Source organism: Haemaphysalis longicornis, unplaced genomic scaffold (assembly GCF_048455015.1).
Source record: "Haemaphysalis longicornis isolate Haplotype H1 unplaced genomic scaffold, Haemaphysalis longicornis Haplotype H1 scaffold_8, whole genome shotgun sequence".
Taxonomy (NCBI): Eukaryota; Metazoa; Arthropoda; class Arachnida; order Ixodida; family Ixodidae; genus Haemaphysalis; species Haemaphysalis longicornis.
This window is the reverse complement of record NW_027526445.1, coordinates 145,054,247-145,121,914: the sequence shown is the minus strand read 5'-3', so window position 1 is coordinate 145,121,914 and position 67,668 is coordinate 145,054,247. Positions and strand designations below refer to the sequence as shown.

Genomic DNA, 67,668 nt, shown 5'->3' with positions numbered 1-67,668 from the left:
AGGTGCCGGGGTTCGAACCCGGGGCCTTTCACATGCGAAGCGAACGCTCTACCACTGAGCTACACCCCCCACCGGGTGCTGTACAGCAGAACGGCAAACGTCATACTCTCGGCGAAGAATACTGCGAGTGCAGTAGAGAAGAGTGAACTTTCATAATAAAATTAAGAGCCATTCCACTATGTCGAGGTGGATGACCATGCGGAATATGTGGGAACTACAAATTAGATTCATTGTAACGTAAATCACACGCATTAATTTTTCTCATCATTTGGCAATGGTAGCGACTTAACTTGGAAGGTGTAGAGTTTATCTCAGCAGAGAAAGATGGGAATGTCCTTTCACCTGCCGTAGAAGCTCATGTATTGAGAGCAGACGGCGATTCCACAATCTTTGAAACTTCAGTGTGAATTACGTAATTATAAAAAGCAGCCTAAACTCATCCTAACGGTATAGTCGTCTTAGCGGTTGTCACATGCCTTGTTGTGGGATCGCTTTGATGATGATGATGATGATTATTAAACGTTTGTTGAAGGAGATGGCTTTTTGGCGAATAAAAAATCTACTGAAATTCAGATAAATTCCCATGCAAAGCGTTTTAAAGCCGCTTGTCTTCTATGTGAGTTCCTTACTGCCTGATTTGGCAATGAGTAGGCAACTACATACAGTTATATACCTATTTTGAGTTTTCTTCGGTTTATTTACGTCAATAATGCACATTAACACCGTTACAGCGATTAATAGCTTTTATTCCGACAATTATACATTTTCCCACAGATGCAAAGCGTAAGGCATGGTTGGTCGGTTCTCTCAGTTTTTTAATTTGTGTTTTCATTGCTCGTTTTCGGGCTTTCTTTTTAATTTGTGTGCAATTTGTGGAAGAGGCGTTTAAGATTCATGTTTTTTTATTTCGTAAGGGCACTTTTGTAAAGTTTTTATTTTAATATTCTCTCTATTGAGTTTTTAAAGATCCGTTCGACCAATTATCTCCGTTTAAGTTATCACAACGATTGAAAGTGTTAACTCCGTCAATTAGCCATGTGAAAATGTGGGGCGTTACACAGAAGGAAGGAAGGAAAAAAGGTAAACGAAAGGCAGGAATGTAAACCAGGCTATTGCCTATTTGGCTATCCTACACGTGGGGAAGGGAAAAATGGAAAGAAAAAGATGACAACCGACGAAAGGTAAGCATGGAGCCTAAAGAGGTGTACCCAGCGTTCGGACGCTATAGACGATAGAGCTCAGTTTTTTTTTGTCAGCTTTCCGTGGTTCTTTCCCAGACTTTTTTATTCTTTCTTTGCTCTGCAGGGAGGGTGTAAGATCCATAATTTTTTTGCTTACGGTGCCTTTTTTCTCACTGCCAACGCTGGCGACGACACAGGCCTTTCCGCGGCCCGGGGATCTTAACGCCACGCGTTTAAATCCCCAATAGTTGTCGCCGTAGTCTTCTTCCGCGGAAGGACAGTCAGGAGTCGAAACAATCACCATCAGTGTCATTCCCGTATTCGTTGCGAAGTTAGGAGGGCTAACGAGTGTCATAAACCAGCATCCCCTGGGAGCCAAGCAGCTCCTGTGGATGCACAGGAAATACTTCTCACTACAGCCTGTGGTGGACCCCTCGTCCCTCCCCCCTCGGATGAACCCTGTCCCAATCGCACCGACTATGACCTTACTCTACCTCCCGCAGTCACACTGCGTAAATATAAGCTACAACTACCCTGCCAGGCTTTAACACCTCAAGGCTACCTCACTTCCTTTTCCGCCTTACCCGAGCACAGGAAATCTCCCTCCCCAAGCTCCTCACCAACACCTCTACTGCCCCACAGACCGTTCAGAGATTCTACAACCCACAGAAGACCACGCGATGCCGATGCTGCCACCCCACCACCACAACCGATCTCCACCACCTCCTCTGGACCTGCCTCGAACTCTCGCACTGTAACACATGCACCCTCCCTCTTCTCGACACCATAGCACACATAAACCCCACAACCATATCAACCGATACCGTCGTCAACACTGTCATTCATGCAATTAAGCGGACTAGTAACTAAAGCGATAAGTTGCGCGAGTTAGTTACTAACTAAGAAATTTTCCCGTATTGTGAAAAATGAGCTAAGCCCTCATCTTATCTTTCTACGGAAGACTTCGCCAACAATATTAACCTCTAGATGATCTCTACTGCAATTGTAACTCCCTTCCACCTCACAAGCGTCTGGCCTTCATTTTCGTAAGCTTACAACAGCGAGTGCCAGGACACCTTCACAACAGGCTACCACGCAAGACCGTTGTCGAGCTCGATAACTTGCAAAGCTTGGTGAGCAGTGCGCCTACTAAGAACATACAGTATACGCGCCTGGTAATCCTAGGATGCCAATCCAAGGATGCCAAGCTAGGATACCAAGCCAAGTTATAGGATCCCGTAATACGTGCTCTGGAAACAGAAGTAGCAACACTCTGAAAGCAAGCTATAGCAAGAGGAGACGCTGAGGCATCCTAGAAGTGGTTCCACAACAACACGCTCGGCTACAAGCATTCAGTGTGGGGACATCTATGGAACCCCGGAATTATCTAAATGTGTTCTTCGCATCTCCCTTCCCCCCCCCTATCCTGCGTATGAAACTCTCCAGCGCAGCCCTAACGACGTCTATACTGCATGGTAGGCAGTGAGTGCGCAAAAGTAAGATAGGATGCGTCATATTTCTATGTCTACTTTTACTTGGCGATGCCATAGGTCCGAGAAATATTTTGTAGTCATTTTACCAGGAATCCTGTTTGTGCAGATACGAAGGTTAATGTACACCAGCCAAGAGGCAAGTGCAGGATTTAATGAACCCTGCAACATTTTAATTTTCGAAGTCTTAAATGCTTTCAGAATGCAGTCAGCAAACACATACAGCACCTATATTGGGGTGTCGCAAAGTACCTTATCTCTATGCCCATCAGATTATCTAGACACTAGCTACAAAAGTTCTCTCTCTCGCGTGGTCTTGGCGTACTTTGACCGCTGGAATTACACCATTACCGCGAGGTAGCGGTCATTGGCCGGCTTTCTTCCAGTTGCAGCAATAAACGAATTCGATAGTCATTTAAAAAAACAACCCAGAAAAGCAAAGCAGGAACGGAAGGCGTATATGCTGCGACGAGCAAATCACGCACTGCCGCTCCTTGCTGGAGATAATTACAGCTTTTGCATTGCTCCAAACATGAAGAAAAGAGGCAAAGCATTTATTGGAAGCATTGCACATCCGATTGACAATGTGCCCGTCAAAGTAGATACCATGCTTGTATCCTTACCCTGAAAGACACGTCACGGCCATGTCCTCAATGCTCATTTGTGAAGACGACAAACGGACAAGCCGACACCTTGCCAAAATTGTTTTTTAGAAGCCGCTCTTTACGCTACTTTTACGATAATATCGACGGGACTGCCCTGGAAAACTGCGGATGTGAGATGAACACAGAAGCAAACAAAATAAGATCTTTTCAGAATGAAATAAACAAAACGTGAGTTCAACCACCCAGAAACTTTTTGGCCGCATTCTTTTGTCTGGAAACTATGCACGTGCAGCCGACGTGGAAACTATCATTATATCCTGTCAACTCTACGTAAATTTTATTTCGAAAGCATTGCACAATCCATTCAGCAGCGAAAAAGCCACCGTTGGGACCGCAAAACGGCTCATTTGGAATCGTTTCATAGCAAGCGGTGATCTGTTGCACGATATTTATTTAACTCGGCCTTTGCGAGAAGCGCCGTCCACGCCAGAACACCGCAGATGGTGAGAGAGGAAGAACGCAGAGGAACGAGCGAATCAAATCAAATCAAATCAAATTAAAATAAATCTTTTTGTTTGGACATAGATGCGTATCCCCATGAGACAAGGTAAAACGAGATCGGAACGTCTCCTGACGGAGCCAATATGCCTTGCGTTTACACATAAGACAGCAGTGTACAATTTTATTGTCATTCAACGCGACACACTCAATCTTAATAACAGAAGTAAGGAATGCACAATATGCAGAGTACATCTCCTGGCACATAAACAATATTGACAATTTGGGGCAATAGACAGAAGAAATAAATCGCACCATCCCTAGTAACAAAAAAACTTCGGAGTACATTGAGTCAACGGCATACTAGTATTAAAAATGAACAGATTTTAATTGCGTTTTCGAAATGAGGCACCGTTTGGCGCTTAAGTGGGCTTGTTCGATCATAGAGGGATACATGTTACTATTGTTTGATTTCTTATTGTCTGAATGCCACAGTTCGTTCGGTGTCTCAATCACATCGAGGTAATAGTCCGCAGACTCTAGGTCACTTAACGGCTTAAATAGTTTGAGCCGAGAAGTGTATAACTGTATAGGCAAGTTGATAAATTCAACATCGCCGTCACACAAACGGATCCCACGCATGCAGGAAGGAGCAATGGCGTAGCGCATAGGAGACAGATCTAAGCCATTGGAAAGCGCCTAAGTGGGTCGCAAAGCAAAGTTTCCCAAGCAGTGACAATATTACAAAGTTCTTGGACAACGCCAGGCTGAAGCAAGGCGTCTAAGGCGCTTAAATGCATATTCATACTTTCCCAATCCCAACATATAAGAATTTCGTAAATGTCCTCGGACGTTTTGTAAACGAAGTGCGTCTTGGTGCAGTCCAGCCACTTTGGCGCATATTTCTTCTGCGTCATTGGCTTTTCTGGCGTCAAGTTTTTGCTTTCGCTTTCTTTTGTTGTAACTTTCTGAAACGTATTTCAGTTCACGAGAACTTCCCAATCGCGAAGAGTGTTCCTGCCATTGCGGGGGATCAGAGCAAGAAAGACATAAAGCAAACCCTCTATACAACGACATCGCTTCGTTCGAAAAACCGCGGCGTTAGAAGTACTGGATGATCCCATTCGCCAAGGACAAAAAAATCTAAGCCAGCTTGCACAATGGTGCAAGACTGATGTCGCAGCAGAGCTGTCTTCGTTCCACGAAGCAAATTCGACGAGCGCCATATAAGTTAACCAGAACCGTTTGCCCTGTGTATATACACGGCGATCATCAGCCGGATACCAAAACCAACCCAAAGTAAAGTATATAAGTGCCTGGTTTGTATAGGGCCCTTTTGAGTTCTCGTATACTTCGTCGTCGTCCACCACAAAGTCTTCGTCGAGTGCTTACTCGCCGTTGAAGTACTGCAATACTTCTTGTTTTTCTTAGAATTAACGGAGCCAGCGTCTTCCTTTTAAGGAAGAAGGTGGCTTAGAAGGAAGAAGAGGAAACATACACAGCTAAGCAGGCCGACCCGTCGCATTTCGTAGAGAGAGATCCGCTCGGCGGTGATAGCAACTACACTCGGGAACAAGTTAAGAACGGCAATAGCACATGTACGGTACCACTCCGCCTAAGCGATGGACCCGGATGTCAAAGGGCGCGCGCGTTTTGAAAGGAGGTTGCTATGGATGCATGATGTCGTCTGCCTTTTCTCACGTAGTTAGTTTATCGTCGCTGCAGTAATTTAGGAGCATATTAAGTCCGAAAAATCACGAAAACGACTCGTGCAGCGTTTAAAGTATTCCCAGTAACGCACTGCTTGCGCCACGCGGAGTAACATCCGGCTGCGGTGATGAGGCACAGCGACAATTTCCAATGCCGTTCTTAAGTTAGAATAGAATAGAATAGTATAGAACTTTATTGTTATCGTCACAGAAGTGTACATCATTAGAATATAGTCAATACAGAAAGGGGCGCCAGAGCAATAAACTGTATTGCGACCCCTTGTTATTGATAGCATACACAGAAATAGCTGAAATGCAGCTGCTAGCAGGAATGATACCTAATTTTTATTTATTTATCTTATACAAATAATAAACAATAACGAGACTGCGCGTAAATAGTGACTTGTTCCGATTGCAGATTTTAGATGCACCCGAGTATGGCGAAGTCTCGGCATTATTAGGGTGGCATGTGATGTCAGGAGCAGACTAGTGGCGCGCGCGTTTCCGTTCATTGAAGGCGCAACCAATTCTCGTTTGTGATTATATGCTCTTTCTTCATGCAAATGGCTAAGTTTCTACTTCCACCCGCCGTAGTGGCTCGGTGGCTAAGGCGTTGCGCTGCTGAGCACGAGGTCGCGGTTTCGGTTCCAGGCCGCGGCGGCCGCTTTTATGATGGCGGCGAAAAGCAAAAACCCTCCTGTGTACGAGATTTCGGCGCGCGGCAAAGATACCAAGGTGGTCAGAAGTAATCCAAAGCCCACAACCCCCCCCCCCCTCTTCCCCCCCTTGCGGCGCGCGCCTCATCGCCTGCGCTGCGTCGGCGAGTTAAACCCGACAATCAATCAAAGTATACTTTACAGTTTTTTGTAGCGGCCGCATTATCCCTCCTCGCACCCGATTCCTGGTTAATACCCCAAATGAGTGCGTGACATATTGCAAGGAACATCACGCCACGCACGCTCACGTGCGGTCGGCATTTTCTTCGTATTTTTTCTGTTCATTGACGCTGCAACCAAGATCTTAAACAGCTCTGCTATTAAAAACAAGTTATCCCTTCTAACGAATTCAGTTTCCTGCCCACAGGATTAATGAGCGTTTACTGTGTAGGCAAGCCACTTTTATTACTGGTCTAAATGTCATGGTTACCACATATCATAATTGCAAGAGAAAAAAAAAAGATCTTCGGCCGATTTAGGCCAACATAAAGACTCGAGGCTAGCAGCATTCTTCCATTTAAAAAAATACCGACAGAATTTTTTCCCGCTTGCTATTTTCGAATGCAGCTCAAAGGAATCAGTCGCGGAATTACTGGGAATTGCCTTTTTTTTTGGAACTACTGCGAATAATAAAGTGGCCATGAATTTTTTTTTCCAGCTACAACCATCTCTTTGTTAGTGCTTAGTGAAGTGGGGGCCATGACGATGGCTGCAACGATGACTGCGTGCATGAGTGCGCGTTTGGGCATGTAGCACTGCTATAATGGCAGCGGTTATGACGCATTCGATCGCCAAAACGATACTCATATCGCCGTATTGTCCCGAAGAGTTTATCAAATCAGACTGATCCCTCGGGACAATTATATTTACAAGATTAAGTTAACATCTGCCTGGTATCCCAAACCTGAATAAGTTGTAATGATGATAATATTTATCTCGTCATCAACCCTTGCATAAATCCCATCTAGTTTGTAAATACTGTCTGAGGAGAAGTATTAGTTATTCTGTGCAATGAAACTAATCAGGTTTATGGCTTTATTCTTAAGCGCTCTCACGGAATTTCTTCAAGAAGTAGTATATGGAACGTTTTCACCTTCGTTCTTGTGTGGGGGTGTAGCTCAGTGGTAGAGCGTTCGCTTCGCATGTGAAAGGCCCCGGGTTCGAACCCCGGCACCTCCACGTGACTAACTTTTTTTAAACAATGGAAAAATTACTTGATGTAGGGTGCTGTTTTTTTTCCCGAAGGCTTGGCTACAATGTTTATTCAACAAGTCAATCAATGTCCCATGGAGGATCACACTGCTGGGGCTCACATTAGTGTCGAGGTACCCACGCGTTCGGGTTCTATATCTTTTTTTTTTAAATCGGAGTGTAGAAATCGGGTGTTATTTTTCGAAGTGTAATCGGTGAGAAATCGTTTCGTATAAATCATTCCGGAATTTGTGTATTTTCGGGTGAAATCTACACGTGTATTAGGTAATACTCAGTTTATTTTATCAGAAGGTATCACGGGCCTCTTAACTCCAGCGCGTTAAAATGGGTGCTTGTTTAAAGCTGGTAATCCGGGGAACATCAGGGTTTTCTAGCAGCTACTCTCCGAATTTTGGCGTTTGTTTGGAAAGGAAGCAGTCAGGATGGCAGTAAAGAGCAGTGATAACTTCTATGAAATGAAAAATTTGATGCACGAAAAAGCTGTTCAACGATTTTTTGCACATATTTGTTTAGATACATTATCATCTGCGTGAGCAACATGCCGGTCTCCATTCGGGACCTGTCAGATCGTAGAACGTATCGCAGTCGGGAGAAAGTTTTCTCTACATCAAAGCTTCCATTAGCTAGGCACAATAATGTGACTGCAGCATTTACCAGACTGCGGTAGTAAGCAGTAGAGTCATGGCAATACTAAATGAATTCGAAAGCTGTGTTTGTTAGTCTTGCTTCCAGCAAGTACTGGTTGAGAACGGCGGACCGTCAGGGCATGATGTGCAGATAGCTACTTTAAAAGGGTCCATTCGGGGAGGAATAGGATTTAAACCGATTCTCCTGAAACATGCTCCGTGTGCAAAAATCGGATAAATTGGGTTTTACGGGAGAACGAACATCCCTAACCATACAGCATCCCGGAAAGACGACTTCATATTATATGGGCGTGCTTCGAAGTATATGCGCTTAAATAATGATATTCATTAACAGGTTAAAGAAATCTGGGTTGCACGCGGGTCGTCCGTTCATGGTATGAAAGTGCACAACGGAAAACAAAAACTACACGACGGCCGCATAAATCGACTTGACATATATATGTACCAAGAAACAGCACGTAGCTTTGTGTCGCGCAATATTTTCTCTCAGCCTTTCGTTGTAGTCTTTTTCCAGAAGCCACGTTTTCTACGGGGATGCTCATTCTTTAGATGTCCACAACAGCAGGAATACCTGTTGCTATGATTCCCACCTGTCTTTAATCTACTGTATATATCGAGTCCAAACCAACCACCCTAATCGAATGTTCTTGCCTCGCCCCTAGTGCTTCCCTTTGTCAAAAATCTCTAAATTTGCTGTTTGTGTGAATGTACTGAGTAAGCAGTCGTGCTCAGGCTTTGTGTTTCTTTGCTAGATTTTTTCCTTTCCGTACCAAGACGATAGAATGCCCCGATCTGCGGCACTTCTCATTCCTTGGTATTGTTACTTGGGCAGTGTTACCCAGGAGTTCAGTTGGACATTATCGCATTCGCAGAAGTGCTTAGGACTTTTATAGCGGATTTTCAGGACTTTTATAAGGTCTAACCCCCCTCCCCCCAGTTCTCGCTTCCGTGTGGAACAAAAACTCGTGGACTTCGCAGCGTATGAATACTTCTTCAAAAAATACAAAACATCATTGGGCGTCCATATCTTGATATGTTGTTCCTCGAAAAATTTATTCGCAGCAATACATTTGTGCTCAGAGGTGAAGCGGACTTTAGGTCAATTGGAACGAGCTTGGCCTCTGTAAGCTGGCTTCCCCACATTGCGTGTTGCGCAGCAAAACATGGCCTTCCATGGATGCAGTATGGTTGCAGTCCCGCTTTATACTGCTCTCCGGCGCTACCGCCGCCTCTTTCCTGCCTTGCCCCGGCTAGTACCACTAGATAAGAGTAAACAGTATTGCCACTCTTTCCTCCTATTGTTCCGTGCCGCTGCCATGATCATTGGTCAATTCGTATCACGCTGAATTTGTTTACACTGGTGCGGTTCATAAGCGCCGCCATTTTGTTACTTGTGCATTTCCAGTCGGTAAACTGTGGTAGGCTTAGCTTCTCCTTCCTGCTGTGCGGCTGCGCGCGACTGACGTCGTACGGAATGCGAATCAAAGATAACGTGTGTAGCAGCATTTCAGCTGCACAAGTAAGCCTGAAGATGCCGTTTTCCCAGCGTATTCGGCAGTGTTAACAAACGACTCGGTTGAAGTTAGCGGCGAGGCCGTAGCAGCGGCAATCTCGCAATACTGATGAACATCAAAATGGCTGCACCCTTGCGGACTTGCGTGCCTCAGTGGCCGTGCTCTTATACCTTATCTAGTGACACTAACCCCGGCCATAGCGCAATGTCAGGCGCTCCTTGGTGGCCACCTGTGTGGTGCACTAGAGCCAGGGCTGTGATTGGCGTTGCCCCGCTGTAATAAAGCGTCATAGTCACTACCCGACCGTCATGCGTGTCTTTAGTCTGTGATGTACAGATCGGTCCAGTGTCCTTATAATTCATTATAGCAAATGATCGATATAGCGAAACCCCAACCTAGCAAACCCAACCATGACCGCCAGCATCGCTCAACTTCCCCCTTCCCGGGGCGTGAAGGCTGATTCTTTCCTTACTTGGCCTTAATACAAAAAGATGCAACTGTCATTCGTTTTACAGCGAAGCAAAACGCTTGTGTGTCCGCGAGCAGAAAACCCTCCGAAGTATGAAGGGCGCATGCGCTAACAGAAGTGAGTGCGAGGGGTGCCAATCCACAAAGGGAAAGGGACTGTTGGAGTCTTTCGCGGTGAAACGCCCTACGGTAAAGGAAACACAGCGGGTCACGCGTTGGTATAGGCACATTGCGCTGACGTTTGCCGCACAAGCAGCAGCGCCATTTTCCATATCCTGGTGGTTCAGGGCGTCATTTATATTGTGAAAGATGGCATGCTCATCAAGGCCTCTATTCTTAACGTCCAGTTGAAGTAGGCGTCGCCGCCCTGACCAAAATACCAACAGCCATGATTATCATGGCTGTTGTAGAAAAAGCCAATTTGTAGAATGCAAAATTAACTACAACTTCAATTTGTATTTAATTTTGCATTCTAAAAATTCGATTTTTCTTCAAAAAGTATGTTTGCGTTATAGCCCCTGTTCATTTAATTTTAATTGCCTGCAAACCTGCCATGGCGTTGCTGGAGCGGCTGTTGTTCCCCAGGTTTTTCTTTTTATTTTTGGGAGGGGGGGAACATGGAAAAAGAATTCGCTGTTGGTTCATGATAATCATGAATTATCATGATTATCATGCCATGAATGAAGCCACGGGTGCCCACACACAGAAGGCGCTCGGTAATGTCACAGAAAAAGACAAAACTAACGAACAGTTTAATGGAGGCAAGGGACAAGACGTCAGTCGCTGATATCAGCCGACCAATAAGGTTGCGGGAAGTGAAAACAGCAAGGAGGAATCGGTACATTCATCACGGCGGCCTTCCTTTGCATCTCGTCTCAGTGTCAGCACCGTAGAGCGCTGGAACGGCACGCTGTAGGCAATGAGTGATAACAGGTCGAGAAATCACCACACCTTTGTCAATTCCCTACATTCGCTACACGTAACTTTATTAGAAAAATTACCGCGCTTGCAGCCAGAGCTCTTCGATGTAGGCAGTTGCGAAACTCCGCCTAAAAAACGGCCCACACCTGGACCCCCAACTTTGGATCGTGCGTACGGTGGCGCAACCATGGCCACTGCGCGCACTATAAAAAAAAACGCATTAATTATTCCAACTGACAATTTAACGTTCAACTTTATTTTAAAGGTGCATAATTCTTTAATTTTTACTTTCATAGGTCATTCATTGTTTTTTGTTACCTCCAGTTTTTATGTTGCGATTGTTTCTGTGTCTGCGCAACTGCCTCCACCAATTGGTGCTTGTGCGGGCACTCGGGCACAACACAACATAGGTCCGACCTGAAGTACTAAATTTGCCGTTGTCGTTCTGCCTACTGCACAATGTATGCCAAAAATAATCCAGTAGCTGATGAAGTGGCTCTAAATATTCCTGTCAAGCTTGCATAACGCCGTCGCAGTGGATTTCGAACTCTGTTTTTTTTTTTTTTTTTTTTTTTTTTTTGCCGCCGGAAGACCACAGATTACAAAGAGCAGACGACAATGCGACAGCGACGAGGCGTCTCGCTGACCACACGGTCGCATTTTTTTTGCTACTTTAACTTAGAATTAATATAAAACACTTGGTTGAACCCGTTGGGCTTCTTAGGCACAACAAAATTATGGAAGCCCCCAAATACCATTTTTCGCCAAGATCGTCGAGCGGCGAAGCACGTTGTACAGTTAATTTTCTCACCAACAGATGACGTGATTGTACGGAAAAAATGGGCCCATCTCCCCGCGAGGGGGACTCGAGTAAATGCGTCGCATAGGGGGTGGGTGTATTGCGTTAACGTTTTGTGTTTGGGGGGGTTGGCGCTATCACGTGTACACCACGCAGCTATCACGCCGCTAGCACGCCGCTGAGTCGCCAACGCACGCCGCTGACGACGTAGTTTGAATGAGTCAAGGATATAAGGCGCGTTCGTAGCCTTTGATTCTGTGTCGGTTTTGTGGCGCAGTGGGAAGAGCACCATGTACCTCGCGTTCCGCCCACAGGTAGTGAATGCGTTGTATCAGCAGCTATCAGTAGCCTTTCATTCTATGTCGGCTTTGTGGCGCAGTGGGTGGAGCACCATGTACCTTGCGTTCCGCCCGCAGGCTCGTGGGATCGGAACCAGGCGCCGGTAACTGTTATTTCTTTTTATAGTGTAGGGGGAGGCTGGCTGCTGCGGACGCCGACGCACGGGTGACATCGTGAGTTATACAAATGCTCTGCATTTAAAATCCAAAATAGTGGACCAATCCTGCGGCCGCTTTTTGATGAATAAGGCCTATGGGGAGTTTCGCAACTACTATATCAAGTAACTCTGCTGGCAGCGACCTCTGTCTAGTGCAGGGTGCGTACACGACGAACGATGCTTCGAGCTGCGGCGGAAGTGTGGCCGTCGCCGCAGCGGCGGTGAGGGAACGAGTGCGCGCCCGCGACCACAAATATAACCGTCGCCGTCCTGCCGATCCGGCGTCCCAGGACACGCAACGCGGCCGCGACGTTGAGCGCAAGCGCCGATACGACGGGGCGAAGAGCGAATCCGCGACGCCGAGCGCAAGAGATGGCGTCGAGACGGCTGCGACATTGCGGCGAGAAAAAAAAATCGCCTAAAATGGGATGTAAATGGAGCTGTGCTGTTGTACCCTCGTTTCGCCAATTCAACTTCGTTATTCAACCAGCTTTACGGGGTGGAATGGGCGATGAATTTTGAAAGGCGTTTGTCACATTGCTTTTCGGCGTAGTTCATTTTGAAGAAGGTAACATCTCATGTTCTCCGCCAGCCGCGCGGTAACAAGTGGCACTTGTTGGCGCCTTTTTGTAATTTAGATGGTATTCACTGCAAAGATTAGCTGTCAATTCCTTCGCATGGCAATACTGTAAACGGCCACGTACATGGTCGAAGCGCCACAGGCATGGCACGGCTTGTGCCACTGCGCCCGCATGCCGCTGAAAAAAGAACATCGGCGTGCGTCGCCTGCTCCGTCTCAACCCGATTTTCAGCGGTGGTCTCAACAGAGACGTTATTAATCGCTCTCACATTGGAGTCGAGGGATTACTTTGCGTTCGGTGGTGCAGTGTTTGGAACGTCAAACACACATCATCTGCTTAGCACGGACAAGTGCCGCCATCCCGCGGAGCCCGACGTAACCAGTGACGGCGCACTCACATGGTTGAACCCGCCGCGGTGGCTCAGTGGCTAAGGCGTTGCGCTGTTGAGCACGAGGTCGCGGGTTCGATTCCCGGCCGCTGCGGCCGCTTTTCTGATGGAGGCGAAAAGCAAAAAACGCCCGTGTGCCCGAGATTTCGGCGCACGTTAAAGATCCCCAGGTGGTCAAAATTAATCCGGAGCCCTCCACTACGGCGCGCCTCATCGTCTGCGTTGCGTCGGCGCGTTAAACCCTACAATAAATAAATAAATAAATAAATAAATAAATAAATAAATAAATAAATAAATAAATAAATAAATAAATAAATCACATGGTTGCCTGCATGCGTGCCACACCAGTGAATACAAACTATAGCGTAAGCCTGCACTGTATTTAAGCATGGCCTTAAACATGTACTTGAGCACTGCACTGTACTTAAGCATGTACTGAATGTCAGGCTTTCCGTTGCAGGCATTTCAATGTGTCTTGATAGTACAGTCACGGACAAATGAAACGCGAACACGAAAATATGAACCAGTGTACACAAATAGCGTGATGTATTTCCGCACAAGGGAAATTGTCGCGTGGCCTTATTACAGTAATAAAACGTGAAAACGTGCCTTTTCTAATATACCACTAGAGCACCATTACTTTCTCTCCAGTGTTCATATTCTTTGATCTTGGGTGCTCTGGTTCATATTTCCGTGCTCTCATTTCATTTGTTTATGAATGTACACCACAGTCAAAGAAACTCATTTACTTGTCAATCACTGAGGGACGAAAAAAAGAAACCAGTATTGAAAAGCTTAAAGGGGTACTGACACAAAGTTTTGAAGGCGACATAACTTCGGAGATAGATTGGTGTGAACACACATACATCATCTGCAAATATCAGTGGCCAATACAGCCTAGAACATATTTAAAATCAAATTTAAAGTGTGCGAAACGCAACCGAGCAGCCAGCAGAGGACCTCACGCAATCGTCATCCCGAGGATATTTTGTAAATAAACAACATCCAAACACGTCACGAGTTTGTGTTTGCCGCTTCTGCACCGCCGGCGTTTTCTGCCGGCTCGCCGCTCCAATCGGACGGCTGGGAAGGCGGAGCTTCTGCTCTCGAGAACGAACGACCCGATCGTTGGCGGTGTAGGCGCCGTGATTTCGCCGGCTCATTGGGCAGCTGGCCGCTACCAAAATTGTACAGCGATTCCAGGCACTCCATTTTTATTACTTTTTATTTACATTGGACGGGAAAACGCGCCAGAGACATGAAAAGCCCACTGAGCGAGCCGCACGGTCGCTGTGCAGACGGCGGCCACGGCCGCGAAGTGGCGCAGGCCGGCTCAGGTAGCTCAAGTGATAGCTTGTTACCGCTGCACGAAATAAGCCTCAGGTCCCAACCATGGCAGCTTATATGAGAAAGGAGTTAATAATGCGATGGCGAGTTACATTAAAAATTGTCATCTGCACCGCTTAGGAGAGCGGCAATCGAATATCCGCCTCAGTGCTAAGCCGAACGCATCTGTAGGCGGACCTGTAGGCAGACCGGCCGGCTATTCCCAGCGCGCGTCCTTCCACCCGCTGTCTCGAGCGTCGCACGTCGTTCTCTAGCCGCGGCAGCATTTGCACTCGTAGCGCCTGCGTCACGTCCACGGTCGCTTTTTAGTTAAGTGGTTTAGGAGATCAGTACGTGGAGGCATTCGCAGTTAGTGCCGGCGACGCGGACTCGACGGTGTTACGGCAGCTCTGCTCTGTGATATCCCTCCGCCGGTCACGTGGTCAGCTTTGTTCACAAAAAATCCATAGTTTCGCGGCACCCGCTGAAACCGAAACTGCCACTGGCCGCATTGAAAATGCCTCTAATTAAACAACCGTCGCACGCTGAAGCAAATAAGGTTTCTATACGTGATAAGTAGGTCACTAGCTACTTATCGCAAAAAAAAAAAAACAAGATGCAAAATTTTTGGGTACGTGCCCCTTTATAAGCTCTTGCAATTACTTCTGGTTATGACAATGTTACCCAGAGCTTTTAGTTTAAGTTCACTCAGAAAGATGTCCGGACTTCATGTTGTTCGAAAATAGAAAGTTTTAGAAAACGAACAAAGGAAGCCTGCTTATTTGTGAGCTTACAACTGGCTCGGCTGTCACGGGCACATTGCGCTTATCCGCAGCACGGGAACATTCATGCAATTTCTCGCGAATGTTCTCTTTTCGCATTTCCTGATACAAAAACACAGTACGATGAGGGGGGATTTGAGTCGATCCGTTTAAATGGAAATTCCGTTTGAACGAATTTTGTAAACGTATTTTTTTTACAGTAGAGGTGTCAGAAAAACAAGGCTTTGTGCAACGTGTTTTATGTAATAAAAACTGGTGAAAGACACTACAGACTTATTTGACACGACCAGAACTCCTGAGGCAGGTGTTGGCGTAATATGAACATGGTTTAGTGCACGCGTATATAGATACAAAAAACTGGTTGATTCCTCTGTCGCAGGAATCAGTAAAGCAATAAAGGGAAATTTGCAGTGAAATCTGCAGCTGAGCATGATTTGTGAGTCAGCGGCTGTCTTGTGGGTGTGCCTTGCGAGCGACGTTCCGCTGGCGGGTCGCTTCGGCCAAGGTGTACTGGCGTCATTTCCGTGCCGGATATGACGTCATCGAAATCTTAGGGTATCGCGGCATAAAACACTTGCGTGTTAAAATATAAAACCCGAAAACGAACAACCCTATGTATAACGTACCCTTTAGTACTAAAGGTTGCTTCCCCGCAAGAAGACCCTGTATGCAGGGGTGAACCCTTTACAGGCCGCTTGCTTGGTTGTACTAGCGTCACTTCCGTGACGGATATGATGTCAGCGATATCTTCGTGTATCCGGGAATAAAACACTTCCATGTTAAAATACAGTCCGTTCGGTTGCGCCGACCACATAATATTGTGCGGAAGCTTATTTAGTTGGGCTGCATTACCCATGTTCTTGCAAAATTTTGGAATTGCTAGGATTTCGTTTGTACGGTTGCTGTGAATACAAAGGGTGATGAAGACGAAATACAAGCTTGCTTCGTTGAAAGACAAGTATGTCTCGATAACAGCGATAGCAATTTTAGCGCCAACTTCAAATAAAAGACGGAGATATTAACGAAAAGAAATGGAGCGATTCAACTCCTCAGGCACTTCCCGGCGTTTTCCTTATGACGTCACGGGATTCCTGTTTCTGCGATTGGCTGCCGCCGACGTAGGCCGCCCTTAAAGGAGCCATGAAGACAAAATACAAGTTGGGTTTATTAGAAAGACTGCTTAGTCCCGATAACAATGATACCAACATCATTGCAATCTTCGAACAAATAACGGAGATATTAAAGAAAACGTGTGAAGCAGTCGCGACCCCCTAGCCAATTTCCCTCAACTTTTCTATGACGTCACGGAACCTTGTTTGTGCGATTGCCGGCCGCCTAACTGACCTGTCGCGACGACAGATGACTGGACGTCTGTCTCTGCAATGGGGCCTCTAGTTACATTTGACCGCATCACTTGAATGCTAACGTGCTGTTAACGCACTGAAAATTATGTTTTAATGTTGGCTCGTATGACGTCATTCTTGCTCATAACACGTCACTGTGGCGCAAAATGTGAAAGTTTTTAAATATTTCTTGCTTTTTTTTTGCTAAAAAAAACATCTTTTGTGGCTGTAATGGAGCTGAGTGAGATACTGAATCCTAGTTCTTTCAAATTAAACGAGGTTGTATTTTCTCTTCATGACTCCTTTAAGAAAAGTGACTGGACTATTGTAGTAGGGCCTCTGCTTCCGTTTGATTGCATCACTTAAATGCTAACGTGCCATTAGCAACTGATAAAGGCGTTTTTAGGGGATGCCCGTATTACGTCACTGCTGCACCTATTACGTCACTGTGCCTGGAAATTTGAAAGTATTGTAATGTTTATTTCGCCTTGTGGATTAAAAAAGCGTCTTCGGTGGCGGGAATGGAGCACAGTGATGTACCGATTCTTAGTTCTTTCAGATCGAACAAAGTTGTATTGTATCTTCACGTCCCCTACAACGAGTCGTCAGTTGTTGGTTTATTTCGAGAAAACTTAAGCTTCCTTCACGAATCAGAGGCATACCGCACATTCTCAAGGTCGAGCCATAAATTACCATGCCCCAGTCATAAATGATTTTCAATCACTCCTCGTGTATTACTTTCATTACTTTTACTCGTGTAATACTTTCACAATCACTCCTCGTGTAATGTAAAGCGCAACAGCGTTACTTCGGTTCTTAAAGGACACAGGCCTGTCTGAACGATTGTAGAGACACTGTGCATCATTGTTTATTTGTTATTTGGTTAGTTTGCCGTTTCAGTTTAGGCTTTATTAGCGCCTATTGCTTTGTTTTTGTAGTTATCTTTAATTTTTTTGTTTTTTTGCTTCTCAAGCTCTATTCCTGTCTTTTCAATACTCTTTCTTTCTCTTTAAATCCCTCCTTCCCCACTTCCCATGTGTAGGGTAGCCAACCGGACTGTAACCTGGTTAACCTCCCTGCCTTTCATGCACTGTATTATCCTTCCTTCCTTCCTTCCTTCCTTTCTCCACACTGAATAGTTACTGCGGCGATTCGTTTGGATAGAAGTCACCTTCGTACACCGTATCACGCTCGCACGCGAGCAGCATTGAAACACGTGATCGGCAAACGTGCGGAGCGGCACGCGACAAACAAGTGAGAGGTAAATTTCGAAAGGTCATCAGTGTCGTTGAGGGTCGGCGACCTGTTTTTGCAATGCTTTTTTTTTCAAAGCGGGGAGTGTCTGGGTTGACGGTATTTCCATACGACATTCCTTTCAAGCACGTCGTCCCTGAGTCCCAGGCTGCTAAACTGCATTCGATAATCCCCCACTAGCTCAAGTATTTGGGTTTCTTCAAAAGAGATATGGCATCGGCTGCTTAGTACACTGCTTTTGATGCGACGTTTGCCTCCTTTACTCCAGAAAAACAGCCCCACCGAGTAAAAAGACGAATAAAAAATGAGTGGACAGAGGCGGCGAACGCAAATCGTGCAGACGCATTGCGTCACAATCGGAAGGACGTTCCGACGCGATCACCGGGGAAGCTTCGTTGTTCCGACTTTCACGAACAGCACTAAAAGAAATGTCCCCGCGTCTTTCCGTTGGCTTTTATCTCGACATCCGGAAGCCACGTGAAAGACAAAGTATAAAGGAACAATAAAGAGGAACGAAAAGAAATGAATTGAGTGACAGCTTGAGCCGTCGCGTGGGAGCCGAGATTAGATTACGCTGTTGTTGTGCCAAGAATGGGAGTAAGAACATCGCTCTGCTGCCTCCTTCCTTCGCACTCTTGCCGTATTCTTTTTGCGTACACTCCTCAATTTCTTATGGCCCGGCCATTACTTCGTTCTAGCCCTTCTCACCACCCTTTATTAAAATTATGCACAGCCTTCGCCAAACTTTTCTAGGCCATGGCAACCATGATGGGCGCATAAAACTCGAAATGCGAGCTTACTTTTCGGACGATGCTGAAACGTTTTGTTCCAGATAGCGGGAGAACGCACCTTTCTTACTTACTGTCAAAACTGTTTTTGTCAGAGTTAAACGTTAACATTTTACATCGAATGCTTTCCGATGTAGAAACCTTTGGCGTGGCGTAGAAAATCTTGACAAAGACTACGTGCAGGAACATCCAAGATGTTCCAACCTGAGAGGGTATAGGCGCGATTTTTCATCGCTTGCTTCCAGTTCTTCATTTGTAGGCGAAAGCCCTAAGTGCTCCATTCCGCGAAAAACGGTCGTCGTCGTTGTTGTCCAGTCAAGAAGGCTGCCGCTGCCTTAAAGCTAGGGTAAATAAAAACACATACGCGAACCGATGTGATTTAAAACCTGGTCTGCGCAGTAGCCACCCAATGCGCTTCCACAGCGCAATATCCGCAGGCTGCCAGCGGTAGAACAAATGTTGTTGTCGTTGTAGTTGTACCCATTTGGGGGATTGGCCAAGTCTGTTTGCTGACGTAATTCACGCCTCAGAGCGAAGAAAGAGACGCAAACGCGGTGTATTGATTGATTGTAGGGTTTAACGCGCCGACGCAACGCAGGCGATGAGGCACGCCGTAGTGGAGGGCTCCGGATTAATTTTGACCACCTGGGGATGTTTAACGTGCGCCGAAATCTCGTACACACGGGCGTTTTTGCTTTTCGCCTCCATCAGAAAAGCGGCCGCCGCGGCCGGGAATTGAACCCGCGACCTCGTGCTCAGCAGCGCAACGCCTTAGCCACTGAGCCACCGCGGCGGGTAAACGCGGTGTAGCAGAAAAAAAAACGCTTAAAGTAGTTCGCGCCAAAAGAAAAAGAAAGCAAGCAAGCAAGCAAGCAAGCAAGCAAGCAGGCAAGCAAGCAAGCAAGAAAGAAAGAAAGAAAGAAAGAAAGAAAGAAAGAAGGAAAGAAAAAATAAGAAAGAAGAAAGAAAGAAATAAAGGAAGGAAGAAAGAAAGAAAGGAAGAAAGAAAGGAAGAAAAAAGAAGAAAGAAAGAAAGAAAGAAAGAGAGAAAGAAAGAAAGAAGGAAAGTAAGAAAAAAAGAAAGAAAGGCGCAGAAAGATACCCAAACACGTTGTAGTAGAAAAGAATTGCTCAACAAGCATCGCCAGGCTCTCGCCTTCAAAGCTGGGGAGCTGTAACAAAACACGACACCTCAGGGCACTTCTATGTCCCTTGAGTGACTAAGCTACCATTTTTACATTTGCATGCCCTTTTAGTTTTGGTCATATTATCATTAGCCTACGGCTAATGACGAAAAGGAAGGCGTAATTAAAAAGACGGCAGTCTTCTGACGTAGCTGCAGCTTAACTGCACCTCCTTTCTCCCCTTTCCACCCGTCATGCTCTCACTCTCTCTTCTTGCTGCTCTCGTAATTAATGGAGTGGAGATGTGTTACATTCAATTAAATTTTCCCGCCTTCGCTCTGCTGCGTTGTCATCCTCAAGGCGCTACAAATTACGCCTGCTGGTGGCCTTTTCTTTTTCAACCTATATCGATCACGGCTCGCACGCTATGCGTTGAGACGGCTCCCGTATTTTTTATGTTTTGTTTCTTTTTCTGCTTAGGACAGCCAGAGCCGACGTTTCTTGTTTCTCGACGTTTCTGGCCTCTCGTTGACACTTTTTTAAGAACGTATAATTTTTTTTCATTTCCTGGCGTAAAACCAATACAACGCGTATTCTTCCCCAAAGAACGCTGGTACTCTCGTTAGCGTGAAACATTTTGCCCCAAATATGTACATAAAGTTTTCTTTGCGCGGTTTAATGTGGACATGTAGAAAACAGCTTATTTTGAAACGGTCAGGCACGTATAAACTTTCTGTTTTAAGGCGAAAGCTTTAAATGGCCCACGGAGCAGAAGGGCGGCGTCCGGCGTCAGTCACAGAAAAACTACCAGTTCGGAGGCGTTCCATACCACGAGGCGTCCAACAGCCCGAGCTCAACCTCGGCAGATTCGAGAGGTGGTCATCCCCGCCAGTGCACCGCAGATGAAGGGAGCGGAAGATATACACAGCGAATATTACCATCGTCGCATTGCACGGCTGCGGGAACGAGTAGGGGCGCAACGGGTAGGGGGCAGATCGAAGCCTTAGGAAAGCGTTCAGGCGGATCTCAAAGCAGCGCGCCTCGCGCGGCAAAAGTACAAAGCCCTTCGACCACTCGAGGGAAGCGTTCAACTAAACATCGATGCGTTTGTACCCACAAGAAGTGCTTAGGTGTCGTCGGATTTCTTCAGCATTGCTTCACTTTTGCCGGGCGGTTGTATCGATGGACAGACAAGCATTAAAATTTTCCCCTTGAGAAACCCCACTAACACTGTCGCTTTTACAAAAACATTTAAAGGCTGCTTCTGCAATGCGCACAATTACGACACGGGCTGAGAATGACGGTCGACACGTGAGAAGATCGCCTGCCCACTCTGCCAACGCTATCTTACCGCCTCCGCTACTCCTTTTACCCTCTTTCGTCCAAGATAAGGCGGACGCCACGGCTTTAGCAGAATTAATCTCAGCCCTGTCTTTTGATTTATTTGCTGCGCGTTCATGAAACGCGCGGGCTGGCAGCGCCGAGCGAGCCTTGAACACAACTCTACTGGCCGTTGTCAGCCGGCCGTCAAGACGACCGTCTGTCTCTTCCGCCTGGACAACAGGGGATCGGCTGCTATGGAAGCGTCGCTGAAAAGCCGTTTCTTACCCAACGGGGCCGCGTTTTGAACGCGAATAATTACACGTATTCTTCACTCACAGGTAGGTGATGTTTATGGCTTCTAGGCTATATTTTTCCGAGGGAATAATGGTATAGGAAGAACCACCCGTCACATGAAAGGGAATGCTTAGGCGAACAGAAATGCTGCTCTTGGGCACGGCCGCTCGATGGAATCTTGGTGTTCGCCGTTTCCTTCTTGACATCGGTTGTGCTTTGTGTTTCCCTAGTCATAAGGGCAGCCTTCGTATACATGGTTATCTCAGTAGCTGCAAAATGTTTTGTTACTTCAGTGATGCACAATATATGTCCCTGCCATATTAAGAAGGGCGTTTGGCGCGTAGAATATTCGTAAATCTAGGCTCACTTTTGGAAAGCAGTCCGATACATCGCAGCGTATGCGATTAGACGCTGTAGGATCCTTTGCAATGTGCGAGACTTGTTCGTGAAGCCAAAAAAAGTTGCAGTCACATTGATTTACTATCCTTCAAGTATGGCGGAAATCTTTTGGCTGATGCGTATCCCTTCCTTGGGTGAAATTTCGAAATTGAATGGTTCAGCTTTTTGCTCTTTCGTTTTCTTATGGGTTGCACCTTAGCCACGCTGCTAAGAGCTAGATTTAATGCCCGGGTGGCATTGAATGTAGCTGTATCAGTATCAACGATGAAATAACCATATCTATAAAGCTTAGAAGCAGTCATCAATTTCCAAGTTAGAATTGACATACGATCAGAGATTAAGCATTGAGCAAGTATAATACGGTTCAAGTGATGATTTGATGCAACATTGCAATAATTCGGAAAAAGATGTCCCTCCGCCACAGCGAATTTGCACGTCTTTAACGCCGTTTTAAGAAAAGCGAATGCGCAGGCGCAGAAACTCAGTCCACTTATTCTAGTTGGAAGGCAGGAATGCGCGATTAACATAAAGCTAAAACCAATGTAATACTTTCCGGCTTTTTTGTATTGGATAAGCTTAGCGGCGCCGCTACAGTCCTCCGTTTATGCCCAATGCAATTTACGTCTTTCAATACCTGTCAAGTTAGAGTACCTCTGCGCAGATCCACTGCGCTTCCGTGTCCTGGCTCCAAGATTACGATCGAACTGCCTAAATAGCTTTACCGTAATTAACATCTCATTGAACGCGAACAAAGGGAATGGGGACAGAGTAGGGCGGCCTTGCTGAAGCTCAGGGTTGCTACAGTGCATCAGCGTGTAATGGTCATCGTACGGGTAATTGCGGATAACCTTGTTGCGCTTGGACTGTACACGTGCAAAGGTTCTCGCGTGGCATCTATAATTTAGTTGAAGAGTTCGCGGTGCTCGGCATCCCATTTTCGCGGTTGAGAGCATAATGACTGTACCTAGAAGCTGCAACACATTGCAATCAGGGCGCAACGGAAAATGCGCACCGTCGTTATTTTAGGAGTAAGTATATGAATTGCATTGGTCACTACCCAAGCCATATTAACGCGCAAACGTTACTAGGCTAGCGTTCCGTGAATTAGGCGTGTTCGCCAGATCTTCCTTCCAGCCATGCCGTGAAGTGACGCCACGCGTAAAAAAATACAGCCGTTCCCTATTCCCGTTGACATCATTTGCTTTCGAATTAGAAACAAGTAAGCAGACTTAGTTCCCGGACGCATTTATATTTGTTCTACATGATAATAATTGGTCCCATTTGTTTATAAGTTGAGCAAGTTTAGCTACAACTTTATTAAACACCCGATTTAAGACACACCGGTGGTGTAAAATAAAATTTGTTCAGTAGTAATTTAGTCCTGAGGCAGAAATAACGGCGTCTAGATTAGGCTAAGTCAAAGTCCAAAATATTGGCCCCAAAATCAAGTGAAACAAACATTCGATAGCCCTCTTTCGATAACCATCTTTCCCATCAGTAGCCGCACCGCCGAATTTGGCGTAAGATGAATCACATGTTGAATACAACAAACAAACAAAAAAACAATTCAATAAAACGGCGTAACCAAACAGTATGCACCAGTTAACAGATACTACTTCGACTGTGTACATATCTTCCACAATCAACACGTGTCGCACTTGAAATCAAAGATGAATGAGTAAAATCAGAGCCAAAAGGACATAAAACCACTAAGAATAAAATGATAAATTATATAAATAATTAGAAATCATTGAAGCCTGCAGAATTGCACTATGGAGAAGATAGCGTTAGCACGCCCTCGGTAAGCCTCCTACCTACTGAGGTAACCTTTTTAGGTCATTTTTAACAGAACTTCGATATTTTTAGGCATTTCCGGGCTTTTGTTAAATATTGGAAGCGCAACCTCTGTGGTGGTCACGACTCCCATTCTCCCATCCCACCCTTGTTATTATTCCATTTTTAGTGTTTTTTTCCCTTTTTGGCTCTGATTTTATGCTTTTATTCTTTCAACCTTGGGTTTTAGGTTTGACACGTGTTGATGTTAAAAAGCTTCTTGAGTATCGAAGTCTGATTCATTTTAGCTTCTCACAAGTATTGGAAACGCGAGCTGTGTTGTTCATCGCTTCGATTCTTCTACACGTGTCATCATGTCATCATTTTATTCCCAGTGGTTTTATGCTCTTTTGGCTCTGATTTTGTTCGTTCATCTCTGCTTTCAAGTGCGCCACGTGTTTATTCTAGAATACTTGTACAGTCGAAAGCTTTATGACGGTAAAAACGAGAGCGCGTGCCACTCCGTAAATGGAGAGCCCTCTGATAGGAGGCTGGCGTGCTGTCGCAGTTTGTGCGGTTGGCAGGTGCACTTCCTGAAAGCCCTTTATCGCACGGCTTCCTGATGCGTTAGTTACGTCTAGGATAATCCCACATTTTTATCAACCCAATCGGGCAGTGAAAAGCAAACATTTTCTTGCGTTCACTCCGTTTCGGGCTTGATAAAAAGCCCCTCATCGGCACATGTGTCCTCTGGCATCGTTTCCAGATATCTAACGTAGCTACCGGAGCAGACAACAGCGCAATCAACCGTTGTCAGGGGGTGGATCCGCCAAATGTACGAACTACGACAGTTCACCATCCCATCGCTATACCGCTCTGCATGCGCTGAGCGACACGCGCTCCCGTGTTTACTGGCATAAAGCTTTCGACTGTACACAGTCTAAGTAGCTATCTGGTGCATACTGTTTGGTTACCCTGTTTTATTGAATTGTTTTTTTTTTGCTTGTTGTATTCGACATGTGATTCTAGTTACGCCGGATTGGTTGGTGAGGCTGCTGGTGGGAAAGAGGGTAACAGAGGTGGGAGGTGTATATGTGTATTGTTATTTCATGCAAAATACAGTTGCAAGTTGCGCTCGTGTTGTCGTTTGTTCTCTTCGTCCTCGTCTTTGGCGCACACTTGTTTCTTCGTACGTCGGGAACCAACTAGCCAGCAATCAAGTCCTACTAGCGGTAGCAGTTCGACTGGTTGGGCGAAAGTCAAGGCAAACTGCTCTCACCGAGAGTTGCAAAGCGCGGGTGATCTCGGATCATGACAGGAGTCACATACGAAACCGTCTGGACGTAACGCTAGCCACAGCCTATTACAATCAAATTTCGATTGACGAATCACTTGGGACCACCGGAAAATATTCGTTATTTTGAAATGTCGTTGTAACAAAAAATTGGCGGTTATAAGCCAGTGCTCAAACCTAGGTATGAAAATGATGTACGTTAGCAGTAGACGCGTGTGTACAGACAGGCAAACTCTCAAATAAATATGTTGTGCTCACGTCAACGCTATTTTATTTGGAGAAATCGGTCATTTTTTCCCCACGCGTGCACCACGCACGAGGGATTAAGAATGCCTCTACATATTCCACCTTGAAAAACACCTCATCGGGTTCGTCATTGCACCGAGCAATGAAAGTGCGGAATTTGTTCATTTGCACTAAAAATCAATGTTCGACACCATCTATTCTTCTGTGTTCGGTGAACCACAGTCGTCTCCCATCAGGTCATCATCGCCACTTAATTAGAATGATGACTGCTCTCGCTTCTTTGCTTTGTCGCTAGATGCGTTCATTTTTAGATCTCCCACAAACTTTGCAGCAAGATCACTCACAACAAAGAAATACCTGCACGCCCACGTGATTAGCGTGAAGAACGACCGACCGGCCACCAACACCCAACCCAACAAGAGAGAAAAGAGGCAAACGCGGATAGGCCTGCCAGGCTGCTGCACATTAAGCCACAGCTTTGTGGTGGCGCTAGCTGTTGGCACTCGATAGTGAGGATGATAGCTACGTCACTCATGAAATACAGAGAAACGGCGGTTTCTGTTTCACGCGAGTTTCGGCGCTGCTGCGTTTGCTGAATTCGTAATACTGATGTTCCGCGATTATAATAAGGGAAATAAATTACGTCCGTTATTCTGAAATATGCGCTATATTGAAATTCGTAGTACTGAAATATTTTTACATTGGAAATATAAGCAATCTGGCGGTGATTCTTAAAACATTCGTAAATTCGAGAAGTTCGGTAATGTAGAGTTCGTAATAGCGATATTTGACTGTATATATTATAGTAGGAGTGCTGCTGTTCTGGAACGTTCTCCATAAGCTCAACATTTTTTTACAAAGTCTGTACACGCATGAAAATGTTCTATCCTAAAGTACGATCGGGGAAGTTTTAACGGCAGCGGTTTCAAACAAGCACATTCCGTTCTTTCCAGCACATCGTGCTTGTCACGTCGATGACATGCGCAACGCGCTCGTTCCGGGGGTCTCCTCGGTCGTCGCCGGCGCAGCGTCGAGTCGAACGACCCAGTTTTAGCGACTCCCGGTATGGTCGACGTCGGGCCTCGAGCAGGAGTGGCTCGTCCCTGCAAGCGACGGCTGGCCGCTGGGGTCAGATCATGCGACGACGAGCGCTGCTCAACGGTGCCGCAGCCGCTATTGCAAGGATGTTCCAGAACGGTGCGTTCTTCCTGCTGAACCCTTCCGTCTAACATAAAGCATCAAGTAGGAAACAAAATGGCGAGAAGATTGCTGACTGACATCGCTTAGGGCTACCAGAGATGCATAACTGTAGATAAATGCCTAGCCTACAAAAATTACCTACTGCGCATCGGTCCCCCAAGCCTGCTTGTGTCCACACAATAGCCGGCCGTTGACAAGCGACGTTTGGTCAGAGAGGCCAAATGCTAGCTGGTTTCAGGGCCGTAGCCGGAAATTTTTTGTGATGGATTATGGGTTTGGGAAGGTAGAAATTGGGCCAAAAGGAACTCAAGAAATTGCTTACACGCCTCCTCGACAAAGAGCAGCCAACATAATACAGTACAGCCCGTGGCTTTAGTTAAAACATTGATTAGTCCATTAGATCCCGAATTCTTTTGCAATTCGTTGAGTGGGAGGTCGACACTAATCCTTTTTTGGGAGTGAACCCTTTCCTGTAGTCTTATAATATCTTCAAATGCCAAAACAATTTAATCTGCCCTAAACGGTTTATAGAAACTTGTGCACCCTGGATAAAGTTCAAGCCATCCTTGAACTGTTGCAGTTATCATTGTTAGGTAATGGTTTGAATTACTTCTGCCGCCGCAAAAATGTATCTAGCTGCCATAATCTCGCGAATAGCACTATTGCACTAAGAAAGGTTCCCATTCTGCCGTAATTTGAATGTCTCGCCGTAACTTCTCACATTTCCCCTTGCAGTCTGTGTCACGCCATAATCCGTTTTTTTTCACCCTTGCAGCTTTCCAGCCTTCTGCGACGTGACAGCGACCGATGTGCTTCTCCGCATTCCCTGGCTACAGTTTTCCACATGGCATCCTCTGGCACAGATAGTCACCAAGATACCACTACTGTGTCTACCACGAGTATCCCAAGGACTGCCCTCATTCCGCTGTTTCTGGTGCGTTTTTTATTCCATTTTGCGACACAGAACCAGAACGTTATCCCTTAGCCGTTTCACTTTACCCTGGTTCAGAGGTGTCTATTTCCCTCTTCACTGAAATGACGTGTTGGGGCGTGGGTTTTGCAAGGCGATGGACCGTAGTATTTTTTTTTATTTCAAATTTCGTGCAGACATACACTGTCGAGGATGAGAGCGCTAAAGGCAACAGGCTGCCTGACTAGAGCGCTGACACCCGAAGTACATTGGACAGGAGCAATAAGCAGCGAAATGACCAGTTCACTGGAAAGAAAAGTAACATACGCACGATAATTCAAGCGTTACAAAGCAAGCTAGCAATTCATTATACAATAAAAAGCGACAAATAACGAGGCAGTAAAACAATGACGCATGGAGATGTGTTTTAAAAAATGTTTAGAAGATAATTCTAACATTTCTACTAATGTTTTATGCATAAGGCACATAAGTTTAACAACACACATACGCATTTATTAGAACAAAAAGAAAAGTTACAAGAGCACATAAGTGAACCATATATTTTTTACCGGAAGACGCTGCATGGTCCGCTTATTTAAATTAATTTTGAGCGAGGGACAACAAGTACATTTCAACGTTATTTTTACATTTGTAATCAAAACGGCAATTTTTAATCCAGTCATTATACCAGGATGTGCATTTAGAAAATCAGGTATCAAGTAGGCTAATGTCTGTGTTCTATAGTTTTTTCGAATGGCTGGTATCCTAAAACGGCTGTGTCTTAAATCATACTGGGTGTTTACTGCAATTAATGATTCAAAACTGGTAGCTTGAGTCCATATAGCTTTCTTTAGTGGCATGGCAAGTTTAAGGTCGAAAAGATTACTAACTGCAAGCAGGTTATGTTTGTAGAAAAATGGCGCTGTGTGATCCATTCGTTTGAGGTTTTCTATGCAGCGTACAGCTCGCTTTTGTAAAACCGCTAGTCTTTCTAAATTGTACTTAGTTGTAGTACCCCATATTAATAAACAGTAATGGAGATAGGACTGAACTAAAGAGTAGAACAGTTGTACTTTCAGCCAGTTTGGCACTAAATTTCTTATTCTGTACAGAACTGCAATTGATCTCGATATGCTTGCGTGGAGCTTGTTCACATAAGGTGTCCAGCTTAAGATTTCGTGAAAGAGAATGCCAAGAAACTTATATGTACACACTTTCTCAATCACATTATTCTGAAACTTAATGTTAACATGATAATTGTATGGTTTGCTTGTGCTCTTGAAAACAGCGTATTTAGTTTTACCTACATTTAACTGGAGCTCATTTTAAATCGAACCACCTCGATAACTGTAACAACCATTTATTAGCGGCCGCTTAAAGAGTACCGAGATTATCACCTGAAAATATAAGCTGGTATCATCAGCATATAGTATTGCAACAGGAGTTTCCGGTATGAAACCAATATCATTTATATAAACCATAAAAAATAAAGGTCCCAATATTGAACCCTGTGATACCCATATGTTATCGATAGCCGAGACTTGTGCCCGTCTAGACAATATTGTAATCGGTCAGTTAGGTAGCTACGTATCACTTCAAGGGTCAAACCTCGGATTCCGTAGTAGGGAAGCTTGCGAAGCAATCGATCATGTTTCATGGAATCGAATGTTTTTCTCTAAAATCGAAGAAAAGCCCTATAGTGTGCTGCTTTGAGTCAATATTTGAGCATATCTTATAGTGCCATTTCCGTTGACCTTTGTTCCCTGAACCCAAATTGTTCTTCAAGTAACTGTTAGTCATCCAGAAACTTTGTAAGTCGCGTTTTTTTGGCATATTCCAGAACTTTAGAAAATAGACGAAGTACAGATATTGGACTCAAATTATTTACATTAGCAAGAGAACCACCCATATGTAAAACGACAAACTCTCGAAATTTTCATTTTGTCTGGAAAAATACCTGTAGGTAATGCATTATTACAGATATGCTGTAAGAGAGCACATAAGAGATCAGCAACAGTTATAACTGGTACAGATTTTATGTCAGCACAATTTTTGTTCAATGGTTTAAGGAACGATAATATTTCAAGTTCAGTCAACGGGGTATGAAAGATAGAACCGACTGGCTGTGTAAAAATGTACTGTTCTAGTTCTTTTCGTGGTCCATGGACTAGGGCGGATGCGCCAGAACTCGAGAATTATGAATTGAACTTATCTGCTAGTGACTCATCACTGTATTCAGTACCTTAAAAAGTGAGTATACTGGGGATTTTATCGTTAGACTTCCTGATAAGAGAATGCAATGCGCACCAGACTTTTTTGGAATGTTAGATATAGCAGCAAACTTGTTGGTATGATAAGTAATTCTTGCTTTTCTAAGTTCAGTGTTTATTTATTTCTCAATTTTTTGTATTGCTTAAATAAAGCTAAATTTTTAACCTGAATAAACTTGGGATATAATTTATCGCGAGCTTTGATTTTCTTGTGTGGCTCTTGCGTAACCCACGTTTCCCTGGATTTTTTGTACTTCTTTACAAATCGCAATGCAAATGCAATGTCAAGCACTGCTATACCTTACACAAAATATATTGTACGATTTATTTGGGTTAGCTTCGCTATAAACGTTATCCCAGGTTACACATTCTATTAAGACACGGAAATAATGAATGGCATCCTCACTGTAGTTTCGACAAGGAACTACAGAGTCGTTGCCCTTCTTGTCTGCTTGTTAACTTGAGGAAAGAAACAAAATATTGGTAGATGATCGCTTAAATCAAAGGCCATGATTCCTGAAAAAAATTGAGTTATTCTTGAAGTTTGTGACAGATAGATCAATTAGGGTGGTAATTTGTGGAGTAATCCTTGAAGGTGAGCATAAAAACGAGCACGAAAAGGTGAGCATTTGAGCACGAAAACGATTCAATTAGATCGAAAAGTTGTTGACGTTGAGTACGAGGCGTTAGAACATCTATATTGAAGTCGCCCACAAGAACAATATGTAGATATAATAAGGACACATACTCGAGAATAGTGCTAACAAGCTCAACAAATTCCTTAACATCGCCACACGGAGGGCGATAGATTGAAGCGATAAGTACTGCGGCACACTTAATAGTGATGGACTGAACGCGAACGCTAAAATAAGAGAATTCAGACAACACTTCATAAGAAATACCAGCCTTAACCTAAATTGAAGACCCACAACCCTTACGATTATTCCTGTAAACCCGTTCCTACTTATATCCTTGTAGTTTGCCAGCATTGTGTTTATTTAAATACCAAGTCTCTGTTAAGGCCAGGAAATCAAACGAGTGAGTTAGCAAATCTAAAGCAGTTTCAAAATAAAACACTTTGTTTTTTAAACTTTCTGCATTAACGTGGAATGTTCACATGTTGTTACTGGCATGTAAACGGCGATTGTGCACAGCAGAGCTAAATGACGTACAGTCATAGTACGTTGGTTTGTGGGCGTCTAACATTGAAAAACATGTTTGACATCCGATGGCGTCATTGGGTGGGCATTCTCAATATCCCAGTAATCGTAGTACCGCACTTCTGCCATGTTGTCGGCTGTAAAATAGGGCCCATCTCCCCGCGAGGGGGACTCGAGTAAATGCGTCGCATAGGGGGTGGGTGTATTGCGTTAACGTTTAGTGTTTGGGGAGTTGGTGGTAGCGAATGCGTTCTATCAGCAGCGTCTTGACGTAGTTTGAATGAGTCAAGGATATAAGGCGCGTTCGTAGCCTTCCATTCTGTGTCGGCTTTGTGGCGCACTGGGTAGAGCACCATGTACCTCGCGTTCCGCCCGCAGGGTCGAGGGATCGAAACCAGGCGCCGGATAGAAATTTTTTTTATATAGTGTAGGGGGAGGGGTGCGGACTACGACTACGGACGTCAACGCGGGTCACATCGTGAGTTACTGAAATGCTCTGCATTTAAAAAAAAATAAAAGAAAACCGAGGGCTCAGCGAATCTTGTCAAGATCCGCCTCGCATTCAATTTGAACCACGCGTGTGCCAGTTGCCTTGCGCACAAAAAACTTTCCATCCTTCTGCCATGCAAACTGATAATGCTTTTATTGGGCCTTCTACTTCATCATTCAGAGCAGAGCTTTATTGTGTGACGTCAGATTGTCGAATAAATGTACTGCTGTGTTTGCCGCCGTTAATTCTGCCTTCTTTGTCATTCATTCGTTCCTTGTTGCGCGTGACACAAAGCGAACCAGCACAGTCGGTGCTTTATCCGGTTTGGGGGCATTCTGTGTAGGCCTTCAACGTCAGACGGGGTCAGTTCAGCAAGATCGAGGTCCACCGCAATTTTGTTTAGTTTTTCTAGTAGATTCTCGTTTTCTGTTAGAGGTTAGCCAGCGATTAGTTAGATAGTTAGATATGCTTTGTTGAGAAAAGAGTTCTTCGCCATTTTAGGGTAATGAAACCTCTTGCTCCAAGGCATAAGTGACGGTGGCGAGGGCAATTTGAATCAAATTTTGAGGCAAAAATGGGGTGTTGAGATGTGTTTCGATATGTGGCTGACAAAAATGGTAACGGAAGAACGGGTATTTTTTTCCCAGGCTAAGATACTCTTGATTATCGCGTTTGTAATACGATTTTCATTTTGGTACAGTTACTCAACGCCGAACGATCGGCCACTGAAACATAATCAGTCGGGTAAACTGCAGAAATCTCGATTGAGGTAATATTCCCTCACTGGAAGGGAACTGGGTGTGCTTGGCTGCACATACATTAACATTGACAAGCATTAAGACATTAACAAGGCGATGTTTTTTGATGTCTTTGAAGGAGTCGTATCGTGATGCTTTTGGCAGTGGAAGCGTTTACAGACCTGATTAATAAGGACTGATCATAGGGGGGCTCGTTTGGCGGTAAAAAACAAAACAATACCGGCGAATGCACTCACTGTGACATTTCATTGGCATACAGTAATTCCCAAGTACTCGTGTTTCGGCGTGACGTACCTCGAAAATTACTTCATATGGTAAAACCACACCAACGAGACACGCGTGGTAAAGTGCATTGTAGCTGTTTAAAGCCTTTTTATTGTGCAATTTAAAAGTGGGAAAAGGAGGCCATTGTGAATATTTGAGTAGGCGTGTGCGTAATCAAGAAACCGAAAGTCAGCCACTTCCCCTGAGGTACAATCTGGAGTGATGTTTGGAGGCAAAGAATGAACCCGAGCGGGGTGGGACAGGGACGGTGGAGGTCGACTAAATAGTCCTTCGTTTTTGCAGTTGGCTTGCTACATTTAACCGTCAACTGGAAAAGCGGCGCATATCATACACTTATTTGCTTTGAGTAGTAGACACCAAGGAGCCATGAGCTTCATTTTTGTAATTTTGGTTCCCAAAGATCGCTGAGACAAGTCTTTCAGAGAGGCATTGTTTTCGAGGCCTAATATCAATCTGTCATTTACCACGAAGAGTGCTTTCCGCTACGTTCTGCTTGAGAACCACCTGCCAAGCTGCACCAAGCGAAAAAATCTTTTTGGAAATGAAAACCCACTTTAGAATGAGAGCAATCGCAGCCTGGAATTTGGCTGGAATCTTGTTGTGGGAGCACTCCACAGCAACCACTCGTCTTGTCGGATCTTACGCATCGGTAGTCTCCCACCCTCTTTTATCTTTGGCAAATACATTAAATGGAAAAAGTGAATATCTATCCACATTCTTATAATTGCCACAATGGCTGCTATCTTATCTACGCTCTGAGGAAAGACGCGTGCACAGAAACGTGCTTCCAGACGGGTAACCCTCAACACACCCTCTAGGCGGGTCAGTGGTCTTTTGTGTCTGATAACGTGGCGACAGCTGCCCTTATCTCACGTGCGTTCGAGGGGCGCTTTTCTTTGTGATAAATCAGTACTTTATCAACGATACGGTCAGCCAAAAGCAGCACGAAGCGTCGTCACTACGCCCAAGAAAACGTCGGCGGGTATTGCGGCGTAGCGACAACTCCTGATGACTGCCGTTCAAGTGCTCATCCCGGAATTGCGGCGCTTTATCTTCGCTTGAGAAAACTTGGTACAATTTTATGATATGGCGTGCTCCTGCAACACTTTCTTCAACCTTGGTTAGGCACAGGTGGCCTTCGATAGACATAGTGAATGCTTTTCGAACTGTGTTAATTAGCGCTTCCAGTCTTAAATTAGCTCACCGCGACATCTCCGAGCCATATAATACTGTTCTGCGTGCATGTCGCATAACTTAGAAACTTGCTCACATGACCTTTCAATGTTTATCGGTGCTATGTTTCTTTAAGTTCTTGTAACAATTGCTTATAACACTTCGCTACGTTCGGAACGGTGCCTGTCCAAAAGATTGAATATGTTGTTAATAATGGAGGTTTTAAAATCGGCTGCTGTGCATTATTATTTATTTACTTGTTTATGGTACCTTGTAGTGGCAATATAACACACGCACAAAACAGACAAGATACATAAATCAAAAAGCAGTAAACAGCGTAACCTATAATGCAATGTTAGCAAGTTAGCACACTATAAACTTGGCTCTCGGCGGCTTTTCTCTGAGGAGAAAATCCTGGGCCGCTGACCTTCTCCGTCATCTACGTACATGGTGACAAGAACGCTTCTCAGCTTCGTAAAAACGACGAAATTATGCAGAAGACTGCAGCACATAAAATTGTACAATCTAGTACACTCACTGACTTTATCGCCCATAGTGCCCTAACGCTTGATTCACCCCTTTGTGCTCTGGTCTTACCTTTCCCCTTATTTTTCTTTTTTGTTCTTTTTCCCATTGTTCCCTTTCCTGCGTGGTGGATAGCAAACTAGGCCATAGCCTGGTTAACATTCCTGACTTTCTCTGATCTCTTTTCTTTCCGTTCTAACACATTGTTTTAATTCCAACCCGCCGCGGTGGCTCAGTGGCGATGGCGTCGTGCTGCTGTGCACGAGGTCTCGGGTTCGATTCCCGGCCGTGGCGGCCGCTTTTCTGATGGAGGCGAAAAGCAAAAACGCCCGTGTGTACGAGATTTCGGCGCACATTAAAGATCCCCAGGTGGTCAAAATTAATCCGGAGCCCTCCACTACGGCGCGCCTCATCGCCTGCGTTGCGTCGGCGCGTTAAACCTTTCAATCAATCAATCAATCAATCAATCAATCAATCAATCAATCAATCAATCAATCAATCAATCAATCAATCAATCAATCAATCAATCAATCAATGTTTAATTTCACAAATAGTTATACTCCAATACTCGAAGCATGTCTTTTCGAATCGCGGCCGGTTCTTACCTTTGAGGTGAGCTAATTGAAGTAGTGGGAAAAATGCAAGCACACTCGGAACTCAGTAGCAAGACAATTGCATGAGAACTAGGCATGAAAATAAGTTATTCGCTGAGTTGTGGATGGCAAATGTTGGCTATGTCTTCAACTATGGCCTCCTCTCAGCCAAGAAAATCGCAGAGGCCGGGGTGTAGCCATGGGGGTGGTGTTTCGGTAGCATAACACCCACCCAGATCTTCTGAGAGCCGCATACCTCCCCCCCCCTCCCTCCTTCGTGTCGCCCAATTTTTAGCCGATGCTATTTAGGTATACCAAATCGATATACTATAATGTAAAAACAACTAGAAGGTTGTCGGTTAATTAAATCCAAAAAAACGCAAACTTTTTAAGCACTTTTTTTTTACCGGCGGCGTATAACACCCGCCGAAAAATATTTCTGGCTACGCCACTAAGCAGAGCAGTGGCTAATGTGTGCTTATTCACAGCTTGAATATGCGTGGAGTTGAACTTGCTTTTCTTGTTGCTAGCTTCTTTCTGCGTCAACATTCTTGGTGTTATTTTTTAATTGTGGCCTGGAAGCTGGTTAAGGCGGAGCGTATCCGAGCCTTCTCAATTAGGACTGTGAACGTGGCTGGCCGATCTATAAATGCCTTGACTGTCTTGCACTGCATGATTAATTAATGCGACCAGAAAGATTTAACTCACTGAAGTGCTTGCTTCCTCTGTTTTGTTTTCCAGGCTTGGAAGATTCCCCATGGAACCAAAAGACCGTGCAAGAAGGTCCGTGCAAGAAGTTCTAACTCGTCACCGCCGTAATCCCCCGTTTTAAAACTCGCATCCTTTGCTTCTCATCAAACCACCGCATCGTCGCTTCATTGGTATTTATTCTGTTCCTGAAGATTTAATAAACTTGCCCCTTTCGATTAATAAGAGCAATAAACAAACTTGACGCTCTCTTTGAGTAAGATTACCGGTTGCGTGTTAGTGCTGATTTCGAAGAAACATTTAGGATGATTTACTAATTGGTTTTGGGTAAACGAATTAGCCGTTAAGCGTTTCCTGCGTTTGTGCGTCCGTGTTGGGATAAATTTGGACTGAAATAATAGCTGGATGGATTGATTGGATTAGGTTGCTTAGACTGCATAGATAGATGAAATTAGATGAATTGGTGAATGATTTATGCTACCTTTAAGCATGGCGGTAAGCAACCCGTAGATAACGTAACGTGCCAAGGCCCTATGTGTTCTTTGTGTTCTGGGCAATATACGTCTGTCTCTCTTCCTTCACAACATCACAACAGCAAAAAATTGAAACAAGAACTGGAGTAAGAAAAGCCTGCTGTAGCCGACTACCAGTACAGCAGGCTAAGTTTGCGGTAAAATTCCGTTAATAGGAATGTTTGAAGACACTGCCGGGACTGGTATTGCTCATTTCTTTGCTTCGACGAAAGAAAAACGCTGGTTTCGGAAGTCATCAAGCTTGCGGGCTTGAATCGTGGAAATTGTAGGCCATTCTGCGAATATTCCTTTCTTCGGTGTGCGTGTGCATGATCAGTAGCATTCAACGAAGCTAGCATAGATGTGCCCGAAAGATTGATTTGTTTCCTCTGTGAACGGTAAAAAATGGCGCCGCTTTTACTACTGGTGCAAGGCGTGAGAACCAGCACAGCTGGCGGCCCCTCTCCCTTTATCAGAGACCCTGCTATTTCACCTCCATGCGAGGTGAATTTCCGAACTTGCCGCTGGAAGTTCTCCATGACCGGCAGACCCAGAACGTTTTGTGCACAGGCATTCACACCTCCCCCAAAAGTGGACCACGTAAGCAGGTGCTAGAACCCGCGGCAACCGGTTTCGCAAACTGGGCGTCTGTGCTCCCCACTTCAGGCGCGAGCGCACGTGAACTGGCGATGATGATGATAATGATGGAAAACTTTTATTTCGTATTAATCAATGGGTTTTTTAAAACCCTTGCTAGGAGTCGGCCAGTATCCCTTGGGACATGGCCGCTGCCTGAGCTTGATTGATGATTTTTCGTTGGGATTTTAGGTCTGAGCTGAGTGAACTGGCGAGCAACCATCTCGCGACAGATCCGGTCACGAATGGTGGGCAGAGTGTTCTCGAAAGTCGAGCTGGCCGACATTGGGCGCTCCTCACGAGGCTCGAGCTGCCGTGCGCTCGGTATTTTTCCTTGACATTGTTTTTGCCAGCTGCTGACATGGATCCCGGGTTGCCAGATTGTCAGAACGAAAAGTCGCCGGGAAATTGCCGAAAGTAGCCAAAAAGTCGCCACCTTAAAGTGAATGTTCGAAAAGTAGCCAAAAAAGTCGCAATTTTCAGCAAGGCCATGCTAGTAAGCACTTTTTGGTTACCCTCCTGGAAAAAGCGGAGAAATTACGAGGCGTAGAAGTATGTATCCCGAATTTTTTTAGTTTTCTGTCGTGCGAAAGCGACAGCGGTTAACTACTGTCTACAAAAAGAGCTCAAATTCGCAGGTTTAGGCAAGGCATTCAAACATGAATGACTTAGAACGGGCGTTCGATACACACCGCATTTTACCCCTTTGGCTACCTCTCTACCCTCCCGTGCCCATTACACATCGTCATACACACCTCCCGCTACTCAGCATGAAATCTGAAGATCCCGTGAAGTACTAAAGCCTTACACTTTAAACCGATGGCGTTGATTGAAGGCTTCCATGCTATTCATACGATATCAGGAGCCGGATATTAAAGAGAGCAGGCAAATTTCGGTTTGTTCCTGTAACCACCATTGTACGGTGGTGTGTTTGAGTGAAGGATTTGTTAGGATCTAGTCTCGACTTAGCCAGATCACCGTCATCTGCTTAGAAGTTTTTTCCGTTCAGTTTGTTCACTTTGTTTCGGCGACTGAAATGCACTTAAAAGTCTTATAAGGCCCTTTTTGGGGAAAGTGGGGCGTCGGAATAACCCGGAAATATATAAAATCACCAATGTTCAAACGAAACAAAGTAACCAAGTAGTCGCATTAAAATTTCCGTCACCACAAGTCTTGAAAACTCGTCAGTTTGGCGACAAATCGTCAGACCTGGCAACCCAGATCCTGGACGATGCCGGCCGCTCCTCAGGGTGCGCAAGATTACGTGCGCTCGGGCTGTGGTTTCTAGTAACTCTTGACGGTGGAAATAAAAGGTTAAACAGCTCTGCTGTCAAAAAAAGTTCCGCATCGGGGAACTTCTCCCAATTCTACAGCTACGAACATAAAATTTGAAGCTGGCGTAGAATTGAACAGAAAACGATTTTTTTTATCGCATTGAATGCTACCCTAGGCGGTGGGTGGTCATCCTAGTCCGGTAGTCCACGCTGTGCTGCGGCAGCCCGGGCGCGCGTCACAAGGAACTCCTGATCCGCGAGCTGGCCACTGCGCAGCAAGCTCTCCCACTGCTCGAGGGTGTGTTTAGGATGCTGGGAGGTCAGCAGGGCACATCCAAACCAAATGAGTTGTTGTATTTGGGGTGTCGGGGCAGTATGGCCACTTTGGGGGGTATGCGGTTGGGGAAATCCAATGGAGGAAGGTGTGGTTGTGGTAAGTCTCGGTCTGGAGTCCTCGCCGAATGTGTGCGTCGGCCACACTATAGGGATGGACGAGGGGGTGACAGGGCCCTGCGGGTAGCCCAATAATGATGAAGGATCTCGGACTAGTTCTGTGAGAGTGGGTGCAGGACCGGAGGGCCGCTAAGTGGTTCGCCTTCTTCCCCTCCTGGGAATGCCCGGTGGGTAATGTTGCGGGCAGTGGCGTGCGCAACCTCATTCTCAGTTAGGGACGTATAGGCTGGGATCCATACAATGCGGGTATGTGGCAGTTCTGGTCGTTGATGGAGGATGGTCGCTGCAAGGCCGGTGATATTCACTGCTGGAAACCGTCGGCTGGCTGCCTGTGGGTCAGCGAGCACGGTAACTCCGGAGGTCGGGGCGTGCACCAGCGCAAGGCGATGGCCGCTTCTTCAGCTGTACTTGTAGAACCGGTAAGAAGTGTAGCTGTCGCCCACCCTGATTACCGCAACCGCATGTGCATGTTGGAAGCGATAGCTCGCGGCGTCCGTGGGGTCTGCAGCATATCTGCAAGAAGCCGTGCGCGGTGTCACGTGCGACCAGCTTTGTAAGACGGGTGCATGTGTTTTGGAACTGTAAGCACCCGTATGGCAGCTCGTTGGATAAGTTAATATCCAAAGCGTCTTCGTAGTTATCTGACGAATGCTTCATCGTGAAATTCTTTGATCTTTCCCGAAGATTGCTTGTTTGAAATGATGGCTAAAAGGTTATGTCTGGCTTCAGCATGTCTATATAGCTTTTACCCGGAATATGGTTGCCAATTACCTCAGTCTAAGCGGCTGCTTCCATTTTTGGTGTTCCGTTAGCGGTAATTCCTTACGGTGCTTGTGCAGCCCACCTATTCTAGATTTGAAACTCTCTTACTTTCTCCTGAACTGACGCTTTATTTTTTATAATTTGAGTAAAAGTGCGGGAGTGTTCAAATCCCCACGATTCTTGCACATATCTGAGCGCCATTCCTGGAATACTTCGAACAAGGGTTCTTCGAGCGGATCCAAGCTTTTTTTGAGGATTCTTCGTCATAATCCCGTAAGTCTGCTTCGTAGGGTATTTGTGGTATCATTAATTAAGCTTCTGCGCTATATGTTTTGTTTTCAAAAAATAGGTCATGGGTATATTATGCAACAAAAAGGTAGTCATGGGTATATTATGCAACAAGAAGGTAAGCTAGTTGCATCATACTCCCAGGGTCGGTAAGCTGAAATGAAGCTCATTGATTACTACGACAAGAGTCCTGAACAATGTCTCGTGCTCACGCGTAATTGAAAATTCTGAGAGGCTTGGAAGCTTACCCACGTCGCCACGGTTTGATGGCCTGTGTTCGTGTCGTGCTTGCGAGAATGTTCGAAACGAAAATTTCGGCAACGTAAGTCATCAAAATGGGATGAAATTAATTTACAGAAAGGTTCCAACCTTTATAACAGGACTGTTGATGTTATAAAACCAAGCAAGCTATAACTAACGCCGTTATGTGTATGGGAAATGTGTCTACGCGCGATAAAGACGATGCCGTTTCCTGATGGCTAGGTTACTAAATTTAGCGCCCAGTGGCCCAAATTATGGGCCGTTGTTTGTTAAAATATCAGCAAAATGTATTACACACCAAACAAAAACAAAGCGCACGTTCTGGTTGCATTGAATGGGACCGTGTTTGTCTATAAACCCCAAGACTAAGAAAATGTTCAAGTGCCATATTTTTTTAGAATTGGCGTCATGCATACCATCTTATCATTGTGTTTTTAAGGTGCGTAAAGAGGTTGGAACGTTGTTCTGGTAATGGGACGTCTATCAGTAGAGTAGCACGAACGTATTGCGCAATTTACCAACGATTTGCAAACTTGGTTCTTGCACAGGCATGCGCCAAGAAATCAGTTAATAACTCAATAAATTTTAGAGTGCAAGCTGTGGAAAGATCCATCACAAGAAATGTGTGCCCGTGTCCTCTTTGTGCAGCACGCATACTCTAAAGTCTGCTTATTATTTATTTATTTATTAAGTGCAATGCACTTCTTAAGCGACCCTGAACCTGCGTCCACCGGCGATGTCCGCGCACGTGGAGATGGGCGCGCGCAGCCTGGCCGCTGACATAGCACATACCCACGTGGGGGATTGGCCAGGAATCTCCTCGTCTTCCTTGGCAACGCGGGGAGATGGGCGCGCGCTGCCTGGCCGCTGACATGGCACATACCCACGTGGGGGATTGGCCAAGAATCGGGCGTGAGAAGGGCTAATGCACCTGCTTAAAGGAGTACTGACACGAAATTTCAAAGCTGAGATCCGCTCTAGCAATCAAGTACAACGACAACACAAATAGGTGTCTGTGAATAAATGCATCTTTCTTTCTTTGTAGTTGTGTGTGTGTGTGTGTGATCTCTCTTTCGCGAACATTACCGAACCGCGCAAATTCAACTCGTGCATTCGCACTTTCACATTCTTCCCCACGGGGATATGCGGGGAATTTTTGTAAGTTCTCTCTTTGTCTGGTGACGCACGGTGTACATAAGGAATATAAGTCACACAAACAGACAACATATATGGGAATGAAAAATAGGCCAAAATATATATGCAGATGTATACAAAAGTGGAGTGTCATAAAAATTGGCAAGACGTTTTCTGCTCAACAAAAGATTTGGGGCAATGTGCAAAGTGTGCATTAGCTAACACATACAAGCATAAAAAAGGCGGTGCTTTTGGTTTAAGACGCACAAGGACAGATAGTAAAGTGCAGGTGCAACCTCTCCACAGCTTGCACATTCAAAAACAATTTTCCAAGGAGAGCCTAAATAAAACCGCTATAGCAGAAAAACGTCAATACGACGTAAAAACAGGCTGTTGAATACGTTTTGGCATCGGCTAGCTGGTGCCACGGTGAGTGTTCTGTCAAATCAAAGAATCGAATCGGGCGCAGTGGTGTTACAGTTACATACCCACACAGTAGCACGTTTCCGCAGTGCAATATGGAGCATGGCTTGATAGATGTATGCTGCTTTAGCGTAATAATCTGTAGTTGGCGTACAAAAACCGTCTGCTACGTTTTCTTCTAAGAACGTTGAAAGTTTCAGTGACGCACTCATATTTCCCCTCAAATATGCCGGAGGTTTCCCCTGCGCTAAACAATGGTGGTAAGCGTCAACTATTCCACGAATGCTAGCAGGTCGGGAGTTTCTTGACTATACAGCCTTTGTATTCATGCTGCGTTTTTTCCAAAAAAAACATTATTTACAAAACGAGAGGCTCTGAGCTATGTGGGAAGAGTGGCTATGTTGTTGCAATTTCAATCCTTGGCAGTGAACTACGAGCCTTGAACACGGTTTATTGCACTCTATCGGTGATCCGTATATGGAGCGTGTTAAGTTCGCGTACCTCACATAATTAATTAATACCGCCCGGCAACTAGGTTAGCCGGCCCTTTGGGTTAGCGTGTTTACCTGTATTTTGTTTGTTTTCACGCCAACCGAGATGACTTGGGTGCGAGTGGCGTGAGGAGAGACCGCGGAGGCTTCTTTTTGCTCGCCGCACTGTGATACTCACCCGACGAGCGGGCCCAGAGAGGAGGTATACAAACGCCTCGGTCACTCCAAAGTAGTTAAAAGCAATGCAAGCATTTGAAGAGGATTTCCTGTCGTTCGTTTGGAAGACTGGCGGCGGGGAACCATTTACCGCCATGAGAAAGCCCAAAGGGTACGGGAGCTAAAAGTCAGTCAAGGGGTCCCAAGTATGAAGGGGTCATTAAACGTTATGTCTACGAAGGTTACGCAGCTAAAAGCTACTAACGAAGTTTCCATTCGCTGCACGTTTGGCCCTGGCGACTCGGTCACTGGGATGCGGCAATGGATAGGTGACCAGGCTTTGTTGTGCACTCCACGTGTTCACAAAGGGAAGGAATTTTGGCGACGCGGGGCACAGTCACAGGCGGCACGGTACGGACAATACTTTAAGACAAGCCGCCCGACAACCGATGGCCGGCGGAAGGTTTGCATTTAGTTGTTTGGCTTTTATTTGTGTTATAATGTATTTTGCTGAACACTTCCGGGTTTCTGTATGAGAGTGAGAGAGCTGGGCCACGTGAATATTTTGAACCCACCTAGCTTTGCTTGTCACGGTGGCCAATCAGTGGCGTAGTGTGGGCTAATCAATGAGCCATCCTCACTCTGAAAGTGTGACGTCCCTGTTGTGGGCGGGGTTTTAGGGGTAAAACCAAGGAGTTTGATGTTTCGAGGACAGGAGAAGGGGAGGAGAGAGCGGCGAGCCCCGCTCGATGCGGGCTTTGCTCTATGCGATCATGAGCCTTGAGAGTTGTAAATACGTAGTCTAAATAAAATGTACATATTGCACATCTTGGAGTAGCTCATCTTTTGCCACGTGCCGTCAATCACGAGCCATTGTTTCGATCATCGGCCGACCGATCTACCGATTCGGGTCACATTAATGATCCTCGTTTCTACTTGAATTTAACTGACTGAGAGTAAGCGTCTAAAAGTTTAGTAGGCCGCGACGAGGTATTCTGCACGTTTGAGACCACTTTCTCATGCACGTTTTGCTATAGCGACTAGAATACAATTATCTTGAAAACATGGGTCAATGGGGTGTGGGGATTTGAGGTGAGGGGCGGAAAGTTCGTATATAGCGTGAACAAAAGGCAGCACCAAGTGAGATTTTCGAGGTTTTCTAAGGGGGGAGGGGGGGAAGGTTGTGAATAGGGACTGCACGCGGTTTTTAAAAACTGACGGATTTTTCTGTACCTCGGGCCATTTGCCTCTGTTAAACCGTGTTGGAAGGTTGTGAATAGGGACTGCACGCGGTTTTTAAAAACTGACGGATTTTTCTGTACCTCGGGCCATTTGCCTCTGTTAAACCGTGTTATGGCGTGGATTTTAAAACTTGCGAGTTTTGCTGGCGAAGTTTAATCAGCGCGTAAAAATATGCGGTTTCGCATGGTGTGCAGCAACATAAGCCCTTCGTTTATTTTTTTATGTGAGCGTGCAGCTTCCAAGTAGGAACTTCCCGGCTGTTTTTTGAAAGTGGAACAACTGTTGGGTTAGTGCATGAACGCGAGACGACAATGTATTGGAAGTCGACCTCTATTAACACACCGATTTTTGTCAGTCTACAGCTTAAGAACGCTTTGTTGCTTTTGACGGGATGTATGAATAACTGCTGTATTTTTGTTTTGGGATATGATTTTTTGGTTTATCCTTTAATTAGGTGGCCTTGGTAACTATGGTATCACTGCTATATTTCTGTTGGTGTGATAAAAAGTGCACTTCCATCACGTTTGGCTGGTACGGCTTCGCTCCAGGTGGTGTGTTCTCTCTGCGCTGTCACTGTGATTGATGTCTTCAGGATGCCACGCAAACCATCTAGGCGCACCCCTTCTTAAGCGCACTGAAGAAGCCATAGAAGCAGACAAAATACAAGTTTGTTTCATCAAAAGGAATGGTTTTTCGAAATGGCACGGATACCAATTTTATCGCAAACTGTAAACAAATAATGGAGATATTAGGAAAAGAGAACAAGCAGTAGCGACACACCAACCACTTTCTCGTTGGGTGTTTATGGCGCCACAGTATGATTTTTGTACGATTGGCAGCCTCTGACCGAAGCTACAACGGACGAACATGACTGGGAGGTTGTGTCGTTTAGTTTTGCTCTGTCGTATCACTTGAATGAACGTGCAGTGAACTCATACATAACCACGTTTTAGTGCTCCCTCCCACTATTTAGCCGCGTACCGGAAAATTTGAATGTTTTTCAATGTGTTTTGCGTATTTTCGTTTAAAAAGGCACCTTTTGTGGCTGGAATAATGGTGAGTGGGTTATCGACGGCACTCACCTTTAAAATAAAAAAAGCAGGTTGTATTTTGTCTCTGTGATCCTTTTAAATGCAGCTAAAGCAGAATGTCTCGAGGATGCAAGTATTCGCTTCGGCAGGCTGAACCATAGAGTTTCAACTAATATATCATGCAGGGAAATTTGGCGCCACTGTCCACGGGAGCCGCGCTACGGCGAGCGTTCCGTCATGTACCGGCCAGGCACGTTCCACTTGTCCTTGGCATGTCTCATGATGAAAATGCTGAAAAGCTGGCTCTGGCTGCAAAAAAGCTGCAATATTACTGTAGAAGGTTCATCAAATTTGTTTTGTTATTATGCAATTTAACCTTCAAAAATAATAATTTTTCAGTGATTATGTAGAAGCTTCATGCACGACGAACAATAAAAAAACGTTACCTTTATTTGTTGATTTTGGCTTCGAGACAAAAAAGAAGCAATATGGGTAGCTAAGCCAAGCAGGCGAGGAACGTCGCTAGCGGCAATGGCGTCGCCCACGGCGGCCCGCGACTGCAGCGACAGATTTCCCTCTAGTATATATTAGTATGAAACTCTACGGGCTGAGCAAGATGTGATCCCATGCAAGTCTACTAGATCTGATTTGTTCTTCTACAGCTTACGGCTTTCGGGGTTGGCCGGACTTTCCTCACCTTGCAATAATTTTAGCCTTATAAGATGATGGTGAGGCGTATGTAGACTTCGTTTTGTCCTTGTGCTCAACAAGCGTAGGCCTCTTTGCAGACGTAGGCCTAATTGAAAGGGCTTATCAAGACAAAATACAACTTTGTTTAATTTGATACAAAACAAACATTGTTGAAAATTAAGCACGAACTATAAAACACGGACGAGAGAGAAGGACGACACCGGCGCTTGCTAAAAACTGAAAGGTTTGTTTTCACAGAAAACACATATATACACCCTCGGGGCCACCAAAACAGACACGCGTCACCGCTGCACATGCACTTACCCACATATGCGCCCTTACCCACATATTCTCATGTGAAGCGGTGACACATGTCTGTTTTGGTGGCCCTGAGGGTGTATATATATGTTTTCTGTGAAAATAAACCTTAAAAATAAACCAAATAGCTCGACTATTATTTTACTTCTGAAAGAACAAGGCTTCAGTTACTAACTCAGCTTCATTCCATCCACAAAAAACTCTTTACAATAAAAAAGCAAGAAGTATTCAAAAACTTTCAAATTTCGAGCTACAGTGACGAGTTACGGGCAGGAGTGACGTCATATGAGTCAGCAATGAATGCATAATTATCACTGTGTTAACTATACGTTGACACTCAAGTGAAGCGGTCAAATGCAACGAGAGGCCCACTACAATCTCCCAGCTGCGTGTCTTAGCGATTTTTTGGGTAGGAGGCAGCTAATCACACAAACAATATTATGTGACCTCATCAAGACATCGCCTGAAGGGGGCTTGGAAGTCGCCCCTGCTACGTATCTTTTCTTTAAAATCTCCATTAGTTGTTCGAAGTTTGCCATAAAATTAATATCATTCTTATCGGGACACTGCACTCGTTCTAACGAACCAAACTTGTATTTTGTCTTCAAAGCCCCTTTAAGAAGTCCATAGAAGCGAAGGAACTATGAAATGGGAGCACCTGCCGACTAACAAAGAGCGCGTTTAGTACAGCCACTTTTAATTTAGGCGAAATACACCCTCATTACAGGGAGCAGTGGGTAGACATCGGCGTAGACATAGAAAGGCTGCCTTAATGAAGACGTCCTATCACGCAGAACAATCCGGCAACACAGTTACTAAGTATCCGCATGGTCATCAGGCGCGCCGGCGCTAACGACGCTCTTGGTTCAAAAGGGCACCCGAAGTCCCAAGGGCTTTTTTAGCTGTTTATTTCACCTCTTGGGGGCCGTGTACAACAAGCGGGCACTGTTTGCCTAAGTCTGACGAGTGGAATAATCCGACGAGGGCGCCGAAACCTCCATGCGCTGGGCGGCGCACCGCTAATGCGGCTGGCGCCATCCGGCTGGTTGCGCATCCGAAGAACACGCTGGTTCAAAGAGGAAAGGCTTTCTTCAGGCGGGAAAGGCTTACAGAGATGTCTGCGGCTGAGAAACCCGCAAATTAGGCCCCGAGAATCCCGCATAATGACAGCAGAGCAGCACGAGACGTGCAAAAGAAAGAACGAAAGAAAGGAAGAAAGGAATAAAGAAAGAAAGAAAGAAAGAAAGAAAGAAAGAAAGAAAGAAGGAAGGAAAGAAGGAAGGAAGGAAGGAAGGAAGGAAAGAAAGAAAGAAGGAAAGAAAGAAGGAAAGAAGGAAAGAAGGAAAGAAAGAAATGTAGGAAGAAAGAAAGAAAGAATTGTTTGTATAGGCTGGTCGCGAAGCAATTTTTTATGAGGTTGAGAGATATCTCGATGTCATGAAGCGCTACTGGGGGAACAAAACAGGCCCCGGTGTGTAGAAAAGCTGTCTGATAATTCACGAGTGTCCTCGATAATAAAACAACTTGCTTTGCGTTAAATCTATTGGTTAATTTATACATGTATGTGTGTGTGCTGAAAGTAAACTCTGCAGTCTACAACGCCACGGAAAACGTAGAGGAATAGCTTGGCTACTTTCTTAATAATATAATTCTGATTATTGAATTTAACGTTTTTATTTATGTATGGAAAGAAAGTGGAGAAAAAAAAGTGTCGTTACTCCACTATGAAGTGTATGGTTGCCGCCTAAAATATTTTGCATTAAAAAGCGCCATTGCCTTTATTCACATTGCGGCGAGGGTAGGACTATTCGTCATGCCAAACATCATACCAGCTATCTTGATATAAAAATCAACAGATCACGCGCACAGGTCACACCCTTCTTCTACTCCGCGCAAACACCTGCCGCGTTAAAACGAACTCACAATTCTATCGTATGAGTGAGGGGTGTTGAAACTTTCGATGAAGACGAACGTCGAACATGATGCTGGCAGCGAGCTCAGCAGACGCATAAGCGTGGAAAAAGAAGACGACGACTAGGAGAGGTGACAAGATGGCTGCATTGAAGACGGTTCCCTGTACAGAGTTTCAATATATCTGCTTTTCGCAGATGACGGTCTCCTCCCTTGTCTCCTTGGACGTTCTTCCACAATTGGGAAGGACGAGGAATACATGTTTATTCTGTTCTAGATTTACAGCTGTTTTGAGGCCCCTTAAACATGGAAGCCATGTGCTTTTGCTGCGATGCTAGGTCCGCTGGATGAATGAACCTAAATGATCTTGAGCCTTAACCACATGAACCCAGAGCTCACTTTGATAGGCATTGCGTGTTTTCAAGTCCCTGGTCATCAGCGAAGAAAGCACAAAACGAAAGGCATTTTTAGGTATCGCTGTACTCTTGTTGACCATTGTGATTCGGATTGTTTGTAGAAACGATTAATGCCACACATTTTTAATACCCTCGTTGGCAGATCAAAACAGACACGCTATAATTAATTATTTCTTTTTGACCACCCTCGAATACCTGGCCAGGCTTCATTTCCTCACCGATGACGTGCCCGTTATGCCGGCGGTGGATTTTAACGTGGATATCCCGATGTGACCCGCTACGAGCCGACTGCTGTCCTCCGTGGTCGAATGGTTCGCGTTGGTGTGCTACACAGACTGCAAGATGCCTACGATGCGGTAGGGATGCGGGCAGTCCTAGGTGTGTGCGCTAGAACAAAGCTCGAGTCATTCAAAGTTGCACTAAAATAATTGGCTAAAAAGTACGCTCAATCAAAATAACAAACAACATTTTTTTTTGTTTCGGGATCTCCTTTCAATAATCCCTGCTTCGCTGGTAATTCTCCTTCCCAGAGTGGAAGGCCACTGAATTTTATATATATCATGTGATCCGTTACTCTGATGAAATGGAGTTCCTTTTCCGGTACGTAACAAACATCTTTGTTTTTGTTTGTGCCGTGTCTTAGACTATTTGGTGATACTATTTGTATAATGGGAACTTATGGGAGCCCTTTGGTTGCACAGCCAGCACCCTTGGTGTTGCAAACCGTGCTTCTTCGCTACACTATCATCAGCGGTAGTCACAATAATCTATATTATCATCATCATCGCTTACCCATTATCAGCATTATCATGTGGAATTGTTCCACGGCCCAAGTGCCCGCATTTGAAGATAACCTCGGTGCGGTCGCCTTCATCACTTCAGAGGGTACTCACTACTCCATCACTCGACGCTGCACCTCCCCAGAAGAAGCCGAACTTCTCGCTATCGCTTTTGCCGCTGCTGACAACACATCCCCCGTCCGCACGACCAACATCTACACGGATTCGAAGTCAGCATGCTACCACCTGGCTCAAGGTCTTGCGTTCCCCTCCTCACTGTCCCTCTTCAACAACGTTAAAGGGTCTTTTCACGTGCACTGGATCCCTGGTCACGCAGGCGTCGCAGGGAACGAACGCGCTCGTCAGCTTGCCCGCGAAGCTCTCCTCCGGGCCCCTGTCGACGCTCGCGACACAAATCCTTGTCCTCCCCCTCCGCTCCCCGCCTTAGCAGACATTTTAAGCATACGCCGCACGTTCCCTCTTCTCCATTCCGGGCTTACCCGTCGCGAGCAAGTAGTCATTCGGCAGGCGCAAACATATACACTGCACACACCCACTCGTCTCCATCTGTTCCAACGCACGCCAGACACCCCTGTCCCACTCTGTCCCCACTGCCTTATTCCCCCTACCCAGGACCACATTCTGTGGGATTGCCCCTACAACCCTACCCAACCACACAATTACACCGGAGAGTGGCTGGCTGTTGCGGCGAGTCTCCAACAGCAACGGGAACTGGCGGCCCACATCATCAGGGCCCTCAGCGGCTGCCTGGACCGAGGCGGCTGATTCGCCCCACCATCCCATGAACAATAAAGTTTCTATCTATCTATCTATCCACCATTTTCATCTCTCAATATTAGGGTTTATAACTTATCAAACGTTTTAACGCAGGAATAAACACACTCATCAATATATACGAAACTAAAGACCGCTGTATTCGGGCCATTTAGGGCAATTTCTTCTTATTTTGCCGGTGTGGTCTGTTTACCGGAACTTTACGAGACCTTTTTAATCCGGAGTCGCTTTTCACAGAAACGATTTTCTGGGGCTCGCGCGTGCTCAAGCAGATATAGGCCAAGAACACGAGTTTAGGTGATCCGAAGGGTAGGGCCTTGTTTAATTCTCAACTGTAGGAAATTGATCCCCAAACGCACACCGAACTAAATGCGACGAACCACTCCCGTCTTTCTAAAAAAAGAGGATAAGTCCCCGAGGCGAAGCCTCCAATCCTGCTGTTGAATATATCATGGAGAGCGTAACAAAGGCCGCTGCCTCCGCTTCTGGAACGCCCACTTCCTGTTCACCATGCCAGAGAAGCATGGAGGAAGAAACACTTCCTTTTGCGTTTTTGCATAAAAAGTGTCCTTTTGTTGCGGCAAATGTATGGTTTTGGTCGCCCGCAATTCGTCACCATCGTAACCGTTGAAAGGAACATAGCGAGAAGAAATACCAGGGCAGAAAAAAAAATGGAACGGGGTGCACTGGCGTTCGCGGAAAATCAAAACAGCAAACAGCCATTAGGCGGAGGAAGAACTTGCCCAAGATGTACTAGACGCACAACAATGAAGTGAGCCGGGGGTATCTGGGACGCACAAATGGGATTCGTGGTTCCTCGGTATTATAAGAGGATCAGTGCACAACTCGGAACGCGCCTCAACATTTTGTTTCTCACTCACGTTTTTGTTTATTCAAACAACTCTCGTTACAGCTCCACTTTGTTTCGTTTTTGCTTGAGCTGTTATTTTTTTTGCCTCGAAATCTCCCCGAAGAGCTGTGCCGTGTGTGTGGGATTTTACTGCCTCGGCCCACATTCTTGTTTTGTTTATCGCGCGATCTCATCGTTTCCTTGCATTCTCTAACGACCGCTTTACGAGCGGGCTTCTCTTCTGTTTGCCTTTCTTCTCTCGCCTAGCCTCATTGCTGAGTTTTTCGCAATCACAAGGCAACTCTTAGCCGTCGATCGTCAGTGCACTCTTTCTCCAAATATATTTTTTCATACCCAAAATATATTTTTATTTGTGTTTTTAGGGAGGCGGCGACAACCTCGGGTGAACAACGCTAAAGATTCTGTGGTCGCCCTACTGATTACAAGCCCTCTTTTCCCGTCCCCATTTTGTAAAACTGAGTGCACTCTGTTAATTTATAACTTTGCCGTGGAGTCCACTTGGATCATTATTCCGCTGTGATTTCGCATCGTGCGTAAGTGTTTCAAAGTTTCAAACTTTCCCGAAAAGCTGCGTGTCAGGTGGGTGTGTTTTTGTAAGACTAGCTCTTTAAAAAATTATTGCTTTCTATACTGATTCCTGTGAAATTTAATGGTGAAACTTGAATATGCGCTACGTCGTACAGCACCTCTGAGGGGTATGCACTACGCTCAAAATGTCAAAAAGCTTCAATGGGAAATATTTTATTGTGTTTGCAATACACGGGGCATGTCGGCAAAATTTTCCCGTCAATCCGCCGACGGAGCGAGCAACAGGAGAGCGAGGAAAGGAGCGGAGAGAGCCCGCGGGGAGAGCAGTCTTCGGGAGTGGAGAGAGCTTCCTTTCGAACGCTGCCGACGTTGCCCGGGAGACGTCGCGTCGAAGCGTAGCTCGTCACCTTCCTTTGCCAACGCGCCTTTGCCAACTCGACGTTGTGTTTATGTTCCCTTCACTGCGCTTGCATACACGCTGCTCCAGGCGAGTAGAAACTTTGCATGGCCGACTCAGATCGGTGCCCCTACGACAATGAAATCAGTTGCTACCGGGTTCTTTTTTTATATCTGAAAGTCCAGTGGCACCACTCACGATGTCACCAGCGTCCGTCGCTGCGCAATTTGGGAACCAGTAATCTTTACCGGGAAACCCATGCGCTGTGCCAAATGCTTAGGTGCTTAGCATAGCTAGGGGTTAGCATAGTTATAGGGCCGCCGGGGGCGCCTTAGCATCGATTAAGTCGTTTGGATGCTTGTTTTATGCTTTACTCAATGAAACGAATGCTGCATTGTAAGCTGTCTACGTTATTTCAATGAATATGTGCCCTTTCCGCTGCCCTTTGCTTCGGATTTTAGCCGCGGAAATGCTGTAGGTCAGACATTTTCGTCCGTCTGCTGACGGTCGTGCGTCACGCAGGAGTAAGAGCAGGCTCTAAGACCTGCCAGCGGCCTCGTAGAAACCGGTTCTCAGACCCACCGATTGATGGCGTAGTGGTGTCGCAGGGGCGGGCTCCTCTCCCTCCCGCTGGGGGAGGGAGCCTCCCGCCGCTGACGTTTGGCTGCCGATTCCTTTGCGAGAACCGTTTAATTTGCGCGCCGACGTCGCTGCTGTTCTCGGGCGACCATCCGTCGACGTTCGATCCGACAGAAGAGAACCAGAGCTGTGCTGTCCCACAAGATGTCACACTGGGCTGAATTGGGTTTAGTTTTTTTTGGTGAGGATGACGATGGCGACTTTTGAGTAAAATTCTACCAACGGGGTACAATTCAGTGCCAGTAGATGCCACCACCATGAAAGGCAGTGCTTCGTTGGAAAGGGCCAGCGAGGGGAGCTGACACACTGATCACCGCGTCTACAAATCGACTCGGCCACCATGATTTCGCGAATACGCAGCGTCCTGCCCAGGACGCAGTCATAGGCTCATCAAATATAGATTTCCAGTCGCGCATCAGACAATGTATCGCCACGAACCTTCCGTTGCCTGTGTTGACGTTGTTGCTTTCACGTAACGGGACAATCAGGCAACGCCTGGCTTGGCCAATGTGTCGTCTTCCACACAAAAGCGGGAGGCTGTACACGACATGGTCGATTACCGTAGGAAATGGTCACTTGGATAGGCGAAGTCTTATACAGCATGAATATGTCTTAGAGTTTTATGCCGTGTTGTCTCGCCCTGAGGCGGACGAAGGAGAAATTGCTCTTCCGGCTTGATGGAAACCTTACGAGGGCACACTGGGACAAATGGAACTAAAATGAGGGGCTCTTTAGCAGACACCAATCTCTTTCACCGAGGCAACTGTTCATCTGCGCACTGCCTACGACCTACGTGCTTCGAAACTACATTCACAGTGGAAAAAGCTTTTCGTTAAAGAAAAACAAGAATAAAGAAAAACGTATACAGCTGCGAATGCTGATTGAAAAAGCGTTTATTATATGATTTCATTCCGCATTTGGATGCAGCGATAGTTAATCGCTCCGGCTGCTCCCTTATTTGCATTATTTGTTTTAGAATATACCCTTCATTACATGTTCACCATCCATCTGAAGTAGCAAGCGCAGCATTATGCAGGGCTGACCTCTTCGGTCTCATTAAAAATTCTGTCTCTCTTTATAACCTATGATATTTTCCCGTTATTTGCGTCTAGTTTGATTCGAAGAGCTTTGTTTTGAGTTGGAGCGGGACGGTGTGAGCCCTGTTGAGGCTGCATGAAACATATAACTGCGAGATTCTCGGTTACTTCTTATTCGAAGGTACTTAATTATCCGTAAAGTGCTTACGGACTGGAAAATTCTGAGTTCTGTAGGGCGTGCACAGGGAAGAAAAAGTGACAGAACGACGACACGCCAAATGAGGGCTGATCCCCTATGCTACGGGGCCCTTGTAGACGCCATGGCATACACAAAAATACACAAAGGCGAACCATTGGATTGGCTTGCCGCAACTGGGTTGTCCATCATGTTTGCAATACACACAAACAACTTTCGCGCTTTTTGCTTTATTGAGCCATCAAGACGACGAGCTGTCCTGGACCAGTCTGTACTTAACGTTAGCACTATATTTTTTGTTACATGTTCATAATGATTATTATAGCTGTAAACATCGATCATAGAAGCCCACAAATGGAGAACAGATTTCACAATGCAGCACCTTCTTTGAAGAAATCCGAGTACATTCAGGCTTAGTGCGCTGGTTGGTGACATTCGTAAGACGTGTGCAATACGCTCAGTGCGCTTCTCCTGCAACCTCATAAGATTTCAACACCCCTAGCGCCGTATGCTAGGACAGTCCTTGTATCAGAGGCATGTGTTGGACTGAGCACATGGTGAGGAGAAATAGTCAACTGCATCTCTCAAAATGAAATTGAAGATGCGTTTTACCGCAATGCAACAAAGTGCCCCAAAAGGACAATTGTAAGAAAGCCAGCTCCACTCGTCCTCTGACTGGCGTCGCTAGTGTCGACAGGGCTAAGTCTAAAGCACTCCTGACGTATTCTGTTCAATGCTCGAGCGCACTTGGTTTGTGTGTCTTGGGTGCCACAAGCGCAGTCGAGGATCCTGTGGGCTCTCTCCATTCGCACAAGAATGCGAACACTGTTGCGACATCGCGTCGAGCACTGTTGCGCGACACCTTCAAGCACCTCGTGGCAGAAGCGGCGGTAGTAGTCCCACGCCACCGAGCACACAGGGTCTGACACACACTCCCTGGTAATGCGCGAACACTGCGGTCTCACTGAGGACTGCACAGAAGAAGACGCTGGCGACGTCTGTATGATGGCGGGGCCACCACGTATCTGTAGGTTCGTGTTGTTCGTGGGGCATGGTCTCTGCCACCAGCAAGGAGCAAGCCTTGAAAGGAGTGCCCGGCAGAAGTCTTCCGCACCGCAGTCGCAACCGACGTACGTGTAGCCTTCCTCTGTGCTTGCGAGGGAGATGAGGGACTGGCGGCAGTGGATCGAGCAACGACCCGGTGTGCGACCCGCCAGCTCCCGCTTGCAGTCCAGACGGTGACCGTGGAAGGCCATTCCGCAGGTGAGCCGGCCGATGCAGTCTTGTTCGGCCTCGTGGCATGTTATGCGACGTTTCGGCGAAGCGAGGAACACCGTCCCATCACTGATACCGCAGTCCCCACCACACAGAAAAGCATCAAAAACACTCGCGATGAGTACTGATATCAAGCAGAAACGATGAGTGCCTCGCTTGAACACCCCGAGTAGCGTGGTCATGGCGAAGACGTTATGCCAGCTTCATTAGTTGACTGCTGTTTCTCGCGAGTAATTAGGCTGTGGGTGGGGATTCTTTTCAGCACGTTAGTTTACACTTCCAGGTGGTGCTATCACGAATATTTGAAATGTTATCTAGGACCAAACATGAAGATCACAATTGCCAAGATAAGATAAAAACATACAAGATGAATGCAGTTTGGTTGTTCTCGACCAAGCGCCGCCAACACAAATACAATAAACCCAGCCTTTCCTCTATCTTGGTTCACACATTGCCTACACCGGACGCTGAACTATACACATTCCGTGCTTGGGGCCACAGTTGCTTCCATTAGTAATCTGTTATACCCGCCATTTTAGTTGGAAACTGTGTGAAAGGAGATAAAGCAAAGAAAAGTGTCCTGGTTACAAAATACTGAACTTAAATTTAATGCTTTTGATTTTTCCGTGACGCTAGGCAAGAGGGTACGGCTGGGTTTAAGTGCAAGGGAAGCGCCACGGAAAACTATCAGTGGAGTACTGGACGCTGTACTTTGCGTTTTTGTAAAGCCCGGCACAGTTATGTCTTTTGTAATTTACACCATTGACTTGATGTATGATCAGAAACATGATCTTCACACCAGTGAAAACGGATATTATCTGCAAGAAGTACCTCCGTCAAGTGAATACGCCCGCCCATTGAGTAAATTTTTTTGCCCTGGCTTTTAGTTGCTGATTGAAATGATTTATGTAAACTTGATGCTTTGTCGACGTAACATTCTGACTGTACCTCCATACAAAAATTTGTACAATTCTGGCGGCTCATCTATACCCAGTGAAGATTGGTTGGTCCTTTGCAGGACAATAACATATTAAAATGTCGCCATTATGTTTGCATGGCACGAAAGCAGATAATTTGCAACTACTTCAGTCGGTGCCATTGCTGTTGTCTTTGTTTACGTCCTCCTGTACAAATAGAAATAGAAACGCTGAAACACCTCATATGCTGACATGGTAAAATCTTGTTATATCTCTAAACTGTCCTTTCAGCGCTTTAGTCAGCATTGCTTGGGGCGATATCTAAAATTTTGCATGTATTCGTTACCGAGTTAAAGCAAGGGTATTAAATTAAACCGGCAATTCGTTGCACTCGGTGAAATAAACTGCACGAGGCAAATTGGTGCACCGACAGGCCGAAGGAATCAAGCGAGGGAGAAAAAAATGTGTGATTTTCTGTGACCTTTTGTACGCGTGATTGTACGGACGAACTTCATACACTACGTTTTTCACCTAAGGGTGAGCAATAAAAAATATATCGCAGCACACTCTAGCATGAAGGTTTGTAGCCGAAAGTTGCCTAAAATACGTTAGGTGACCAAAAAGTCAGATTTCCGCCAAAAAGTTGCACTCGTTTGGTTTACACGATGCGTCCCCGTTGAAGGCCTACTTAGACCACAATGCTGTCCCCGAACGACTGGCCTAGAGCACGTTACACAGGGACCCAATGCAAATCCAAATTTCCCCCACGAAGGCAGTCACTTGCACAATGCTCGTCAGTCACTGTCGCAAAGTTGGGCATACAGACGGCTCACCCTGCACTGCAAGTCTCGGTGAATACAAGCAGAAGTCGCAGAAAAGAGTCAGCAGAGACGGCGGCACGATCAATGTCGACCGGAGCGAAACTTCGCAAAGCGCAATGTAAGTCCCATCCCAGGGAAAACGAGGGGCTTCGGCGCCCCGCTCCCGTCGGAAGCTCTGGCGCACTGAATGCGAGCGGCGCTTTAGTCGGCAAGCCAGCTCCCGCCGCCGTCTGGGGAGAAGACGTGGAGGACCCTGAGGGGAGGGAAGGAAGGAAGAGGAAAAAAAGAGGAAGCGCAGGGATGCAGACGGCGGCTTCGTGCCAAGGGGGAGGCTAAAGAGGATGATTGAAAAATCGTTTGGATTGCCCGGAAGCAGAAAAGGTGGTGGAGCGCTGCGTAGAAGGTTTAAGCCAACGTAATTAGAATGTTGCACTTGTCGGCGCCGCCTTGACGACGTTATTGCTACGAGCAGGCTGACATGCAAAGGAAGGACAGGGCCGGAAGGCACTCGCTGCACCCTCCTAACTGGCTGGAAAAGTGTTTATTATTGAATGCCTCGTGTGGGCGATGCGGAAAAGAAAAAAAAAAAAAGCAATGGTTCAGATTCGCATGCGGGGAGGGAGGTTGCCTTTTGCAGACTGGAGGTATTTGATGCAAAGCATTGCTTACTTAACAATCAATATGTTAAACTACGAGAGCTTGCGGTGAAAACCAAACAATGAAGTTCCTTTTATTTCGTAACGGAAGGAAAAAAAAAACGTCCGCCTGCAAGAAGGCTTGATGGAGCTTTAAAAAGAATTTTGAACCGACTGGTTAACGTCACCGATAAAGGATAATTGATTGCGTTAGAATTTACTTATCCGGACATTAACGGGCAACGAATTGTTTTTCAGTATTCGTTTTAGCAAAGTAATCCTCCCTAAAAGAAAACAAAATGAAGAAAGCGCACACTAACGCGTAACGCTTTAAAGGGACGCAAGTTATTTGTAAATTATGCGTGGTTACTAGCGCAAATTGTATTCCGGAGTCCATAGGCCATGTTTCGACCACTCTGGATGCGTTTACGCGAATGTATTTAGCAGAAAAATCAATTCGAAAATGCTGTTTTCCTCTTTGCATCCTCGCCCATTTTCTGTGGCGTTTTCCTGCGCCGTCAGGAAAAAAATGACTTAGCTTGACTGTGCTACTGCATGGCTCGCAGACCTTCCGACAGAGTCAGTCGATTTTGATTGATTGATTGATTGTAGGGTTTAACGCGCCGACGCAACGCAGGTGATGAGGCGCGCCGTAGTGGAGGGCTCCGGATTAATTTTGACCACCTGAGGATCTTTATCGTGCGCCGAAATCTCGTACACACGGGCGTTTTTGCTTTTCGCCTCCATCAGAAAAGCGGCCGCCGCGGCCGGGAATCGAACCCGCGACCTCGTGCTCAGCAGCGCAACGCCTTAGCCACTGAGCCACAGCGGCGTGTCCGACAGAGTCAGTCGGCCCAGCGTTTAGTCCGCCAGCCGCCAGTCGCAATTCGCTCGATCAGTTGAAACTAAGCCACAACACGTTTGTGAATGGAAGAATGTGCCTTTCTTTAGTTTGTTAGTATGTACACTGTATCAAGCTCCAAGAACAGGTCGCTCCACACAAGCGCTGCCCAAGTGCAGATGCAGCGCTTCGCTGACCGGTACGCTAGTACGAAAAACCAAGGCCAATTGAAGGCGGGAGAAGAGTCAGCGAAGTCAATATAGGTACTAAGGAAATAAAATGAACGGACACTTTTAGCGTACAGCGTAAAAAGCACTTTTTTGCGCTCGGTGATCAAGCACAGCGGTCAGCAGCACGACTACACATCTGCGAACGCTTTTCCGTATAAGAAATGCAATTGCTAGACGTGAGATATTGTGGAAATTTGGGAAACGCTTACTGCACGAGCGCTAGGCAACAGATAGTCATCTCAGCTGCTTGAAATGCTAAAACTAAATAACAATGTAAACTGTTTATACATTATATACCTTATATTTCCAACACTGACAGTGTTGGATTGTGGAGGAGTGGTCTCGAGCCGTATGTGTGTTATTTTGCAAGTCGCAAGTTCGAATACCCGATGGTACCTTTTTTAACACGAAAGTGTTTTGTTCCCGGATTCACGAAGATTTCCCTTACGTCATATCCGTGACGGAAGTGACGCCAGTACAACGAACCTAGCGGACTGTAAAGGGTGCACCCCTGCACACAAGGGTATTCTTGCGGGGAAGCAACCTTCAGTACTAACGAGTACGTTATACTTTGGGTTGTTCGTTTCGGGTTTTATATTTTAACACAAAAGTGTTTTTTGCCTTGATACACCAAGATTTCCCTGACGTCCTATCCGTCACGGAAATGACGCCAGTATACCTTTGCCGAAGCGAGCCGGCAGCAGGACGTCGCTCGCCAAGCACACCCACAAAACCGCCGCCTTCCCGCAAACCATGCTCAGCCGCAGAATTTGCTGCACAGTTCCCTTTCGTGTTTTACCGATTCCTATGACACAGGAATCAACGACAGTGTTTTTTTCTTTTTGTAAGTTGATTTCGTTTTTGGCCGATGTTATCTATACTGAATTCACCATTTTTGGGCCGTAACGTTCATCAGACCACGAGCCAGTTCGCAGAACGCGCGCAGACTGACACTGATGCGCTACGAGTCCTCGCTGTTCGTGCTGTTGCCATAAGTACCGACTGCTTACGGGTAGGGGGCACAGGCAAGAATCAGCAGATCCTTGGCCTGGTGCGAACCCGATTATTACGATACAGGCATGAGACAGACAAACTCCAAAAATGTGAGAAAAGTGCATCGAAGTCTGGCGTCTGGGGTGGCGTGTAGGGCGTTTTTACACTGCGTACACCTCAGCTAGCGATTGCTGCGAGTCGAAGCCGCCCTGGTAGGCTTATCTGAGGCATTTTACAGCCGACAACACGACAAAAGCGCGGTATGGCGATTATTGAGTTATCGAGAATGCCGATCTAACAATAACGTCGGATGCTAAGCATGTTGTTTTACAGAAGCGAAACCGAAACTTGTTTGAATGCTAATCTTGGACATAGTCCAATCACGTAACACCTTTGTCTGATGTCACTGCTGTTAGTTGGTGCGGCCGCCACAAACCGCGCAGGGTAGCTTTTGTTCTTTCAGGCTTTATAAAATGAATACCACCTTATCGCCCGGATAAACGATGAAAAGTTTGTTCCTTTGGGCCAGTGTACGCAGTGCAAGCAAAAACGGGAGCTTGAGAATATCACTTCAGTGTCCTTTTAAAGTAGAGAAGCTGTACGCGACCTCTACGACCATCACTACGGTGTAATTCCACGATTGCAGCCGATTTGCTTCTTCGCTGCCGCAACGACATTTACTCCATCATTGCTGCTATAAGTGGGAGCTTGCTTCATTTTTTTTGGAAATGATAAATATAAGACACCAACCTGAAGGGGCGTACGCTATGACGTGCCTTTCTCCTTTCGAGGCAATGTTGCCTGGATTACGGCGAACGCTTGAGTTTTTTTGGCCAATATTGGCCAATATCCCAAAGTGGGTATGACAAATGTCCGCCGGGGACGCTGGGCATTTGCCGCGAGGCACGCACACATGAACGCTTCGCATTTTCTTTGTCTTTTCAACGGCCGGGAGGTCGCCGCAATCGTGACCAATCTCCCTAAATGGGTATGCTTGGCTTGAAAAACGCCCCCAGTCGACGCTTGGTGGTCGTCGCGAGGCACGCGCATGCGAGCGCTAGGCATTTTCTCAGTCTTGTTAACTGCCCGGCGGTCGTCGTGAGGCCCGCGCTCACGTCTGCGCGCTCGGCAATGTCTTTGTACTTTTAACTGCGGACACGAAAATTTACGATTTTTCGAACAGCATCGCGGTTAAAAGAATACGCTGCGTCTGTAGCGCACCTCTTTGTGACTCTTATAGATAATTTATTTTTATTTCACAACCCAGGACTTGACTTTGACCAGGACCATGACTTGACCAGGACTTTCACAACCCAGGGGGGTCTTTTTGTGTCAATAAAGTTTACCAACAACAACAACTTTAATTGGAATGTGCTGACCACGTGCAAAATAAGGGAACAGACCAAGTGCCGCGACGTCTCGGTGATACGGGGGTGTTCTATTTTCAAAATGGGGATATGAGAAAGAAGAAGCAGCTCGAAATAGTGCTGCTCACGCGAATACGGGCACCGATGAGGACGAGCTCAGCGGTGTAGGGATGATAATTATGCAAAAAGTTTCAACTTCTTTCCCGGCCACAAGAAAGCCGTTGTCTGTCCGCGTGGGTTAGATGGCTGGTTGTGGTTTGTGGGAAAGGAAATGAAAGGAAGTGCACTGGGAATATTTTTGATCTTGGCAGGGAGCTGACCTGCATACAACCCAGTGCAGGGAAAAGGAAGTAGATGGGGAGTGAAAGAATAAAGTAAATAGAGAGGGAGAGAAAGGTAAAAATCAAGTATAAAGAATTAGATGGGACTATTAGTGCGGGCACATCAGTGAGACATGGCAGTCCGGGCTACAGCCGCTGCGTGAGGCCGGTAGTCACCAGGTAGAGGAGCCGATGGACGAAGTCCGTGTTTCATCCGGTGAGGCATTCATAAGGGGAGACTGCCACGGGCGCCGTCTTTTAAACACACGCAGAGAATGTCGGCGCAGTCGAGGCAGCCAGGCTGAAATTCGAAGCCCGTCTTCGATGGTCGTGCCTGCGGTGTAAGTTCACGTGTTTTTACTGCGGCCTGAAAACACTGTCTTGAAGGCTCCCGCTATTTTCTCATACTAAGTACTTTGAAATCTGAACTGTATTAACGACGATGGTCTTTCTTGGGCTACCTAAATGCAGAAATTTTGGTCTGTCTCTCGGTCTGTCTGTCTGTCTGTGACTCGATTCAGCCACCCGGAAAAAGAGAAGCGAAGTCTGCGAAAGAATCATATATAGTCACAGCCAAAACCAAACGTATAAGTCCGGTTCATATGAAACTCTATGGTCCGGTTGATATGTTCATGCTTACTTGTCAGCATTGTCGAACAAGAAGACATTGCGCAAATATAAGTCAGAAAATTAATACACAAGAGATATTTGCAGTGTTTCTTTCTTTCTTTATTTTCTTTCTTTATTTATACTGTCAACCCTCACTTGAGGGTCATTACAGAGAGGGAAGCATACGATATGGAAAGTAAATACAGACATTGATACTTTCAGCTACTTGGAACAATAACATAATAGCCTATTTATTGCTCGGCGAAGTAAACATCAAGAGCACATGCAAATTTCTTAACGTCAGAACTTTCAACAATATGTCGCGGCAATTTGTTCCATGCATCTACAACATCAGGAAAAAAAGATTTGCGAAAGACGTCCGTGCGAGCACCGAAGGGGCGAAATGCCGCGTCATGATTGATCCGGCTGCTGACCTTATTCGGGGTATGTACGTAAATTCTTCTATCTGTTTTTATTTGAACTTGCAATATCTGAAAAAATACTTTTAGGCGCTGCTTTTGTCGTCTAGTTTCTAGAGATTCCAAACCGGTTAGTTTTAATATCTCGGTAACCGAATCCGTCCTTTTATACTTCGAACACATAAATCGTGCGGAAAGTCTCTGAATTCGTTCCAGATTACCTATTTAATCCTTTTGGTGGGGGCTCCAGGCAGCACAAGCATATTCTATAACAGGGCGCACAAATGTTTTATATGCAAGTAGATTGACGTCTTTCGTAGCATTCGGTAATTTAGCACACAAGAAACGCAGTTTTCTGTAAGAGGCACAGCATATCTTCTCGACATGTGTACGCCATTTCAAGTCATTCCTAATATGCACTCCCAAATATTTAAATGCACACACCTGCGGTAAATAATTAGGTCCAATGCTGTAGGTATATGGTAGAACGTGTTTCTTGTTAGTTATGTGCGTATATGTTGTTTTAGAATAATTTATTTTTATCTACCATTTATCGCACCATGTTTGAAAATAATCGAGAGAATCATACATTTCATTTTGGTCATTTGCACACGTCACTGGGGCATAGATTAAACAAACATCAGCAAACAATTTAATTTTTACAGGAGTGTTAACAATGTCAACATCATTTATATAGACCAAGAACAGCAATGGGCCCCACACGGAACCTTGTGGCACACCGAAAAAACATCAAGTGATTCAGACTCAAACCCATCAATTCGCACCAACTGCTTGCGGTTCGTTAAGTATGCCTAAATCCACTTTAGGATATTTTTGTTTACGCTTGTTTGTTTGAGCTTGAAGAGCAATTTATGGTGCGAGACCTTATCGAAGGCTTTTGCAATGTCTATGCATATCACCTCGACTTGTTCCTTGTTATCTACAGCAGCGGTAAAATCGTGGAGAGTTTCAACCAGTTGGGATGGTGTGGAAAGCCCTTGCCTGAACCCGTGCTGCTGCCTACATATTAGCCCATTTGTCTCCAAGAACATAACCATGTTTTTGGCAATGACATGTTCAAAAACCTTACAGCAAACACACGTCAGAGACACTGACATGTAGTTGGTAAAAAGCATCCTATCACCACCTATAAAGAAATTCATAGGAGCTTGATTTTTAGGAAATGAAACGCTACATCTACTGCTGAAAAAAATTCACACTGTCGCCTGCGGTCGCCCGCACCGCTATAGCTTCTGGCAGCATTTTAGGAAATCAAGCGGCAGCAGTTACGAAAGGTTCCACTAGATAGGTTGCACGTTCTGCACGTTCTGCCACCACCTTATGTGCTGACGGGTGACTTCAATGCGCATCACCCGGCTCGGGGCAGCCGAAGCACATCATCTCGGGGAAACCGCCTTCTAAACGTCGCTACCAACGCTGGATTGCGCTTCTCAAACACGGGCAGCGCTACATTTGTCCGTGGAAAAACGTCGAGGGCCTTGGATGTGACGCTGCCATCTACATCCCTGCTGTTATCTGCGTCGTGGTTTGCTGACGTAGAAAGCTTTGGGAGTGACCATTTGCCCACATATACAACCATCAAGGGAATCTGTGGAGGTCCACAAAAACTCAGGGTGCACGGCACAAATTGGCAGAAGCTCAGAGATTTTTTGGAGGAAAGCAGTGCCACTCTTAACACGCACGAGAAGTCTGCTGACGCTGTTTCGAGCGCGAGGGCTGCATCTGAAAGACACCGTTTGCTCCCCCAGGAGGCATCAGCAGTAGACATCGAGTACGAGCGACTTCATGCAATTCGCAGGAGAGCAGAACGGCGACCTTTAGAGTTCCTCTTCAAAGCTCCCACAGGGAGCTAAGAGTTGCGCGACCGCCCGCCATCTTGTTATCCGGACTACTGCGGGAAAGCCGCCCGTCGCGAGTGTAGGAGCCTCGCCGCCACGCTTCCGACGGCGGCCGACGCGCGGCGGTGGCGCTTCGGTCGGCGGCGCCTTACGGCGGCTACGCTGAATTCCAGCGATGTCGCTCACGCTGGTGCTGCTGCTAATCCTGGGCGGGGTGCGGGGGCGCGCGCGTCGGCGGCTGCGGCGCAGCCGTAGTGGGGGCTACTCTGCGCGGCTTCGATAACCGGAGTGACGTCATCACGGCGGCGCGTGGAAAAGGGTCGCGCAACTCTTAGCTCCCTGAGGGAGCTATATACAGGAACTCTAGCGACCTTAGGCTACGCGCGCCGCGGTGCGGCGAAAAACGCGGCCACGCCCCCTTTTCATCTTACGCTCTCTCCGGGCGATTGGGACGTCCGGAGCAACGGCGCGCCGCCGGTAGCCGATCGCGGAGGCTACGATTCGGAAGCCTTGTTTACCATTACTGAACCTAGATGGCGCCACCACACCGTGGCAAGCCGTTTTGTTGCCTTTGGTTTGTTTTGGACCGTATTTAAACATGGCTTGTTTTTGTTCAGGGAGAAAATAATCGTTTCATAAAACATACTGCTCGCTTGACAAATATGGTCACGTAAGACACTGTTGCTTGCGTCAATCGGCCAGTGTCGTCTGAGACAACCCCAAAGCCCCACAGTCCTGTGCAGCTAAACCAAGCATAAAGCGCTCAGTACCAACAGCAGCACGCATCGTCACTTCTATGTTTACATGTGCTTTCGTAACTTCCACTGTTTGTCTTCCCATTCTGACGTCTTTAAAAAAATGTGCCGTAGACAGACAGACAGACAACGAACTTTTATTTTTGGTCCTGAGGAACTACGTTGGGGCTGTAGTTGCGGGCCGCTCCCACGTAGGGACAGGAAGGCCGTGGCCCTCCGCCCTTTCGCAGGCCCTCTGGACGGCCAGGAGTTGGAGGTCGCCGCTTTTGAGGGCTTCCTCCCAATCCTCTTTGTACTTAAATACAGTGTCGCGTATTGTAGGGCATTGCCAGAGCATGTGATCTAATGAACAATACGCCTCTCCGCAGTCCGGACAGTGCGGGTCAATGTTGGACGCAAAATGACTAAACCTGCCCCGCGAAGGGAACGACCCCGTCTGGAGCATTCTTAAGACCGACGACTCAGATCGAGTAAGCGTTGGATGAGGGGGTGGTAGATCCTCCGAGAGAAAAGATAGTAAGTTACGACCTCGTGAAATGTTAAAAGGGGATCCCTGAACTTCTCGGCGACCTCCCCCCCTCCCACCCTTCTCCTCCCTCTCCCCCCCCTTCCCGCGAATCTGACGGGACCGCCGCGGTCAGATAATTTTCGCGCACGGTCATGGACCAACTCGTTGGCGTTGGGGACGTCGGGTTGGACGTTGGTCTCCAGATGGGCCGGGAACCATTTGATTGTGTGATGTCCAGCGGCCCCCTCACGACCAACGATTGCCGCAGCCTCCCGCGAGATCGATCCCGAGGCAAAAGCTCGAACCGCAGCCCACGAGTCCGTAAAGATATTCGGACGCGATGGGTCCTTCATGGCCAAGGCGATGGCGACCTGCTCGGCCACCGCCACGGAGACCTTCCTGACCGAGGCAGAGTTGAGCATCCCGCCCCAGTGGTGTATGGCAACCACCACAAAGCAATCCGAGCGGCCCTACTGAGCCGCGTCTACAAAAATCGCGAGCGCCGGACTACCCGCGACAGAGTACAATAGAGATCGAGCCCGAGCCTTGCGGCGCTGTACAATGTATTGCGGATGTACATTTCTTGTAAAATGGTCTACCTTAAATGTATCCCTTACGAACGGTGAAATCGACACTTTACGTTCATTTACCGTCATTGGGCCACAGCCAATTGATTCCCGGATGCGCCTGCCGCCCCGTGACGACGAGAGGCGCACCACCTGGGCCGTCTGTTGAGCCTCTATTACCTCCGAGAGGGTGTTGTAAATGCCCAGTTGCATGAGCTTTTCCGTGCTGGTGCTGACAGGCAAACCTAGCACACGCTTAATGCTCCTACGCATGAGTGTGTTGATTTTGGCCTCCTCAGATTTGGACCACTCGAGTGCCGAGGCGACATAATTGATGTGGCTCATGAGAAACGCATGGTAGAGCCGAAGGAGATTGCTCTTGCGCAAGCCTCCCTTGCAGTTCGAGACCCTGAGAATAAGCCTGATCATGCTCTCCGTCTTGGAGGTGATGCGGGCTATAGTGTGTGTACTACGACCCTTGGATTCTAACAGAAGTCCGAGGACCCTGATGGAACCGACCCGAGGTATCGTTCGGCCGTCCCGTGTGTGCAAGGTAATAGGGACCCGCTCCAAAGGAGTAAGACCCCTAACTCCCCCCCCGAATTGGCCTGTAAAGCAAAAGCTCAGACTTGGCCGGTGAAAGGCTGAGGCGTGATCCAGCTAAAAAGTCTTCTGTGATGTCCAAGGCACTCTGGAGCGCCTGCTACACCCCGCCGTCAGACCCGCCCATTCACCACACGGTAATGTCGTCCGCGTATAGCGCATGGTTGTGGTGCCGCGCACGGTGGCAAGGCGCTCCAAGAGGCCCTTCATGGCAACATTAAACAGGAGAGGAGAGATAACAGCCCCTTGTGGGGTGCCCCTCGCGCCCAAGGTGAAGTGTGAGGATTTAATCTGACCAATTTTAATTGTAGCTCTGCGATCCCTAAGGAAGGAGCTCACATATGCGTGGAAACGATGACCCAGTCCCATGTCCGAAACGGCCTCGAGTATGAACTTGTGCGAAATGTTGTCAAACGCTTTGGCGAGATCCAGGGCTAGGATACCCCTAATGACCCTTGTATAGTCATCTATGATTTGACGTTTGATTAGGAGCATTACATCCTGCGTGGGCAAGGCAGGCCTAAACCCCCCAATTTGTGGGGAAACAGTTCTTTTTATTCGTTGTACCACGACACCCGATTGTGAATAGCGTGCTTGGCCACCTTGCCTACGCAGGACGTGAGCGAGATCGGCCTCAAATTCTCGGGCGCAAAGGGCTTGCGCGGTTTTGGGATGAGCCCCACCGAGACAGTCTTCCAGGATTCGGGGACGAGTCCCGTTACCCAGATTTTGTTGATCTCCTCGGTTAGCTTACCGATGGACATGCCATCCAGGTTACGTAAAAGCTTGCTGGAGATACCGTCCGGCCCCGGGGCAGAGCGTCCGTTGAGCTCGAGAAGGCCCTCCCAGATTTCAGATTCAGAGAACGGGGCGTCCAGATGCGCCACCGCAGCCCCCCGGTAACGAGGATAATCCGCGTCCTCCGAGGGGCCCAGTGGGAGGTATCTGTCCGCCAGCTCTTGAAGGAGGGCCGCTTCCGACACTCAGTTTCTTTTTTGGCTCTGAACAAGCCTGTCAATAGCCAATATTTGATTGCATTTAGTCTGCGAGTCGTCAAGCAGTTGTTTCAGGAGGTTCCACTTTCCCCCCACACGCATCTGCCCGTCAACCGAGGAACAAATCTCGTTCCACTTTTGTTTCGACAGTTCCTCAGAGTAAGCCTCAATCTCTCGATTAAGCTCCGTGATCCTCTTTCAAAGCCTGCGATTCGGCCTCTGTGTCTTCCAACGGGCAAGGATGGAATTTTTAGCCCCTGAGAGGTACGCAAGATGCGCGTCCATCCTATCCACCTTCAGATCCGTTTTGACAACCTTGGGCGCAGCTCTGGCATCCTCCTTGAGCCTTAAGAGGAGGCCGTCAAGGTAGTCATACTCCTCCAGGTCCTCCTTCCGCCATTTCCGGAAGGCATTCCAGTCAGTTACTTTAAACTCCTTGGGTGGAGCCGCATTTACTTCTAGGGTGATTGAGATAATAAAATGATCGCTGCCTAGATTTTCCTGCAAATTCTGCCACTTGGCACCAGTGACGTTCTTGACGAACGCGTAAATCTGGAGTTGTATCGCATTGGACCGACGATCCCGTGCGCGTTGGGTAATGCGGGTCCGTGAGAAGTTGCAAAGAGTAGTCCGTGATCACCTGTAGGTTAAGGTTCGTTAAGGTTGACACCCTTAGCGGATTGCCTGGTGTAGCCCCAAGCGTCGTGCGGAGCGTTAAAATCGCCTGCCACCACGAGTGGGGAACCCCTTGCCAAAATCGACGCATATTCCTGCCGGTGGTCCGCCGGCGAGCTGTATATATTTAAAATAAATACATTATTCCTGAGCCAGTTGTTGGGGAATATTTCCACCAGAATAACCTCTGCCCTGGTTTTGCCCATCTGTAATTTATGTACCTGGTAAGAGCATTTCCTTGCGACCGAGGTTGCCAAACCTCGCTTACCCTCCTCGCGCTCCGAGATGACCCGGTAGCCTGTGAAGGACGGCGCATCTCCGGGAGTTCCCTGTAGTACAATTACGTGAGTTTGACCGCCTGTGATGCGACTAACTGGTGCAGCGGAGCCCTGCGCCTCCTAAAACTGGCACAGTTCCACTGTCACATGACCACCTTGCTAACATTGCGCGCCATGGGTGTTATCTGGTTTTGCCACTCGCTAGGGGCGTTTGCGGCTACCACGCCTGCAGGCGACTGCGCCCTACTCGGGCCTTTCGATGGCGTGAGTGGTGAAGCCAACGCCGCCTGTGTGCTCTCCACTGTGGACATCCTTTTAAGGAGTAATGTGGTGCTTTCCACCAGCTGTTTATTCGACTGTTGGATGCTTTCTGATTCTTTGTTACCGGACTCGGTTTCCATAGAGTCCCATTCCCCTTACGGGGCCGGACCCTACGTTTACCCGACCGTGCCTGAGCCTCAATCGAAGGAGGCATCTGCTGTTCCACCTGCGGAAACTGCAACTTTCGGAAAGACTCAA

General features: G+C 46.5%; 2 protein-coding genes and 2 non-coding genes across 4 annotated transcripts in view; 2 read left to right on the top strand and 2 right to left on the bottom strand.

Moving 5' to 3' along the window:
• The window catches only part of Trnaa-cgc (transfer RNA alanine (anticodon CGC)), a 72-nt gene extending 3 nt beyond the window's left edge, over positions 1 to 69 (bottom strand). Inside the window, exon 1 of the tRNA in view lies at positions 1 to 69. This exon is cut by the window's left edge and continues 3 nt beyond it. This is a non-coding gene — a tRNA (tRNA-Ala).
• Positions 70 to 7,306: 7,237 nt separating this feature from the next.
• Positions 7,307 to 7,378, top strand: Trnaa-cgc (transfer RNA alanine (anticodon CGC)). The gene has a single exon. It is a non-coding gene; the product is annotated as a tRNA-Ala (tRNA).
• A 13,807-nt stretch (positions 7,379 to 21,185) lies between these two features.
• LOC144150057 (uncharacterized) lies at positions 21,186 to 35,499 on the top strand. Its single transcript, XM_077681856.1, has 4 exons — positions 21,186 to 21,503; positions 26,125 to 26,368; positions 27,147 to 27,305; positions 35,277 to 35,499. Exons 2-4 carry the CDS (start codon positions 26,237 to 26,239, stop codon positions 35,352 to 35,354), a joined length of 369 nt encoding a protein of 122 aa, XP_077537982.1. The 5' UTR covers positions 21,186 to 21,503; positions 26,125 to 26,236; the 3' UTR covers positions 35,355 to 35,499.
• A 17,592-nt stretch (positions 35,500 to 53,091) lies between these two features.
• LOC144148509 (uncharacterized) lies at positions 53,092 to 54,580 on the bottom strand. The gene has a single exon (XM_077680031.1). The coding sequence runs from the start codon at positions 53,938 to 53,940 to the stop codon at positions 53,092 to 53,094; it is 849 nt and encodes a 282-aa protein (XP_077536157.1). The 5' UTR covers positions 53,941 to 54,580.
• Positions 54,581 to 67,668: the final 13,088 nt, after the last annotated feature.

Bases quoted from the DNA above. Each gene is read 5' to 3' on its own strand.
- LOC144150057 (XM_077681856.1), top strand. From the start codon at position 26,237: ATGGTCGACGTCGGGCCTCGAGCAGGAGTGGCTCGTCCCTGCAAGCGA. The intron at 26,369-27,146 runs GTGCGTTCTTCC...TCACCCTTGCAG, and splicing joins TGCAAGGATGTTCCAGAACG to CTTTCCAGCCTTCTGCGACG. The intron at 27,306-35,276 runs GTGCGTTTTTTA...TTTGTTTTCCAG, and splicing joins CCCTCATTCCGCTGTTTCTG to GCTTGGAAGATTCCCCATGG.
- LOC144148509 (XM_077680031.1), bottom strand. From the start codon at position 53,940: ATGACCACGCTACTCGGGGTGTTCAAGCGAGGCACTCATCGTTTCTGC.